Source organism: Crassostrea angulata, chromosome 7, assembly GCF_025612915.1.
Source record: "Crassostrea angulata isolate pt1a10 chromosome 7, ASM2561291v2, whole genome shotgun sequence".
Lineage (NCBI taxonomy): Eukaryota > Metazoa > Mollusca > Bivalvia > Ostreida > Ostreidae > Magallana > Magallana angulata.
In genome coordinates this window covers 1,944,461-1,997,110 of record NC_069117.1, presented here as the reverse complement: position 1 = coordinate 1,997,110, position 52,650 = coordinate 1,944,461, and the positions used below count along the sequence as shown (strand labels likewise).

Below are 52,650 nucleotides of genomic sequence, written 5' to 3'. Positions count from 1 at the left end.
TATTACGTGTACACTGTCTAATTACAGGGGCGCTGTTGTATTACATGGATACTGCCGTATTGTGTGTACACTAATTACAGGGGCGCTGTTGTATTACATGGACACTGCCGTATTACGTGTACACTGTCTAATTACAGGGGCGCTGTTGTATTACATGGATATTGCCGTATTGTGTGTACACTAATTACAGGGGCGCAGTTGTATTACATGGACACTGCCGTATTACTTGTACACTGTCTGATTACAGGGGCGCTGTTGTATTACATGGATACTTTCGTATTACGTGTACACTGTCTGATTAAAGGGGCGCTGTTGTATTACATGGATACTGTCGTATTACGTGTACACTGTCTGATTACAGGGGCGCTGTTGTATTACATGGATACTGTCGTATTACGTGTATACTGTCTAATTACAGGGGCGCTGTTGTATTACATGGATACTGCCGTATTGCGTGTACACTAATTACAAGGGCGCAGTTGTATTACATGGACACTGCCGTATTACTTGTACACTGTCTAATTACAGGGGCGCTGTTGTATTACATGGATACTTTCGTATTACGTGTACACTGTCTGAATAAAGGGGCGCTGTTGTATTACATGGATACTGTCGTATTACGTGTACACTGTCTGATTACAGGGGTGCTGTTGTATTACATGGATACTGTCGTATTACGTGTATACTGTCTGCTTACAGGGGCGCTGTTGTATTACATGGATACTGTCGTATTACGTGTATACTGTCTAATTACAGGGGCGCTGTTGTATTACATGGATACTGCCGTATTGCGTGTACACTAATTACAAGGGTGCAGTTGTATTACATGGACACTGCCGTATTACGTGTACACTGTCTGATTACAGGGGCGCTGTTGTATTACATGGATACTTTCGTATTACGTGTACACTGTCTGAATAAAGGGGCGCTGTTGTATTACATGGATACTGTCGTATTACGTGTACACTGTCTGATTACAGGGGCGCTGTTGTATTACATGGATACTGTCGTATTACGTGTATACTGTCTAATTACAGGGGCGCTGTTGTATTACATGGATACTGCCGTATTGCGTGTACACTAATTACAAGGGCGCAGTTGTATTACATGGACACTGCCGTATTACGTGTACACTGTCTAATTACAGGGGCGCTGTTGTATTACATGGACACTGCCGTATTACGTGTACACTGTCTAATTACAGGGGCGCTGTTGTATTACATGGATACTGCCGTATTACCTGTACACTGTCTAATTGCAGGGGCGCTGTTGTATTACATGGACACTGCCGTATTACCTGTACACTGTCTAATAACAGGGGCGCTGTTGTATTACATGGATACTGCCGTATTACGTGTACACTGTCTAATTACAGGGGTGCTGTTGTATTACATGGATACTGTCGTATTACGTGTACACTGTCGAGTTATGGAGACATTGTCGTATTACACTGGGTACTGTTGTATTACAACCGATATACTTTACATTGACATGCAGTTATTGACTGGGTATGAGGGCATATGGTTTGTTATTTTTATTTATTCTCATATTGTATAAAACAACATAGAGAAAATATATATTACAGACAATATTGAACAAAAAAGCAATAGTGTACACTGTACACATCCGCTTAATTGTAGAGTTGACTCGATAAAATTACATAGGTTGTTATATAATAACAGCTATTTTTTTTTTACATGAATTCAAAAAAATGTAAAAGCATTTGGTCGTCTAAAATACATTGATGGTATTTGTCGGACATAAATGTTGCCCAAGGCCAAAATCAGCTGTTTGCTATACCCTTCACTACAATGCATGTACAATGTATATCATTTCTAGTGTATAGCTGGGTCGTGACGATTTGTTATACCCTTCACTACAATGCATGTATACTATTTCTAGTGTATAGCTGGGTCGTGAATCAACGTCTCTGGATCCCCGCATATTACACAATATCGACATTATCTCTAATAGCTGTATACATGAACTCTGTCATAGTACTACATACATGTACATAATACATAATTAAATGTAGGAGAGGCTAGTAAACAAAAATACAATTTGCAAAAGCAGTATGATCGGGTTTTGAGTTTTATTTTTTGCTGTGTATCGCTGCGAAAATATACTCAAACAATCAACACCATGTCCTGTTTTATTCCATTTTGTAATCTCCAACTGACAATGACAATTTCTTTATTCTCTGAACTGCATAAATAACAGTGTTGAGAAGAACCAATTGAACAATAATACATATAATACATATAATACATATAATACATATAATACATATAATACATTGCACACAATGGAGAGTGAAAATACAAAAGTGAAAAAAGGAGAAAGGAAAAAAGTATGATTGACAGTTAACCTAGAGAGCTAACTTTCTCGAACTTTAATTAATTTACACAGATTAATCAACAGTACTTTATTATAAGTATTAAATAGTTGTTGAAATGTAAACATTTGGTTGTGTGTAGAAATATGAAGGTATGCTAAAAACTCTCTTATCTTTAATGGTTAGATCTGCAGGCACGTAGCATCGTTTTTTAAAGTGGGGGGGGGGGGGGCAGACTCATCCAAAAATCTTGATTTGACTTTCCCAAAATCTTCAAAGGTGGGGGGGGGGGGGGTGAAGTAGTGTATAACTTCAATTTCAATCTTGATTTTCATATCAATTTTTAACATCCTCCCAAAAAAGTTGGGGGGGGGGGGGGGGGGGGAGGGACAACTCCATGATAATTCAATTTTTTATATGTAAATTTTAAAAATTTAGTTGCTGCGAGAAAAAGTGTCGGGGGGGGATCCCCCTCCCCCCCCCCCCCCCCCCCCCCGATGCTACGTGCCTTATCTGCACAATGAATTAAATTAATTTATCATAGGTACCAGAACACGTGTTATATGTTTTGCTTCTATATATATCTGAACCTTTAGCCATTAGCTACTATTTATAGCGTATAACCTGTATAACAGGTATTCAAGTTGAGCACGATCTTAACTCATTCGGAGGCTTTTCTTTGCCGCATTTACACAATCCCCACCCACTTATTATTTTAATGACATCTAAAAATCAAAGGACAGTGCATAATAAAATGTAATTTGCTTTATTTCAGAAAGAAGTTTAAAGAATCTCTATAATTTATGTATTTGTGCGTGTAAATAAATGCAGCAAATAAGCGCTTCCTTCACTGATCATGTGTTTTTGTTATTATTGTAAATAATTTATGTTCGGTTGAGTAAAACGAATAAGAACATGGATAACGAAATTCATCTCCTATCCTATCTACAAATGTACATCGTTGACAAATGCTAGCGATGTTGGCGAATTTATCTAATGAGTACAAATCATCACAGAATTTGCTGTTTTATAGACATTTACACTGAGGGAGAATGAACGTCAAGAGTAGATATAGATGGGACGGGTGGAGCGGAGGTAGGGAGGGTTCGGACTCACCCCCCCCCCACACACATGTATATACATAGCATCATATACAGTGTATACGTCATGTGTTAACTGCACGTTTGCGTTGTTTATGTTTACGTGAATACATGCGCATGTTTGTATCATAATACCGGACATTTAGACATAAACTAATTATGTAATGTACTATATATTTGCAACGTTCATTAGGGATAGCAGTGGCATTCTATCAACCACCTTATTACAGTGTACTGCGTGTCTGAGTGCGCGTGCGCATGTCTGTAAGAGGGTGGAAGGGGGGGGGGGGGGTGAGGGTATGGGTCTGACAAATAAACTTACTCTATTGTTAACTTAGTTATTCTAAACTTGTGGAATCATTATACCGTTTGTTTTCGTAGATATCGGACACTTAATTCGAGTTTGTTTACAATATGTGAGAATTCACCTTTCAGAGCGAACTTTGCGCAATTTATCTCATAATATTATATTATCTCTTGATGTGTTTCTAGATAACCAACTTATCTGTTGGTCAAGATCTAGATCATTCACACCGACGTGAAATATGTTATGTAACGATTTATTTACAATCATGCACTCTATATATACACATCCCGTTATAGCTTGGATCAGCCATGACAGGTGTCCGTCTGTAGTTTGTACATAGCTACCCTGGAAAAACAGTAAGTACAGGTAACTATATACAAGACTGTCTACCCGCGGGGCTCAATGTGTTACTCAATATAATGATGGTCAGCCACTTCCTCGATCTAGGTAGATGAAGGTAAAGAATATTCTGGTACATGATAAACTTCACTTGTATCAAACCCGGAATGGTTAACTTTACCAGGTATGTTCATAAATCATTGCATGCTTGCGCAATTTAAAGTAATTTCGTTTACATAGGTTCGGTAAAATTCACAGCGGAATGTATAGGGAATTAAACAACAATTCCACAATGAAAAATGCTATCATATAACTAAACCAGGAAAAAATTAGATCTTAATTGATATTTCACACCGCACATAACCGCAGATGCAACAGTCCACTATCTATACATGTTTATAAGTCTGTGTATGAGGTGCACCCGAGATCGTGGAAATGAAAGTATGAATTTATTGCTTGACTGCACGGCACCCCAAAGGTAAAATGAGGAAGAAACGAACATTGATTCAATAAACCTATGATTAGTTGATCAATATGTGTATTTCCGGGCTGTATTTACATACCAGCTGGTTTCTATCTTCCTCTTGTATATGAGGTGCTCCTCGTGTATTACGGTATAATCTATACGTGAACTGGGGTTCCAACAGTATTGGTGTTCCAGCTGCATGTGTGTTGGAACTGTTCTGTGTTTCGTGTGTTGCTGTGTATTATGACTACACGTATGTTCTATTTATGAGAACTTTAGGACTAGCATTTGATGTGTTCAGTGGCATGTTTCAGGGATTTCCCGTTCTCTGTTCCAAGTCCGGTACCAGTGCTTCACGCGTATCAATGTTTTAACTTGACAAGTGTACGTGTGTTCCACGTGTAAATGCCCCGACTGTAGTTAAGTCACCGTCGTGTCTTCATGTAGCAGTGATTACTTATTAAGTGAATATATTCAATGTCAAAAGTATTATATTGATGTGTCTAGCGCCATATCTTTAGTATTTTCTATTGAATCGATTCAATGGAAAATACTAAAGATACGGCCCTATCCATGTAAAATTATTTTTTTCTGGGTTAATGTCCTATCTATGTTCCACGTGTCTATGTTCTGGATTATACCCTATTCATGTTCCAAGTGTCTATTTTTTTTGGTTTTGCCCTATCCATGTTCAAAGTGTCTATTATTTTTTGGGGAGTTTATACCCTATCCATGTTCCAAGTGTCTATTTTTTTGGTTTTTACCCTATCAATGTTCAAAGTGTCTATTTTTTGAGGGGTTTATACCCTATCCATGTTCCAAGTGTCTATTTTTTGGTTTTTACCCTATCCATGTTCCAAGTGTCTATATTTTTGGGTTATACCCTATCCATTTTCCAAGTGTCTATGTTCTGGGTTTATACCCTATCTATATTCCAAGTGCCTATGTTCTGGGTTTATACCCTATCTATATTCTAAGTGTCTATGTTCTGGGTTTATACCCTATCTATATTCTAAGTGTCTATGTTCTGGGTTATACCCTATCCATGTTCCAAGTGTCTATGTTCTGGGTTATGCCCTATCTATGTTCCAATTCTAGGTTATACCCTATCCATGTTCCAAGTGTCTATGTTCTGGGTTATGCCCTATCTATGTTCCAATTCTAGGTTATACCCTATCCATGTTCCAAGTGTCTATGTTCTGGGTTAATGCCCTATCTATGTTCCAGGTGTCTGGGTTATGCCATATCCATGTTCCAAGTGTCTATGCCCAATACATGTTCCATACGTTCTGGGTTTATACTCTATCCTTTTTTTATGTGTCTTTTTTTTGGGGGGGGGGGGGGGTTATACCCTATCTATGTTCTGGGTTTATGCCCTATACATGTTCCATTTGTCTATTTTTTGGGTCTCCTCCTTAGTCTAACCATTCTCCATGTGTCTGTATTACGGGAGTCGTGTTCCCTGCATCCATTTATTGCACTGGCGTCGGAAGCAAATTGAAAAAGGGGGGGGGGCTAGACTAATCCTTAGAAATATTGAGAGAAAAAAAACGAATTCCCAAAATCATGAAAATCCTAATCCCGGGGGGGGGGGGGGGTTATACCTATACTTCCAAAATTCCCCCCCCCCCCAAATCATTGAATTCCTAATCCGTGGGGGGGGGGGGGGGGTGCTAGTATGCCTATGACTACACAACTTCTCACTCTTTCGAGGTAGTTTTACGAACAATTATCTTTGCTGCGAGAAAAGTGGGGGGGGGGGGGGGGCTGAACCCTCTATGATGTTATGTGCCTATATAATGGTTAGGTCTAACTTTGCAAAAAAAGAAGGGGGGGCGGCTTAGCCCCCCCCCCCCCGGTTCCGACGCCTATGTATTGTGTATACCATGTCTATCCGTAATTCACGTAATTAATATGGGACATAGCTTTGCCTATTTGAATGTATTTCGTGCAGGCACAAAGTATTGGGAGTGGACAGAGATCGAGAACCTATCCCCCAATTTTATCTAAGCAAATTTTTACCTTAAGCTTAAACTTACTTAAAGAAAAGAACTTTGGAGCTTAGGTAGTATGCAACTCCTTTGCTAAATACACTGTAATTCCATACAGTCTCTGCAAAGGGGATATTTCTTTTTTCCAGGCAAGTTTTAAAAAATTGTCCTCTGATGTACGAGGCCCAACAAATGTAACAGATTGCGATCGTCTTTTCTCCCCAGACTTCTCAGGATGCTCACAATTCTAGGCTTCCTCATTCCATTGCTTATCATCCTGATTCTTGTTGCCGTGTCCTTCCTCTCCAACTTTTCCATTTGTAGAAAGGTAAATATTGCCTGATTTTAAAATATTATTTTAATCTTTTAATGATGTACTTATTTTAAAGCTGAGGGTTTTTTTGTTTTAGAAATTTCATAAAAGAAAGAGGGTTGTCACAAATGGGTTATTGTAAAATGACTTTAACTTTAGATTTAGATAAAGATTTCATAGATCATGAAAGATCGGAGCTATATGCCAATTACAATCGGGATCGGAATTACAGTAAAAAAAAAAATTCATTTCGAGTTTTCTCTTCAGTAAGTTCGATGGTTTGAGGGCGTAAACATGGTAATCACTATTCACTAATTTATTTGTATAATCTATATAATTCTGCTCAAGTATATTTGATGAAATTTAAATACATGGTACACGAATAAATAACTTTTGCAGTACACGAGAAACAATATGACGCTTGAACAGTTGAAAACAAAATTGACAGCTGCGTGGTCGATCATTCCGATATCTTACAGCTTAACGATTCTGTCAGCATCTGTCAATAATGACTTTCAAAATGTTGTATGACGACTGTATCATTTGCATTTACAGTTTTAAGTGATACGAGTCTCGCACACGTTTATCTCTTTATGATAAAAGATCATTGCTTTTATGAACAGCCTGTGGAAATATATTTGAGCATAAATATTATTTTTTCAGTTTATAGTTTTGACATCTGGTGTTTATATTTTAAGTGAATAATTTTCTTTATGTTTTCCAGATTTAATGAGACTGTAAGTAAACCAGAATCTCCAATCAATAGAGCACATCGTTTATCATGTCGGGAAATTATTACTTTGTAATTGTTGGACACCTGGACAATCCAATTTTTGAGATGGAGTTTTGTCCACCAAACAGGGCAGCTGAACCGAAGGTACTTTTTGTTCTGAAGAAATAAATGATAATGTGATTTACAGTAACACATTTACTGACGTCAGCAAAGCAGGAATTACAGACAACTCTTCCCATTGTCCATCATCTCCATGTTATCAGCTCCCTCACAATCAAATTTTTGCACCCCTATACAGACTCACCGCCATTCAAATGTAACAATATTTAAGAAAGCAAAAAATTGATGATGAATATTCAAAAAATAATAAGTGGATATGATATAACTCCATAAGAGAGCACTTCTTTATTATCTATGCATAACAAATTGAAAATCTGGGCTTTTAAGATATAGATTTTTGGGAGTTGATTTTAATCAACTCTCCTATGCAGTTACTCTGGCAAACCGAAAGTGAAACAGTGTTTGGACCTAAGCACAAATCATCACCGCTGACAAGACGTAGATCTTGAAAATAATAGATAAATTCGGTGTACTGTATGCTGTACCATTGTTTTTCAAAAGAAACGTATTTATAAATACCTTGAAAATAGTCAGATTTTATATAGTACGAACAATTTAATTGTTTTTTGTAGTTGCATGTATTCCTACGCCAGAGTTAAATATAGTCTCGTTCAACCAGACGTTCGGCTGTCTCCATAAATCTCCGACAAGCAGAGAGTCTCTCTTGGTTGTTGGATATTGATGGAGACAGCCGAGCATCTGGTTGTACGAGACTAGAGTTCAATATTGCTTAGATCCAGACGTGTACAATTTTTAGAAACATTTCGATTACTGACAAACAGTTTGATGGAATTAATTCTATCTTTAAATATTACACAACATGATTCATACGGGGTTTTCTCGAAATTCTCGGAAAAGTTAGAGAATTCATATTATAAAAATGTGCGAAATTCAAATACAGATACGAAACTACTTGCAAGGCAAAATAACATATTAATAGTTAATTTTAAAATTGATTATAATCAATAAAATCAACTCCCGACAGTACTTCAGTACTTTGATTTTCTCTTTCTTAATCAACTGTTAATATTAATTAAATTTGATTAATGAATTAAATTTTGTAGGGAAGCTGTCTAGTGACAAACTAATGTTCGATCAAGGCTGATTTTTATCACATCACACATGTTTTTTTCACAAGTGCTAATTAAAATATTCAGTTCAATATAATTGTTTTTTTGAGTATGATCAGATTGGTGTAAATCTAACACGTTCATGTTGTACGAGTACATGATGACATGTACGTTAGTATTGTTACAAGCTGTTAGAACACTCTCAGAGGCAGCTTGTTTTGTTTTTTTCGCAGAAGGATGACCACAGACACCTGAACCAGTTCGTAGCTCACGAGGCGCTGGACCTGGTAGATGAACAAGTGTGGACCACCAATAATATGTACCTCAAAATCGTGGATAAGTTTAATGAGTGGTTCGTGTCCGCCTTCGTCACCGCAAGCAGTATCCTTCCTATGATCTTACTGTATGTGCAGGCTGCTGTCTGTGTGTGACCCTTCCTTAAATTAGAACATTAAATTTACAGAGGAAATCTTTAAAATTATAATTTTCAAGAAAGAAAAATTAATTACAGTTTTACATTTGAAATTTAATACTGTAGATTCCTTATTTTTTGCGAGTACTTAATTCTGCAATTCAACCTTTTTGCATCAAATCGCACAAAGATAAAATCGCGAACAACAGAATTTTATCAAAGTTTCTTTAGTTTACATCTGTCAGAAAAATAAAAGCGAGATTTTAAAATCTGCGAGATGCGCTTCTCGCGATTTTACACGGATATTAACTCCTCGCGTTTAATTAGGAATTTACAGTTCTTGGTAGTGTTAATTTGTATGATTATTAATGGATTTTAATTTTAATTTAACCCACTCCCATTTTTCTGCATTAATAAACACACTGGAAATTCAGTAACTGTGAATAAGGCATGAATAGTGCTGACTCTTGACTTATGTTGAATTTACATTGACACAAAGTTATGCTGCTTAACAAAGTGATAGGAATGAGATTTATGATGTTACATGATGTGAAAAATGAAGATGGTATTAAGAATTTCTTCACTGAGACATACGAGATGTATATCAAGGTAGGAATGTTTTTGGAAATTAAACCCAACCATTGAATTACCTCAATTAAGAAATAAGATGGGAAAAAAGATTAGACATAAGTATTGTTTTTTGTTGAGTTTTCTCAATGAAATATCTTATTTGCAGCATTCCATGAACCCATTTTATGAAATCAACAAACCCATTGTTTCACCAGCTTTTGAGAAAAAAGTTCAGCTGTATGGAAGAAAATATCTCACTGGATAGAACTGTTGTATTGTTTACCGTTATTGACTTTCATTGTGTGCAATATGACTGTTATAAGATGTGATTGTAATAGATGTGTGAATAAATGTGTCAATGTAACTTAGTGATTGAGTTCTTGCCTTTCTGAATAAATTGTACCTAGGCACTGAAGACAGCGCTATCTTGTGATTCTCTTGCCACCAATGTATAAAGATCACAGTTTTACTTGTAAGAATTGTTGCTAAGGAATGCACAAACTGATGTTAATTTACATGGAAAATTATGACCATTTTCCTTTTTTCCTTGGAAAAATCAAATTTAATTCACTTTTTATTAATATGAAACTGGGTGGGAATTGCTTACAAATAGGTGAGTCAAAATAAGGTATTTAGAATATAAAATTTATCATTATATGGCACCTGCCTATTTGAGAGCAATACTGCGAAGTACATGTACTCATTTATAATATGAATCAAAGTATCCATTTGAGTATCAACAAAATATTGTGAGGACCTCGTTATTTAAGTTGTCAGAACTTGTGCTTGAACAATTTGTTTTCTTTGAAATATGTTCATATCAAATCAATAAAATGTGTTTAAATCATAGCGTCACTAAGTGTAGATTGATCATCTAAAAATCGTCTTTTGTCCCAGTGGATGTAATTGGATAGAATTCTTTACTCCTAGAGAAAAAAAATAAAGAAATGGTATAAATGACTCAAATGTTTAGTACAGAGAAAAATATCCATAGTGCAATTGTTTATATAAAGAATTATTGCATGTCGTTTATTATTTGATTTTAATTATAAAATATTCATTAAAGTGGTTTTTGTAAATATATATATATATCAACTGTGGTTGTTTCGGTTATTTGCTTGTTTTAATTATCTTTAGTAAATTTGCATATATTTTAGATATTAAATATTGTTTTGTGTTAAAACTATAAAGGGGAGAACGTTGTAGGATTCACGAACTTGTACCCAATCCTCTTATCATCAACATCCAAAAGAATGAAATATGTTAAAACCCAACAATTCATTTGTAGTATTGTTACTCCCACCCACTCCGGGTAATGATCTGGATCCGGCCATAAAGGACTAGCCACATGGCATAGTTACCCACCCCGTGGGATAATCTGGTTCCGCCCTTGAAGAACTATCTACATAGTATATTTACCCCTACCCCGTTGGATACTCTGGTTCCGCATTTGAAAAACTACCCACATAATATATTTACCCCCACTCCATGGGTTTATCTAGATCCGGCCATGAAAAACTACCATCATAGTATAGTTACCCACCCCGTGGGGATTATCTGGATCCGCACTTGAAGAACTAGCCACTAAGTATATATTTACCCCCACCCCGTGGGATTATCTGGATCCATCCATTGAGAACTAGCCACATAGTATAGTTACCACCATCCCGGGGGATAATCTAGATCCGGCCATGAAGTACTAGCCACATAGTATTATCACCGTGCAAAATTCACCTTTAAATTACAACTTTTTTGGGGACTTTACTTTTAAAATTCAACATCTGTTTTATAATATTTCCTCACAGTTTATATCTTACAAAGTTACTTATCTAATTTGTGATTGACACTTTTCGGACTCTATGTGTGATTTTAAAGAGACAGAGTGTAATGTCTCAAGAACTGCTAATCCCTTAAAACAACATTTTGCAATTATCTGTTTTTTCATGTCTAGGACATCAAAGACTGATAACTGTAAATATTTCACTCAGCTTACTTATGTCATCACCTGTCAATTTATAGTCATTGTTCAGATTCCTTTATATAGTTTTGTACAACTGTCAATCGGTAGTCTGGAATACGGCGGCCAGCCTCGGCCACGTCTGACTTACCCAGAGTCTTGAGTCCGGAGGTCACTACTGGCCATATCCGACTTGTTTGTAACATGTCTGTCTGTTAAATTGTTATAATGTTGCCATCGTTGAGTCTCGTCCAATAAATGTGAAATCCTGCATCAATTGCCTGTTTATTTCTAAGGAGCTGTATACTGGTGGACCTTCGGGAATACGGCAAAACCTACCCTTCGTTTTAGCTTACGGCCCACAGCGCGCCTTAACCTTATACTACTTATACCCTCAACGCCAACATTCCCTCACCCCGTTCGTACTGCACACGACGGATGCAGATCCAGAATTCCCTAGCACCGTAAAATCTACGCGGTTACAGTATAGTTACCCCCGCCCCGTGGGATAACCTAGATCCCGCCATGAAGCACTAGCCACATACATGTATTATAGTTACCCCCTACCCTCACCCCCATCCCGGAGCATAATCCAGATCCGCCCATGAAGCTAAAGGGACCACCAACCCCTCCCACCTAAAGAAGCATTTAATTCCTTATGACTTAAAATTTATGCGGATATATGATATATTGAAATCATTTGTAGACTTTCAAACACTAGTAATATTGGAGGTTATCCGTTATTGAAAGTTAGAGACATTTAACAATTAATTTTAAATTTGCTGCATAATTGCTCTAAACTTTTGTGTATTGTGGTAGGATCGAATTTATTAACCGTATTAATTTATAACTTGTCAGAGATAACATTATAAATGAGATTTAATTTGCACACATGTGCCATGAAATATATCACTTGCAGGATATTTAATTTCCAATATTGCCTTGATACAAATAGCCACCCCACTCTTTGAAATAACCCGACTATCCGTCGTCCGTAGTAGTTTGCGTCAAAATTACAGCATTTATTCTATTTGAAAAGATCTAAGATTTCTATATCTACTGGAGCTTAGTTTCGGGGGTCACAGAACTGACCATTCATACGCCGCTTTGGCGTCGCAGGGTACGGCTAAGTACGTGATAAAACGTCTAAATGACTTAATCCTGTCCATGACTCGGACAATCCAAAAGCCAGCGTCGCTAAAAAGCATCCCCTGACCGGGGTCTTAGCCGTGTATGATAAAGTACTAGGTCTAGATAAACTTTCGCTTATTGAGGAATACCAAAGGCGTTCAATAAAATGAACTAGACTTTTAAGAAATCTTTGTATACAGATGGAGAATATGCGAATATTTCGAGAATAAGCGGTAGAGGTCATGCCGTTTGAGTGCCATTGAGTTTATCCGGTAGAGCTTTTGTTTGATTTCCATATTGCAAGTGATAAGGCTGGTCATCCGTATACAGACGATATTAAATATTGTCCAGTGGAATATTGATTCGGGGAGACAAATTTGGTCTTCAAAGAAAATTTATGGGAGGGTTTTCATAGATAACACAAAATCCATTTTTTCCTCCTGTTTTTGGTTTAAAAGTTTTTACTTTCATGTGAAATATATATATCCTAGAAAACTCCACAGCATCTTCCAATGAGGACATTCCTGTTGATTGCCGAGTTGTTACTCTGTCTCATCATTTCCAGCACTAACGGGCACCTGATCGCTGGAACAATCAGTGGCTATTTCTATAACAGGATTGCCGTAAGTATATAGACAAGTACCCCCTGGTAAAGAAGTGCTTCTTTTTTAGAAGATGGATATTTTATGTAAACTCTTTATCGTCTAAATTTTGGAATATTAAAAAAAAACCCAACGAAATCTAACATATTCAAATTTTTGCTACAGCAAAACTCACTAACAGCGACGTTTAATACCCCAATAATCAATATACTAGTATTCATTATAAATTAAATTTGAGGCGAATTCATTAGAAATCTTATAATACGTAACAAATTATGGATAGTTTGATACACGTATTTTTCAGGTATCATGATATTCATTTTTTAGTTTTTTTTTTTTTAGTTTAAACAATATTTTATTGATATTTTACAATAATAGGTACATATATTAGGCATAAATACAATAAGATTGGGAAACAAGCCAAAAGGCTTATACAAATCCCTCTCTTATTTTAAAAATACACAAATGACTACAGAGGATAAATTGGTAAGAGAATGCATTTTCGCATCCCATATGGAAAACATTTTATGAACAAATTTTCAGGCACGTTATATTGCATGTTTTTCAGAGTAGTTTAAAACGACTTTAAAACGTAAATAAACTATTTATCTTTTTGCTGTGTTATCTACATGTATCATGACGTCATCATTGATTTGTTTCTTTTTTCCCGTATTTTATGACTATAAGGGAATTGTGTAGAAAATAAAAAATACTTCTTGACTTCCCATTGGAAATTCTATTAAAAGCAATCCCAAAACCTATTCAATTTAATATTATTCCGAAGAAAAGGTCAAGAGCATTTTAAATGCCGTTTTCAGAAAGATTGTAGGCGTTATGGGTAATTATATTACATTCGCCAAAAACAGTAAAAACTCAAAGATTTGTAGATGGATTCCTTCATATTTGAATGAAAATGACTTTTCATCGTGTTTATCTTAAAATTAAGCTCTAATACATGTTATAAAACCACGCTATATTAAAACTCGTTTAGTACATAGTGAATTCGCGAATTTCTGTGGAGTCCCCGACAAAATTCTTTACAAATTCATGCAAAATTTTACGGTTAAAACGAACTCGGTTATATAAATAACGAATTTACGCATACAGGCCCAAGCGAGTGAATTTTTTTTTAACATCGAAGTGTTTTCTAACCTTTGCCTTTACCAATTAGAACAATTTTAGAATGAATTTATTTGCATATAAATCCTTCAGTTTACCACCTAATTATATTAGGTTTCTACAGAAGATATTTTATTGCATGCGACAATACGCACAAATTGTAGTCATATGGAAGATCACATGTATATTGCGAATTCGCCATAACAATTACATGTAATAAGATTTTCTTAGACAAATATAACGAATTACATTTATATCAAAGCAAATCCACTGGTCCCTAGGTATTCGCTATAACCGAGTTTTACTGCATTGCTATGGAGCACCGTTTAAAGAATTCATTTCTCAAATTTCAGAAACATGTAGGCTCCTTTCATTTACTTGATCTTGACCTTGATTTATTAATCTTTGATGAAAATATTAAGTTTGTTTAAGCCTGTGCTCAATATTTTTTTTTGAAGAAAACTGCATGCTTGAAAATTAAAAGTTTTCAATTTAAGCGAAAAATGTTGAAATCAAAATGTTAATTTAATAGTGTCATATTTGATATTCCAAAATCGAAGGCATCTGGACCAAATTAAAAAAATTACTAAATTGCAAAAGTATTTAATATTTGTACAAAATAAACCCATATTATTATAAAAATTAGGCTCTTCATCAGAGGTATAGTATATCAAGAGTTTTTCCTTTATTCAGATTTTTCCTTCAACATTTAAAAAAAAAAGTGATTCAAATCCTTAGTACAAACTCCCTGTAAACAAGCTCGGGCAGTTCAAGCGTGTTATATTTGTTCCAGAGGCTGACCTACAGACTGGTCTGGCAGCGGGGGTATGGGCCCTGTGGACAGTCATGTTCAGCCCAGGACGTCGGTAAATACCTCTCCTCCCTACCTCCAGCGCTCTCTTCCCTGAAGTGGCGCTGCGCAACCGGATGTCAGTCCGCCAACCAAGATTTACATGATGTCAGTTACACGTTAACTGCAGTCAGCGATGACGTTACGTCAGGATGGGAACAAGGCGAACAATATTTCTTATACAGCGGCATGGAAATTAATAATACTTACCAAGTCACGTGGGTCAACTTAATTTCCTATCTTATGAAATAATATTGTTTTGACAGATTTGATTGACCCCCCCCCCCCTTCTCTCTTTTTGAGAATAAAGAATATCTGTCGGAACATAATCAGATTTTCACATGAAACGAAAGGGACATTTACCCTCTTAATTGTCCTCACCTTGAGTTTTTTTGTAGTTAACCTTTGAAGACGTGTTTTTTTATTTTGCAATGAATTATGATTAGCTCTTTACCAATTCAGATTATCGGGATATGAAGTGTTAGCCCCGTCGTTAGGGCTGGGAAAGATGGTAGCTGCTTTTGATTTTGGAATACGTAACGATACAGGGGTGCCGAATGCCAGTCCCATATCTGCTGTACCGGCAACATTAGGGTAAACTGTTAAAAATCATCTTCAATGTATCCAAGACCGGGTTTCAGTAACACTGAACTACAGAGTTGTAATATTAAAATCACAGTAAATACCTGGTTATACTTTTAAAGCTCAAGCCCACAGGTACCTGACGTTATATATTCTTCTCATGGTATAAAAGCCCCCTACCTAGTGTATTATTATGTATTATATAGTAGTGGATATATTTCTTTTATTATGAGAAAAATACTAGTATAACGTCGGGTGCCTGTGCTCAAGTCTTTGTAAATCTAGCATGTTAATCAGTTGATCTAGATATGAAGATTTAAATGACAAACGGAACTTGCCCTCCATTCTCCCTCAGAGTACAATTTGGCTGTACCACTGTGATCAACATCCCCGCCGAGGACCCGGATGCAGACTCCGTCAGATGTCGCCTTGCCAAACCTGAAGAGTGCGGGAACGCTTGTACAAACGCCCCTAACATCACATTAAACTGGGTATGTTGTTTTCAAATCTTCATTTTTAAGTTTGTGTTCCCTGTCTTAACAATCTTAAAATTTAAATCTGCACACTGCATCAAAGTGGAACTCATGCTATAAATAATTAGGACAATGATCTAGTTTTTATTGACTATTTACGAGTCAAATTACAAATATCCAAATCATATTAAACATAAATAACATGCTCGTTGTTCAGGAGACGTGCTCTGTCTCTATCCCCGCCACAACTCAGCATGGGTACGAACCCAACCGGAAGTACTTCATCACGGTGATGGTGGAGGATTACCCGGATTACACAATATCCGTGGGGGACCAGGTCCGGTCCATCAGAAAACCCATCAGCAAAATCCCCAGCCAGGTAGGTACCGAGCGTTCAAAATACCCAGCTTATCACCGCTGCCACCCGGGTTCGACCCCCGGGATCGACAGTGGTTGTATGTGACATGGTATGTTGGTCGCCCGCTTGGACACGTAGTACTCCTGCTTTCTCTCACATTAATGACTAATGCCCCCCCCCCCTTCCGCGTTTAAATCATTGCCAACGAGAAATAATAATTTAATTTGTAGAACTTGTTTATCAATCGTTGTAAAGTAAATAAAGTTCAGTTCAATTTAAGATACCCAGCCTGGTAGAAACGTTGTTAAGACTTTCACAGAATACCAAACTTGTGCGACCGTTCAATCAAAAATGTGCGCAAAAAATGACGTGAATTTTGATTCATTTTCAAGTGAAAATTGCAAGTTACATTTTAAAACTCTTTTTTTTTACTGACGCGAATGTCCATCTCCATCTGCTGTTCCGTTCGAATATAATATAATTTAACCTAGCGATTTAATGTATGATCGGAGCATGTCGTTGACTTTGTTCAGAAGTTTACCCACCGTTTATTTCACAGTTTACAATAACGACAATCGTCAGACAGCAGGCTTGCGGAGACTTAGGACTGAGGGTGGACGGAGTGGTCCCCAACCCCACCAACCTGTTCCGGGTCTCCTATGCTGGTGGATCCGTCCAGTTTAACGGTGCGTTCTACATGCAGTCGCCGGACATCAAGTAAGAACCACGCTTGTCTCTCTTTACATTACAGTAACAGAACAACTACGGAAGACAGGCTACAAATCTAATTCTAAATCCATCTGATTTTTGCAGTGACACAACATTCATCACCAGTTTCTTTAAGGGTGTCAATTATAACGTCCTACCGGATGACGAGAATAGAACGATAGGTAACTTCCGGGATGACGTCAGACGAGCGCGCTATGTCTGGGGCTCATATGATGTGCGCCAGTACGCGGACACCCTTCTGTGTGTATGGGGGCGTAATTTTGAGGGGTAGGTAACGATTATGTGGATGGGATTACGTTATGACCCATATAGCCTTCATTTGTACAACGACATTTTTGTACAAGTATGTTCTATTTTCTGTATTTCAAAAACATTAATTTCGTGAAAAAGTTTTCAATAAGATTAGATGACAGAGGTATTATAAATAATTGATAAAACGTGTGAGTAAGACAGCAAGCTCATGTAAGGTTAAGTACCCTAGTACTTTTCTTGAATATTTGGTGAGTAACAGGGATATTTGTTACGATACATTAACGCATCTTGGATGCCTTTTTATTTGTAGAGTAACGACGGACCGATTTTGTTACACTGCAATATTGCTAGGCAAGTATGAATGATTTTGTGAATGTCTGCATTTATTTTCGTAGCCTTGTATGTATACAAAAACTCAATAAAATCTTTTGACAAACGTTCTCTAAAGGAAAAATTGAGTTAATAACCTCTTCTCTTTTCAGTAAAACGGGTTAAGGATGATAGAATAATAGCGATACTGTACAAGATCGGTGTAATTAAAAGTAGTATATCTATGAACATAAAAAGTGATTCTGACTGATCCATCAATAAAACTGGTATTCATTTGATATTTAAAATCTCAGTATGATGGATGTAGAACAATAATTGAAATTGGTACAAGAAGATTTATTTTGATCATCTCAACAAAATTTGTTTGGACAGTCGCATATAACAAGAAGTGTTTTTACCGTCCCTTCCTGTTATAGATGGGGACGACTGTGGGGGGCACACGTGTCAAAATGGCGGGAAATGTGTGGATCTTTTCAGGAGGTGGACCTGTAAGTGTCCCCATGGATTCAAACCCAAGGACTGCTCACACAGTAGGTTATACTACCATAGTCGTTGCAGTCATTCAATATATTTCATATAAACAAAAGAGCTAACTACTAAGTAGGTAAAACTAGAAATTGATTTAAAGTATAAAATACATATGAATGGGATTTTTGATATTAGATATCGAAGAGACCTGCAATATTAAAACAGAACATTTACAATTATTAATCCAGAAACACAACACCTGTATAATTATTTATTAACGTTTTCCGGTTTTAGTACGAATTTTAGACAATATTTAACATCATCTGCTTTTATGATGATTCTAGAAGTGACATGTGCTGACTTCCCATGTAAGAATAACGGAACATGTGTCGATACCGGAACCTTATACATTTGTGCATGCGCTTCAGGTACCTGAGGAACAAGAAAAGTGAATTATAAATGCTTACCAACAAAAATGAATTAAAAACAAATTAACTGATTTACATTTTCATTGCACGGTATGTAAATGTTTTTGGCCTTTTCATCGCAACTTTCAAAGACTCCTGATCAGACTAATATATATATATATATATATATATATATATATATATATATATATATATATATATATATATATATATATATATATATATATATATATATATATATATATATATATATATATATATATTGCTGATATTTCTAAGCCGGTAGAATGGTTTGAAGTGGTAGTACATGTAATATCATTGTGATGTGCATTGTTTTTATGATACACTTATTCCAGGTTTTACGGGTCTCGACTGTGAAATGAAGATACAAACTGTTGGCAAGTATCCAATTACGTTATTGTTTACGTATAGAAATTTATATTTACACTATAAAAATTTCAAGTTAATGGCAATGCATTTTTATGAAATATTAAAACGTTCAGTTTTATGTGAATATTTTTTCTTCCTTTTTTATAGGTTCCAAAAAGTCGGTGAGTAGACTTCTGTTCTTTCGGTGATGTGTTATTGACGGTCGTTGAATCGCCTTCATTTTAAAAGGTTTGTTTTCCAGGACTTTAAGGTACTGCCCGCAGTACTGGGGACGATAGCTGGGGTCGCCACGGCGCTTGTGGTGACGGGATGTTGTTGGTGGTTTCTATTTGCTGCCGCCAAAAGGCCCGACTCCAGAGAGAAGAAAAGAAGGGTGTCTCCTTCAGATCTCCACAATGTCACACACAGCAGCCATCAACGCCACACACAGGGGGACCTCAATATAAACCCAACACAGGAGGACCTCAATAAAAACCACACACCGGACCAGGATTTACACCTCACTGCCTGATATTACAGCCACTGATGTCACAGACAAAATAACTGCTACATTGCCCAATGTGACAGAATGAATAACCGTCAAATTGCCTACTCTTGCAGAATGAATAACCACTAATACAGTGCCTATTCTTATAGAGTGAAAAACCATTGCAGTGTCTGATGTTATAGAATAAACACCACCACGTTGTCTAATGTTACAAAATGAATTACATTGCTTTCTGAATAACCAGAATGAATAACCAGTACAATGCTTTTTGTTATTATAAAATAAAAAACATTGCCTAGTGTTACCAAATGAAAACTTGTACATCACCTCTTCTGTATGATGAATAACCGCGATATTGTCTAATGTTACAGAATGAATAACAGCTACAATACCGTCTATTAGAGGATAAATAACCGCTGCATTGTCTAATGTTACAGAATGAATAACCATGCACTACAATACCGTCTATTAGAGGATTAATAACCGCTACATTGTCTACTGTTACAGAATGAATAACAGCTACAATACCGTCTATTAGAGGATAAATAACCGCTGCATTGTCTAATGTTACAGAATGAATAACCATGCACTACAATACCGTCTAATAGAGGATAAATAACCGCTACATTGTCTACTGTTACAGAATGAATAACAGCTACAATACCGTCTATTAGAGGATAAATAACCGCTGCATTGTCTAATGTTACAGAATGAATAACCATGCACTACAATACCGTCTAATAGAGGATAAATAACCGCTACATTGTCTACTGTTACAGAATGAATAACAGCTACAATACCGTCTAATAGAGGATAAATAACCGCTACATTGTCTACTGTTACAGAATGAATAACAGCTACAATACCGTCTATTAGAGGATAAATAACCGCTGCATTGTCTAATGTTACAGAATGAATAACCATGCACTACAATACCGTCTAATAGAGGATAAATAACCGCTACATTGTCTACTGTTACAGAATGAATAACAGCTACAATACCGTCTAATAGAGGATAAATAACCGCTACTTTGTCTTCTGTTACAGAATAATTGACATTCTTACCGTTTATATTACTGTGAAATGTATTGCATGTTTTTTCTTTGGTGTATATTAAGGTATACCATGGTATTTAATGAATCTTGACTGAAATCACAACAAACAGTATCCAGTATTAGGACGGTACATAACCAAGTCATCGGTCGGGGTGCCCAGCGCAGGCATGACCTCGGCTAATAAAAATGATTCAAACTTGTACATATACATACAAAGAGTTGGAGGACCATCCGTCGAAGACCAACTTTGTTGTCGATATCGACGGTATCCTATACAAATATTATATAAATATTTTATATAAAACAAGGCCAACTACGATTTCGATATCGATGAAATCATACACATGTCATGTTGTAAATTTTTGAATTTACCGAGTGCAAGTAAATACAAAATTTACAACATGACAACTTGTAAATTTTGTATTTACTGCCATCCGGTAAATTCAAAATTTACATGACACACACAATGATGATATCGACAGGCATTAAGTTGCAAAATAAGCACGATATCGACAAAACTATAGACAGGCGCCTGGTACAAATTTCGTAAGTACTTGATTACATTGTACACATGCGAATCGATATCGATACGATATCGTCGATATCAACGTACAATATGGATAACTCAATTGTGTGATGTCTAATCATGAAAATACGCAAAATAAAGTGTGTAATATATATATATATATATATATATATATATATATATATATATATATATATATATATATATATATATATATATATAGTGTGTGTGTGTGTGTGTGTGTCTGTGGTGTTTAAGGATGGTGAAACGATATCGATGGTTTATCGACACTATGTATAAAGTGCTCAATACAGATAAACTTTTGGCAGGGGTGGGGTCGCTTACGTTCAAAGGTAATTAATTAAATTACAATTACTTGCCATAGTTGAAGCTTTAGGTCAAATTAAAAAGCATAACATAATAGTTTATACACTTATATGATATTCACAAATTTGGGAACCGTATGATTAGATAGTAAATCATTGAAAATAAATTATAAATAAATGTACACGACTGTATATTAGGTAAAAAAATGCTAGTTAATATTTGTTTTATACCTATGTACCATTGGACATAGTGGACAGCTTTCTTATTCATATTTATATTTACATCAGTGTGTAATTGAAAGTAAATGAAAAGTAATTTGAATTACATGGGTTTTTTGAGAATAATGAAATTACATTTACATGTGATTGTTCAATTACACAATTACTTTTAATTCAGGCTTGGGGTAATGCTAAATGTAATGGTAATGCATTGCAATGCATTACATGTTTTCAAAGTAATGCTAGTAATGTGTAATGCCACAAAATTAGCATTACAAGTAATGGTAATGTAATTAATAACTTTCCAAAATTTAGTGTAATGCTGGCATTACATGGCATTACTTTGCATTACTATGCTTATTTATGCATGTTCACTTTAAAAAATGTGATGAATAAATGAAGAGCTGAAAATGAATTTGATTAACTTTATTATAAAGAAGAAAGAAATAATTCTTGAAATAAAAATGTTTTAGTTGTATTAAAAAAGATTTATAAAATATCATAAATTGTTCATATTACTAGATTTTTTAAAACAAAGTAATGGTAATGGTAATGCATTACTTTACTCGTGTAATGGTAATGTAATGCATTACTTCAAGAAAATCAAGTAATGGTAATGGTAATTTAATGCCAAAATTTATGAAGTAATGGTAATGTAATGCATAACTTTACAATGTAATTCGCCCCAAGCCTGTTTTAATTACATCAATATTTGTAATTAATTACACTCAATTACCATTACAAATTACCATTACCCCATCCCTGACTTTCAGATAGCAATAACTCGAATTTTGATCACAAAAAAAAACCAAGTATGGAGAGATTGTAAATATTAGCTGCTTCCTAAAAAAACCCAGAAGAAAAGAATAATTCCTGTTTTCCGTTCCTTTATAAGGTGTTTATGATATAGAAGCAATAAGAGGCGTTACAATGACGTCGCGATAAGTTTGCCCCGGATTCCCGGACCTACGTCAGTTAATTGTCAGCTCACCAGGGGAGATCAAAATGATGTCATGGGCTAGAACATTTTCACATTAACACATTAATAAATTTTATCTTGGTTTATTTTCCGTTGAATTTTCAAAGGTTTGTCTATTTTTTCACGGGGAAATAAAAGTATATGTCTCAATAATTTCCGAACAGCCCTTCTACACTAGTTTTCTAATCCTTAGAAATGACACTCTTTCAAATCAACTGGTTTGTGATGTGTAGAGTTGTTTCTGATAAAAAAAAGAAGTATATATTCATAAATCTAATTTTCTTTATTCTCTTTGCTTTTTCTTTTGAATTCTGTCAATTGTAGTTTGTAAATAAAGTCATTTTTATTAATACAGTTTGGGTTTTTGATAACTATGAGAAAAGCTCTCGCCCTGGACAAAACCCGCACTACATGGACCAAGGACCCCCCCCCCCCCCCAAAAAAAAAAAACCCATCCCCAAGAGAGGAAAAAAATGTCGTGCAATGACTTGTATACAAATGACATCTAAAATGTGAAAATAACCCGAAATTAATTTACACTCGTAAACATGATTAACTGGGTATATCCCTCTAACTATTTTTAGAAAGAAGTGCCTATAAGCAAAATAGTCCCTATACTTGCAGAGTGTATATACATTTATTGGGACATTTTAAATCAGAATGCTTGACACATGTCAGAAAAGAGGATTTGCAATTTTTAAAACAAGTGTCAAAATTGAATTATCATTTGAAGAAAAGAATTGAAATTGTTTGATGTACACCCTTTCCAAAACTGAGAAATTCCCTACTTTTACTTTCATTTTCAGAGTTTTTCAATACAGACGCATTTTGCCGGAAAACGAATCTGACTTCAAACCACGAAATTTTAACAGGAAAGAGACAATTTGATGAGCTTTCATTCAAGAGGCCCCTCGTTGCTGAACGAAAATTAGGGCCGGAGCTATGAACCATAACGTTAACATTACCGCCTATGGAAAATGCATAAGTGGACTATACCCAACTGGCCTCTCCTTGCTTTTTATTCCTTTTTAATCTTCAAATTGTCCCGACATTATAGATAAAATTGAACGCACATAAGACGCTCGTAAATAAATAAATGCACTATAACAACACAAAAGGGATTACGTCTCTTGTGTGAGTTATTTTCAATTCAATTCAATTCATTGACAAAAACCACACATTTTAATAACATCGGGCGTGAAATGCTAAAAATGCTGCCATATAAAACTGCAATTTGGGACTGGGACTGGGAGTGAATCGAACATCGGATCGAACAAAATGGTAAGAATGTTTGTTACCTCTTAATTAATGACACTACTTGTGTATCTGAAATAGTCATGTTAACGTGAACTTCTCAAAACAACAATGCTACAAATATCTTTACTCAGTAGAGGTGGCATCGCGGCAATCCATTCATTATTTTATAGGTCTAGTTATTACGGAAACGATTCAATCTCAGAATCTTATCCGAAACAGACTGACATATTGGGTTATAAAAGCAGAGACATAAATAACAATAATATTATTTATGTCTCTGATAAAAGTTATCACATCGAGGCACTAGAATTTGAAAACACATTTTGTTACATGCATGTATTTATAATAGGAACTCTGTTGTAATGATAGGCCTGTTGGGTCTCAATCTTGCGCAAAAAAAAAAAAAAGACTTGTCTCCACAGAGATATCTCCGGAAGGGCTCAACACTGCTTAACTACAGTCATCCCACTCATACTGTAAACAATGTTTTATTTCCAAAAGCTTGGTCTTTAAATACTTGATAACAAACATGACAAAGACAGTTAGTTACGTTACCATTCCTGTTTTTAAAAATATTGCAATCTAAGACAGTGGACTGAGTACAGTCATGTTTAGACATAAAGTTTGATAAATGTTTCCTTTGTGTTTTTCAGTCCATCTGATGATGAATAGGTGCGACCATGAATGCTGACACTGAGTGTGACTTTGGCACCCTGCCAGTGGTGGCCTGGGTCCGAGTTTTGGAGCACTTGCCCCTCAAGGACCGGTACCACGCCTCCCTAGTCTGCTCCAATGTGTTTGAGGCGTTCAGTCATCCCTCTCTGTGGCGTTCAGTGACACTGACTGTAGAGGGAGGGTCAGGGAAATTCAGGAGTTTGCATGTGGTTAATATACCACAGCGGAACTTCCACCTTGTCCAGAAGTTTGGGAGAATGTTCCACCACATCACGTTTTCCGTATTGGCACCTTTGGACGAAAGCTTTGGGGAGTGGAATACGGTGTTAGCGGACAACATTAAGAGGTTTAATGCCAATAGTCTGACATTTGATGTTGGAGGATTGAAAAACATCGCAAAAGGTGGAGTTATGAGAACATTGACTGAGAATATTAAACCGATGGTGGATTTGGTGAGGAATTCACTGTACCTCAAGTCCCTTGTTATAAAATCGTGGCCAACTTTTGCCAGCTCATTAAATAAAGCAGACGAGAATGTGTTCCAGGCTGCCATGGACAATGATAAAATAAAGAATCTGACAAAACTAAGTATCTTTGATTGTGATTCTGTGGCATGGTCTGAACGTAGACCGCTTTTACTTCCTGTCGACCTGACGCATAAGATGGTGGAACATTTCAAAAGTCTCACTCATTTGGCCTTAAGGTCACCCATGCTAAGCGAGGATCTGATCAGATGTCTGTCATGTGGTGACAGACAAAGACTTCAGCAGCTAAAGATTTCTATAAATTATCTTCCGCAAAACGAAAGCTTTGAAATTCCCCAAATAACGGATTCTGTTTGGAGAGATTTCACAAACCATAACACCAAAGTTCGAGTCCATGTTTTGGTGCTTTCACGGGTACCACATCACTCTATGGAAATGTTCCTTCACCCTTCCTGTCCGCTGTACAATATCAGGTTTGGAGAATTCGTTCGTTGCGATAAAGAGTTTGTTGCCTATTTGGCCAATACATTTACTTCTAGTTTAGAAACATTTGAGTATTATGAGGAGGACGGTGATTTTGAACAGGAGCTTATTTCATTGGTGGAGTGTTCTAGTTAGTTGTGCAGATTGGTCTACTGCGGGAAAATCAGCATAAAACACGTCCTACACCTGGCTGAACTGAGAGGAGCAGAATGGCAGGTGTTGCACTTGGCAAGAAAAAACATTTACACAGTCCCCAAGAATGCCAACGAACCGGAAATCGATGGGGACACAGTCATTGCAAAAAATTCATCCGGTGAATACGTTCTTGTGAATATGTTGAAATTTCACGAGCAGACTTCAATCACTAGCAACGGAGAAGAGGAACAGAATATGATAGATAGGGTGTCACAAAAGCTGGGGAGGAAGTGGTTTCCTGACAGTGATATGTGACTGAAGCATAAATGAAGATTAAATGAAAGGTGCTAATGTACATATTATTATTTAACTTTATTGCATTTATATACCTTATATGCGTTTGATATTCTCATACTCATACTTCGATATCTAGAATGAAGCAATTAATTTTACAAACTTGTATCTTACTCATTTTAGAATTGTTAAACACATGTATGATATTTATAATTTATTTTGTGGTTTGGTGTTAAACCTTATGGTTTATTTGCAAAGTTTTACCTAAATAACGAACCAATCGGATTGATACTATAGTAGTCTATAGAGCTAGAAGTACTCTTGTTAAAACTAACCTAATTTTGTTATGTATATCAGATAAATATTTACCAAACATTTTGTAAGACATTTAAAGTTATATCCACACACTGCATGCAGGCTTTTGTGCACAGTAGAGGTCTTTTTTATTAATTTAAGGAAGTGTAGTTCTACAAAGGTTTGTCAAACCCAAATTGTCAAAAATATTTCATTCTATTCTATAAAACAATTAACATGGCTCGTTACTGTTTTTCAGACATAGGTGTATATATCTTTATTATTAAATTTTTACCAACAAAATGGACAGCATGTGAAAAATTAGATTTCTTGAGTCTGTCCCTAATAGGGCTGCAACTTTAAAAACGCTGCTTAATTAAGATGGAGAGTGCCTATGTACTCAGTATAATAATGGACTATCATAATGGAATACAGAAGTGTACAGGATGACATAACTTTATAGAGACAACCCTCGAGTTTTAGGAAATCAGCAACAACATCTTCAATATGCTAAACATGCACGCATGGCCATATTTTATCGGAAATTTTAATATTTCATTTTACCATTTTTTGTTTAACAATGAATTATATGACATGTCAAACGTTGCAGTATTCAATATTTCTGTTTGCATCAGTTATGCATATGAATTTTTATGTGAATTCAACTTTTGTATATTCCATACAGAATTCACATATTAATGAATACAAACTCAAAAATTATATATACAGTACATGAATTTAAAAAATTAATAGACATTTCATTAAAAAATACAATTTGAAACTTTAACGAATGCAAAGTAAAAATGGACAAGATAATTATAAACAAACTTTTCTCTTGTGTAATTATTTTATGATGCGAAGTTCCTGCTTGGAACTCGATAACTATTAATATCAAAGGTAAACACCCCCTTCCCAACGAAGCCCCCCCCCCCCCCCCCCCCACAAGTCCCTTTAAACTAATGTTGTCGAGATCGAGATTTGTGGTCAGTACTAAAAATAGACTTCTAAAAATACCCATTATTACAGGTACTGTATTGATTTACGTACAAATGTACAATTATGTACGAGGATATACACGTTAACCCAGGTTTGTCTCTCTTTCTCTCTTTCTCTACGGTTTTTATGATCTCTCTCTCTCTCTCCCTTTCATCGTTGATTAAATATATCAATAATATTTGAACTCGCACATAACCTAAATCCATTGTGAATATATGTAGGAACATATGTACAAGGATACATGTAAACTCTCTCTCTCTCTCTCTCTCTCTCTCTCTCTCTCTCTCTCTCTCTCTCTCTCTCTCTCTCATAACATTTGATTCAATAAAATAAGTAGATTTTCACTCGCGTTCACCATTATCTACCAAATCAACTGTATTTTTCATGCGTAACCAAACAATATTTATATTCCGTGTTTTGTTTTGAAAGGTTGCCAGAAATAAATGACTAAGTGCCGTCTTTAAAGTTCCTCCTGATTCAGAGACTTCCAAGACATAATGGCCGACGGTGAGACCGGCCCGTGTGACCCAGACTTTAGTGACCTCCCGACGATGATCTGGGTCAACACACTAAGTCGCCTGGACCTGAAAACCAGGTACAAAGTCTCTATCACGTGTTCCAAGCTAAACGAAGCCTTCCACCACCCCACCCTGTGGAGCCGGATGACCTTGTACCTGATCGGGAATATGACCAATTACGGCTGGGTCAAACAGTCTGTAGTGCCCGCACGCAATATGCAACTGGTCAAACATTTCGGGAAATATTTTCAAAACCTTACTATTGTAATTAGCGGATATTTAGATGATGACTTCGGGAATTGGAACAACCTCATTGCGGAAGTTGCCAACAAATGCCGACTGGAATCTCTGAAGCTGCGTGTTGGAACAGCTACATCGGTCTAGAATTTCGCTAGACTGGTTTACATCCAGTTTAATCGCAGTGAATCAAAAGATAAGTTCTGATTAATAATAAAATAAATCTGCTCGTCAATAAGGTGGCGAAACTGATAACAATTTTTGGTGAGTATGTATGCAAATGTTTGAAAGGAGTTATGCATATAAATACTGGGTAGTTTGACCTTTCAACAATGAAATGCGAGAATAATGAAGAAGATTGACAAATATCGAGAAGAAATTAAAGAATTTATTTCATTATTGACCAATCAGAACTTACCTTTCGATTTCCCTTTGGATTCACTGCGATTAAACCGGATGTAAACCAGTCTAGCGAAATTCTTAGGCACTTGGATGTATAAAAACACCTTTTTCTTCGACGTAACAGCATTGGAGCGGAACGAATGTATACATATGTCGTAAGTAAAGTATACTTGAACGATTTATCGCGAAATTTCGTTTGAGGAACGCCCAGACTTCGTCAAACCCGATTTCGCCCCAAAAAGAGTGTCCTACCCTTACTTTTTTATACATGCACATGCAATATATTTACAATAACTTCCAGGGCCCGTGTATAAATCGGCGACTTTTTCACTCCCGGTACACATGGTACATGTCCTTACAAAACACTATGAATAAAACATCCCGTGCTTTCCCTAGGTTATAACTTTATTCGTATTTAATAACATCGTTAATTATGTTCCGATATTCGGTAGTCAACATGTTTTCAAGTTGTATTAATGCCATGATGTGTATATAACCCGTTGTTTAATTCGATTAAAATGTAAATATGCAAGGGGCGCAACTCAAGTTGCTCGCTAGATAGCGCCACCACATCACCGAGTTTTCGTAATGAAATCCGCCAAGGGTTTATGGGGAGCAAAGTGGACCGAAAACCCTTGGCTAGCGAAGATGGGAATAAGCATGAACAGATTTTCTTAGTATAAGATTGATTGTTATTGAAAAAGGTATTAGTGCATTAATCCATTTTATTTGATATAATTTTTGACGATGTTAGCGAAACAAGAATACTATTACATGTATTGTATAAACTTAACACTGTTTACGACATAATTTTATTATAGATGCTGATATCTTATTATAACACATTTTGTAAACCGTTTAAACATTTATCAAGGAGTAATTGGTGATTAAAACGTAGGCGTGCCCGGATACATGTTGAATAAAGACGTCTTCTAAAACGAGTGTTATTTCTCTGCAGTCTTCATTGCTCATATATCTCAGTCTGTATAAACCTGTAAAAGTGCAATCAAATAAATTTTACTGACCACATTAAAATAAGATTTTTGTACTATTATTAAAAGTAAATAAAGTAAAAGTAAAAACAAGTACTTGTATGTGTACTTTTGAAGCTTTTATTTTTGCCAATGTTAAAGAGCTCTTTGTCTTCAGAAAATACGAAGGAATGTTTTCGCGCCATTCACATATTTCCCAAATGAAATTTTGTTTTACTGATTCACTGAACAAATCTAAATTATTGATTAAAATGGAGACAGTTTCAACAAAAAAACTGTGATTGAAGTCGCATTATTTTTTTTATGAGAGTTAACGCTCTTAATGAAAGATCAACGTACCTTAATATAGATTTATGAAATCATTCTGTGGGATGGGCTTGCTCTTCCTTTAAGGTTCTGTAGTTAAGATTGTCTTGCCCAACGCTTGAGCTCATATCATTGTCTCTTGAACGAAATAACGTGATTAAGTTTATTTCTGATAAAACTGATTTTACAAAAATTGAACGAGTACCGGAAATTAACAAACCATTGAGATATAAGTGTATATATATGGACTGCTTAAGGTTAAAAACAATTCTCTATTTTGATATCCATTTAAAATAAATTAAGTAAGAACAGAAGGATTTTCACAGATAAATAAAATTTTGGGTTTTATTGTGTTTAGAATAGTAATTAGACATTGCATACCTCCGAGTTGTCAAAAACTGATTACCTGGAAATAAACTAATCTTAGTTAAATGATAGTAGATAATACAATATTATGCAGTATTTATGGTACAAAGAGATAAGTTTAACCGTTTATTAAACAGATTCAAGACATCTAATTTTTCACATACATTGCTATCCCTTTTGTTGATAATAATGTAATTAAAAAAGGTATATACATACTCATATCTGTAATTTTTCTGTGATGAAAAACAACAACAATTCCAGCCATTATGATTAGAAGAACCACAATCCCGGTCACGGCACCAAACACATCAGCGGTGATTGCAGAACTTTTCGTGGTAATTAGATCGAGGTCTACGGAAAAAGATGTATATAATCTTGTTTGATGTTACAATAATATCTTATCAGTTGTCTTACATCGCATATGGAGAAATGGTGTACATTTTACTAATTTTCATAGCGGCCATATTGCTATTACAATGGCGAATTTCAGTACAATAAAACACATAGAGAGGAATGAAAAAGCCACAAATTTAAAAAATAAGTATTTTGGAAATATTCTCCCCATTTGGGTTTGTCATTTACAACATTCGGGATCGGAATGTGCTTGCTTTGTTTACATGAAAGGTTGAGATGGCGGTTCCTTTTGAATCTGAAATATCGATGCGGAGCGTTGTAGGAATAAAGTGTGTTTTAGTGATGAAAGACGCCAGGAAGGGACTTTGGAATTATTTTTAAAATACAAGCCATTCTTAGGTAAAGTTGTTCCTCATATATTTACCGAGTTTACATTGCAAACTAATCGTGTCAGAAATCTTTGTTTGTAATTTTGATTTGTAATATAGACAATTTGAAGACATGAATATTAATGAGAGCAGTGTCACGTGGAAGTTAGCTTATGAATAAAGTGTACGTGATTTCTCCATATGGAGTATTCAGTAATTTTGAACTTGCACACACAAATAGATCTGAACTTAAGATGATATGTCTCACTTTTTATATTGATGATTGCCTTTGAGGAGTTTTTGTCATAGCTGCCCCACTGGGAATCGCTTTTCGCCCTACAGTGGCACGCCGCGTTGTGGTCCTTGAGTTTTGCGATGACCATGAGAGTCGACATGGTTCCAGTGCTCCCGACTCCCTTTGACTGGAGTTTGTCGTCACAGTACCACAGCCAAGCTACCGGGGGGTTTCCCCGCGTGGACAAATAACACCGAATTGTCACTGGGGTGTTCTGATCCACGGTTATAAGTGTATTGTCTATCCGGGGCCTTTCGTCAGGGAAATCTTAAAGTAACAGAAATTCATGCTTTGAATTTGAATAAAAAACATTTGAAATAATAAAAATCCCAATAATTCACATAAAATGACATGATATAATCATTATATTCTGTCAAATTCTACGTACAGTACACACTGAGTGAAACTGCGTTGGACGCCGCCTCGTAGTGAAGAAAGTAGTTCCGGGCTACGCAGTGACACACCTTGTTGTTGAGATCCGGTTCCCCTTTCAGGATCAGTTTGGACGTGGCGTTAACGTTGACGGTCCTTTGGTTGTATACGGCGTACCGCCCACACTTCCAGGTCCACGTGACCGGGGGATTCCCCAGGGTATCCAGGGTACACTGCAAGGTGATCTCCTCCCCCGCTACAACCGCTGTGTTTGAGGCGTTTAGAAAAGGGATAGAGCGCGGAGTATCTGAAAGGAATGTTTTGTGTTAATAAGGTAACTCGCCTATCTGTCTTTAATTGAATTATCAGACACAAATTATTTTACGATAGTAGCGGATAGTAAAGATAAAATAAGGATGGCGAAGACGTGCATTATTTTAGGGTGAAAACAAGAAAGCTTTTATAATCCCAAAAAGGAGAGATACATAGTTGGGGGGGGGGGGGGGAGAGAGAGAGAGAGAGAGAGAGAGAGAGAGAGAGAGAGAGAGAGAGAGGAGAGAGAGAGAGAGAGAGAGAGAGTCACTGCGCTATATACAAGAATCAGGTACTGATTTTAAATAAAGATAATTTTGTAATGTGCCATTGCTTACAGATATTGTAAAAAATAATGCACATCATCGGTTGAATTTTCGGGTTAGGAATAAACATAATTATACTGGGCAGGACTTACACCTGACGTTGATGGTCAGGTGATTGGACATCTTGCTGTAGGAGTCGTTGGCGGCGCTCGGCCTGACTTTACAGTAACACACCACTCCATTGTACTTCCGGTCGGAAGGGAAGGTCAGGACGGTGTCGTGGAGGCCGACGGACGCATTCCCAGTCATGTTACTGTCGCCACATCTCCAGTACCACGTGACCGGCTGGGGTTCCGGGGAGTAAATTGAACACCTGAGAGCGATTGGTTGTCCTTCCGTCACGTTATTATCGTTCAGGGTCAGGTATGGCGTGGGAAGTTGATATGCTGCGGAAAAAATATGTTATGCAGCTACATAGATGGGACTGTGGTGAGAAACAACAGAATATAATATATATAGTAATACATAGTATGATACCAATTATCTGAATACAATATGATATATTATGATACATATAATATCCAAATGTAAAATTAATGCATAAAGAAAAATATAGAGTATACAATCGTTATACCTTCAATACAATTATAAACATATGCTGCTTTTTTTTTTTTTTATAAATAAACATGAAATAGATACTTCATTTTCGCTATAACTTGAAAATACGCCAAACAAAACTTACAGTCGCCGACAACCAGTGGTAAAAACAGGACAAATAGAAGCATGGTAAAACGACTTCACGGGGGGATAGTGACAGCCTACAATGTGACCGAGGTCTGCTTCTCAGTTCTCTCGACCCCGGTACCAGCACTGTCCAATTACGAGCACTCATACAAGGGAGATAATACGTATTAAGGCCAGCCCTATCGTAATTTATTCATTGTGAACGACCGTTGTACATGTTTACAGATTGCTAAATTATCAATGCAAATTATTGCGTCTCAACACTTTAACTTCAATTTTTTTTTCATCCATAATTACACTGTCGTACATTTGAACATAAAAAAGTATAAGATTTAAACATGTGTAATACTTTGTAGTATGATGTCTGTTTGATGTTTATAGTTTGATGTCTGTTTGATGTTTGTAGTATGATGTCTGTTTGATGTTTATAGTATGATGTCTGTTTGATGTTTATAGTATGATGTCTGTTTGATGTTTGTAGTATGATGCCTGTTTGATGTTTGTAGTATGATGCCTGTTTGATGTTTGTAGTATGATGTCTGTTTGATGTTTGTAGTATGATGTCTGTTTGATGTTTATAGTATGATGTCTGTTTGTTGTGTGTAGTATGATGTCTGTTTGATGTTTATAGTATGATGTCTGTTTGATGTTTATAGTATGATGTCTGTTTGATGTTTACAGTATGATGTCTGTTTGATGTTTATAGTATGATGTCTGTTTGATGTTTATAGTATGATGTCTGTTTGATGTTTACAGTATGATGTCTGTTTGATGTTTATAGTATGATGTCTGTTTGATGTGTGTAGTATGATGTCTGTTTGATGTTTATAGTATGATGTCTGTTTGATGTTTATAGTATGATGTCTGTTTGATGTGTGTAGTATGATGTCTGTTTGATGTTTATAGTATGATGCCTGTTTGATGTTTATAGTATGATGTCTGTTTGATGTTTGTAGTATGATGTCTGTTTGATGTTTGTAGTATGATGTCTGTTTGATGTTTGTAGTATGATGTCTGTTTGATGTTTGTAGTATGATGTCTGTTTGATGTTTATAGTATGATGTCTGTTTCACCGATCAGACCTCGGTGAGGTGTTCTACATTTATTATGTTATAAATTCGTCAATCCTTTTAGCGGGCATTACAAGGTATAACAAATTATGTAGTTAATTTCTGTAATTTATTATAGTGTGTAGAATCAGTGGTTCCACACATCCTACATGTGTACCCGCGCACATTACCGCCAATACCAGCTGTAAGCAACAACTTCCATTTACGATATACATAACACTAAAAGACGTGTTTGTGTTATATGTTTTTAATTGAAATGAAAACAATAGATACATTCATATTATTAGTTTAAAACATAGCAAATAAACAGACATAGCATACTGAGCATAGCGTGTATATGTTATTGTTTCTTAAAGGTGTGTCTTAGACAGCAGAAAACTTATCAAGCCAAAAAAAAAAAAAAAAAAAAAATCAGAATGACACTAAACCATTCACAAATCAAAAAGCTAACCAAACCCTAAACCAAAAAACTACCCCCCCCCCACAAAAAAACCCCGCAATTATCCACTCCCCAGACAAAAAACTAACCCCTCCTTTAACCAAAAATAACAAATCAGCATACAATAAACCCTACCAACACTGAAGAAATAAAACCCTCCCAAATCAAAAAAAACCTAAGCCTCAAATAAAAAAAACTTAACAATCCCCGAACTAAAAAACTAAACGATCCCCAAACCAAAAAAACTAAACAATCCCCAAACCAAAAAATAACAAATCAGCATGACAATAAACCCTTCCAAAAAAACCAAAATACTAACCTCTCCACAAACCCAAAAAACTAATCCCTCCCTAATCCAAAAAACTAACCCTCTCTAAACCAGAAACCTTACCTCTCCCCAAACCAAAAATGTGAAATTAGCATGACATTGAACACAGTAGCTTGGAAAAGAGAGACTTATGAACGAATCACAGAGAGCTCCTTGTTCTTAACCACAGCAGGTCTTTGTTTATGGCCCCTTTTCACTCTTAAATTTTGGTAAGTTGGAACTCTAAAATAAGCAAGACCGAAGTTATACACAAACTATTGTACATAAACGTACGTCAGTCAATTACTAGTATAATTTCATTATTATTATCTCTTACCTTTCATCAGCGTCTGAAATGGGCAATTATATAGATTCCATGTGAATACATGTACAACGGATATGATAAATCAACGTAGCAGGATAGATTATTTAAAATCGTGTTTATAACGTCAACCATACATGTTCATTAATTACACAAAGATTAAGAGAACGGCGCGCTGACCTGGAGACCTATCGGCTTACCTTTGCTCTGGTTGCCCGTCGTAAGTACCTCATAGTTATGTTCCTCTATAGTACATTTTGTGTCCTGGATTTGGCTGATAGACAAACACAAAAACATTACATATAACAACTACAACATTCCCATAACTTAAACTAAACAAGATGCCCAAGGGCCACATCGCTCACCTGAGCAACAATTGCCTTAATTCTGATCAAATTAGCATTACTGCATCAAAATATCTTGACAACTAAGTACAGTAGATCTTGCTAAAAAGAAATGAAAATCTGCAAATTTTTACCCACCTCTTTTATTTTGGTAAATACCAAGCCCCTTTTGTTGTTGTACCTGTAAGAAGATTTTTCTCTATTCCTATATACCCCCCCCCCCCCATTTCGTGGCCCCACTTTTCTCTAGGAAATCATGGTTTCATCAAACTTAAATCTACATAACCTGTGCTTTCACACTTAGTACTGAGTTTTGGACCGAAAACTTTCCCAGAATATTTTTAAAGATTTTCTCTCTATAATCCTATGTAAAAATTCAAACCGCCATCACGGCCACGCCCTACCACTAGGGACTGTGATTTTGCAAACTTGAATTTACACTACCCGAGGATGCCTCTACACAAGTTTAAGCTTTTCTGGCCAAAAAGTCTTTATAAAGAAGATTTTTATTGATTTTCTCTATATATTCCTATGTAAAAATTCATCCCCCAATATGACCTCACCCTACCCCTGGACTATTATTTAAACAAATTTGAATCTATACGATCTGGGGATGCTTCTACTCAAATTTAGGCTTTCCTGGCCAAAAAGTTTTGAGAAGAAGATTTTTAAAGATTTTCTAGATATATATAAAAATTTATCCCCATTGTAGCACCGCCCTACCCCCAGGGACCATGATTTGAACAAACTTGAATCTACATTATCTGAGTATAGTTACACGCCAATCTGAGCTTTCTTGGCCAAATAGTTTCTAAAAGATTTTTTTTAAAGATTTTCTCTATATATTCCTGTATAAAACTTGAACCCCCCCCCCCCCATTGTGGCCCCACCCTACCCCAGGGACTATGATTTGAACGAATTTGAATCTACACTACCTATGCTTCCACTCAAATTTGAGCTTTCCTGGCCTAATAGTTTTTGAGAAGAAGATTTTTAAAGATCTCTATATATTCCTATGTAAAACTTGATCCCCAAATTGCGGCCCCACCCTACCTCCGGGGACCATGATTTGACAAACTTGAATCTACACTATCTGAGGATGCGTCCACTCAAATTTGAGCTTTCTTGGCCTAATAGTTTTTAAAAGAATTTTTTAAAAGATTTTCTCTATATATTCCTGTATAAAAATTTATCCCCCAATTGTGGCCCCACCCTATCCCCGGGGTCCATGATTTGAACAAACTTGAATCTACACTATCTGAGGATGCTTCCCCTCAAATGTGAGCTTTCCTGGCCTAATAGTTTTTGAGAAGAAGATTTTTAAAGATTTTCTCTATATATTCCTATGCAAAACTTGATCCCCCCATTGTGGCCCCACCCTACCCCAGGGTCTATGATTTGAACAAACTTGAATTTACACTACCTGAGGATGCTTCCATTTTGATTTGAGCTTTTCCGGCCTAACAGTTTTTGAGAAAAAGATTTTTAAAGATTTTCTCTATATATTCCTATGTAAAACCTGATCCCCCTATTGTAGCCCCACCCTACCCCTGGGGACTATGATTTGAACAAACTTGAATCTACACTACCTGAGGATGCTTCCATTTTAATTTGAGCTTTCCTGGCCTAATAGTTTTGAGAAGAAGATTTTTAAAAATTTTCTCTATATATTTCTATGTAAAACTTGATCCCCCTCTTTTGGCCCCTCCCTACCCCCGGGGACCATAATTTGAATAAACTTGAATCTACACTACCTGAGGATGCCTCCATACAAGTTTAAGCTTTTCAGGCCGAACAGTTTTTGAGAAGAAGATTTTTGAAAAATACCAAGAAATTTTGAATAATTCTCAATTATCTCCCCTTTAAAGAGGGCGTGGCCTCATTTGAACAAACTTGAATCCCCTTCACCTAGTGGTGCTTTGTGCCAAATTTGGTTGAAATCTGCCCAGTGGTTTTTGAGAAGAAAATGAAAATGTGCAAAGTTTACAACGACGACGACGACAACGACAACGGCGACAGACAACGGACAAATTGTGATCAGAAAAGCTCACTTGAGCCTTTGGCTCAGGTGAGCTAAAAAGCAGTTAATTAAGAGTGCTCTTGATGATCGTGGTCATTCATAAACCATATTGGTCTCCTTTGGAAGAAGATTTCTATATGAAAATATAGGAAAATACCAAACTTCTAAAGATAATAATATATAGATATAGATAATAATATATCCCTTTTTCTTAGATACTAGTTTATAGCTTTACAAAAAAAATCTTGAACCCCCCCCCCAACCTTCCTTAACTATGATACCGGTATTTAATTATATAATAAGAGCATTAATTCTAGAGACACAATATTTGATGATTTCACACCTTTTTTCATAAAGCAAACCGCATATTACCTTTCCAAATTTGATCGTCTCCCTGAAAAAAAAAATCACGAAATTACAAAATGCCGTCAGTTGAGGCTCGAGTGAATTTTAAAAAAAATTACGATAGTTTATGTTGAAATAAGCACATGAATACAATAGAAAAAATAAATTTTCTCAAACGATCACGTGAATAACGATATAAATTTTTACAGAGTGCTAAAATAGTACCTATTTTGACGAGGAACCATGAGGTCAGCGATGATTCCTTAGGGATTCTCTTGTGTTGGATAACAATAACCACAAGGCACGTGACAATGACTACCAAGAGAAAAGCCAGGGTGACCCCAAACGCCACCGGTGAGATTCCACCCTTCTCTGATTGTCTGACAGAGCTTACTATCGGCGTACCTTGAAAAAGAATAATACGTAACACTTGACCATATATATGACATTTATCAAAAACCGAGACTTTACACGAATAAGACGCAGCTATAGTTTGTACTTGTAACACTGTGCCGGATAATTATGCCAGTGCCAAGGTATCATTTTTGCACCCGCTTAAGATGCAGTTTCGGAAAAATCCATATATACCAAATGATAGACCATTGTTTAAAGAGTATATATCCACTTTTGTTTTAAGTGTTTTTCACCTGACAGATGAGATATTTACCTTTGAAAATTAATATCCCATTGGAAAATGATAATTCCCATAGTAGAATTGATTCTTCTACAGGAAATATTGACAATCCTATAGGATTTTTTAAAAGTCTTATAGGAATTATATTTCCTATAGGAAAATGGTATTTTTTGTTGGAATTTGATTCAGACATGTAGTTTTCCTATAGGATATTAAGTTTTCTTATCGGATTTTATCCAAAAAAAAGAATTAAAATTCCTACAGGAAGTTCTTGTAATCCGATAGGAAATTTCAAATTACCAATAGGAATATTGTTTTTTCTACGGGAAAAATTATTTTCCTATAGGAATTTATTTTTGAAAGGTAAATATCTCACCTGACAGGTGAGATACAATGATAACAAAGTTGGTTGTTAACTCTTTTAAGCAATGGTCTATCATATGCAGCTTAGACGGGTGCAAAAATGCCACCTTGGCACTGGCATAATTATCCGGCACATTGTTTTGTGCATACGTTACTACAGAGACATAAATAACAATTTCCCAGTACAGTGTATACACACCTATTATTCGTATGTAACTATCAGATGACTTCTCGTCGTATCGTCCGGCGACAGATAGAGAGTTCTTCGCTCGACAGTAGCATCCTTTTTTATCGTCGTTCTGTTCGGCAAGGAAAGATAACTCTGTTGATTTCCCCATTTGATTAACGCCTTTATTCACCATGACGTCATTACAGAACCATGACCACGTGACTGGTGGGTTTCCAGCAGAAGATAACGAACATCGGAGCACAACAGGGGAGCCAACGCTTACACTGGTCGCAGTTCTGCTAATTTGTGGATAATCAGACGGGATATCTGAAGCAGTGTGATGTTTAGAGACATTTTATTATCATGCATATCTACATAGACATTCACAAACCGAAGCATAAAAATACCTCAAGCCCTCGAATTATAAGCTTGATGCTAATCAGGTTTCATTTTTCCAGATTGGAGGAAAAATGCATAGCATTGCATCTGAAATGATTGCTTTTGATATAATATTTTTGCAACTCACAACGAACGGAAACAAGTGCAGGTTTTGAAGAAGCCTGGAACCCAGAGGCCTGTGCTGTACAGTAGCAGGAGAGTCCATCAAGTCTCTGCTCCGCCAGGATCACCACTTCCGTCGTCCGGCCTCTCTTCTGTACCCTAGTGTACATCGATTGTGTTCCACATTTCCAAGACCAACTGATGGCAGGGTTACCAATGGAGTCAATTGAACAGCTCAAGACTGCTTCTCCGCCAGAGACTAATGCTATATTACTAGTGTTAATGATGGGAGATGACCGGGGTGTGTCTACAATGATTATATTTTGGGTTATTTTGATATATTTGTACTTGACGGTTTTTTGATATTTTGATGTACTATTAATTTTCAGTCAAAATTTTGTGTGAATCTTTTACAGCATAATCGATTTGATTATTAGTATTTATTGGAGAGAGAGAGAGAGAGAGAGAGAGAGAGAGAGAGAGAGAGAGAGAGAGAGAGAGAGAGAGAGAGAGAGAGAGAGAGAGAGAGAGAGAGAGAGTTAAATCCCATACATTTGACGTCAATGGTTCTGTAACTAGAGGTCTTATCATATGTCAGGTTCAAGGAATCACGTGACACCGCCCTACAATAACAGGACTGCTTGTCGTACTTCCGGTCCGCCGTGAACCTCAGGGTGGATGATCCTCCTCCGTCGTCCGTACTGTTCGCGGTCAGGTCGTCATCGGCACAGAGCCAGTGCCACGTGATTGGATCAGGCGACCTCGAATTCTGAGAGACCGAACACCGTAGTGTTATTGTTTGTCCTTCGTTCACGCTGTATGAGGACAGTAAAGAAAGAGACGGGGAACCACTGGGAATGGCTGGTGAAAGGAAAATAAGGAGTTGAGAGTTCTTTATATCAAAATATTGATGATGTATAAAGAGCGTTATTATAAGGTGTCTTTCCTTAAATTCTTTTTTCTTTCTTAAAACCAGTTTTAATTTAAGATGCAAATTATGGTAAAAATTGAAAGCAATTCATCCATCACAAGTCGGTAGGATGATTTAAAATTTTTTTTTACCTGTGAAAAAAATATAAAGAGGAACCGATCCCAGGACCACAAACCCACCCTAACATACCGCGGAAATCGCTCCAATATATATATACAATAAAAGAAAAAAAGCAACACTAACTGCAAAACATAAGCGCTTTCATTGTTAAAAATCTTCAGACGTTTGAAGATCTTTAACAATGAAGAACGTCTGAAGATTTTTAACAATGACAGCGCTTTTGTTTTGCAGTTAGTGTTGGTTTTTTTCTTTTATTATATTTTTACCGGACACTGAGAAAATACTTTTGTGATATATATATATATATATATATATATATATATATATATATATATATATATATATATATATATATATATATATATATATATATATATAAAAGAATTTAGATTATAATATGTTCTTCAATGTAACCGGCCCTATAGCTTCACGCCTGTAACAGTCTGTTATAATGCCTTCATGCATATAATCGGAATATAAATTGTTGAAAATAGTGATAAATTCTCTCTGTTTTTTAATTTTAAAAATCTTATTGATAGGTAGATCTTACCTTACTTTTATCATGTCTCTGTACATTTTGAATGTGATTTAGCATTCATTATAAACGAGTCTCTTTGACGAAGAAGACGAAAGCGTTATAACTTAGGGGATGTAACACCGCTTACCATGAATTTTTCCAGTGATAGCAAAGAAAACAAGCACCAACATCGCCATTGCTTAACATTCACTCTAATGAAAACCAGGAAGAAACTATAAGTATTAAAAATAATCTTTTTTGTAAATCCTCTCATTGAATGAGATATATAATTGTGATAAGTACATGTCAATTAGCGTACGACTGCCTGTGCAGTGCCTGGACTCGCTATTTTTTGTTGTCATAATCAAGTACTTAATGCAAATACTGAGAGAGACTGCGACCTCTCAAGATTAAAGTTGAACACTTTTGTCATAAAACATCATTTTCAAGCGTTTGTGTAGCATAACAAAAAACGATAGTCCTTATTTGCATTCAAGGAACGTTTTATAAGCTTATTGATATCAACATTTGGAATTAATAAAATAAACATGTGGATTGTTTGACTCTTTGTAGAGAACTTCAGATAATTCATAAGTGGTGTCTTGTATTACTAAATTGTCTATCAAATTTAAAACAAGCTCTTAATGCATGTCTTTGTCCATTTCGTGTTTTTTGCAATTTTTGTATTCAGTTAACGTGTTTGACATCTAAAAATCACCCAATCATCAATCAACCCCCTAAAAATAAAATGATTCTACCCAACCAAAAACAGCAATACAAAAACACGTAACAATGGAAAAATCAATGTGTTAAATCTTTATTTTCTTGGTAATAAAAAACTAACTACTCGACGATTGATGAACACATTAGGGAGTACAGGTGCTGGATTTGGTCAGACACTGCTTAGCAATGTCGTCCCAGTACGTGGTCAGTGGGCAGCGACGGAGGAAGGCGCCGTCCGGGGCACAGGAAATAAAGTGGTCACACCTGTGGCAGTCGGCGAAGTCGCCATCAGACGGACAGTCCTTGACAGAGTGAATGTGGTGGCAACTTCCGGTCTGAGTTCCGGTTCCGGTGTTTGGCATGACTGAAAATGTCAAAGTCCCTACTATTACTTATACGTCTTATATATATTAAAGTAATAAACTTGCTTCCTTTGTTAATTAGATAAATAAGACAGCAGAGAAAAAACAGTTAACACAAAGCAAGCAAACAACAAAGCAATTCAAATATAACTCTAAGCATGAAAAGCATTCCTTATTATTACTAGGTAAAACACAGAATATATGCTGGTATGGAAAACACGTGCAGCAGTACTGCTGTGGTACATACCCCCGGGACCGCGGCACATTTGGAACTCCTCGCCTGTCTTCCATTTATTGTAAGTGTCACAAGTCAGTGACGATGTTCGACTTCCGTCGTCAAGGGTGTAACCATCGTTGCAGGTTTGGGTGCAGATGCTGGTGTTTGAATAAGTAAGAAAGAAGATTAATCTTTTTTATATAAAATATTAAATAGTACTTGTATTCTCGTAACATATACGTAGGGCTAAATATTTCATAATCTAGTCTAGGAAAAAATAATGATAATAAAAAAGGAGGGGTTAATAAAAGAAATAACTTCATTATCTAAATAAAGTAATTCATTGTTGGAGGAAAAAACGTGGATGGTAAGTAAAACGAAAATAACGCTTTGAAAGAATAGTCGATAAAACTTATACTATGGGTTGGCTAGAGCACAAGTACCACACTATTAATTTGCTTTGGCCTTATTTCACAAGAAGTCAGACAATTTATTTGTTTTTCAGGCAAGCACTTACAGCTGTGACGGTTTGTAGACACATTTCACTTTGGCGTTTGCGGCAGATCGAATTGGCGTGCACATTGTCGCTAAGAATGGATCTAAACAAACACAAAAATACTTAAGAAAATTTAAACACTGTTTGCATGATAAAGGTGTAAAAGTCCTTTTCAAATATTACAATTAGAAGAGCGTTTCTTACCTAGATGAGGGGGGTTAAGTCCTAGCACGCTAAAAAGTAGAGCATCGCTGCCAAAAACGTATGCGCCAAAAACTGCAACAAAAGAGAGAGAAATGAAAATCATCAAAACGTCGTAACTAAAGCGGACCGAGAGTAGAACCTGAAGCAAAACCTAATAGGAATTAAATACTGCATGGATAGCAGACAATGACTCAACTGGACCTTGTAAAATTAAATGAAAAAATGAAAACTGCTAAACTGCTAAACTGAAGACCAGATTTTAAATTTTTCATGCATAAAGATATAAAAAGTATAGTAAGTATAATAACACAATACTAACACCAATGCCGGAAAGTCCTTAAGATGCCAACTATTTTATACTGCTTTAATAGTTGTACAGTTGGGCCCTCTTTTTCGTTTAATTTTATTTTTCAATTGATTTATTTTATTTTCAAACGTGAATTTTTGTTCCGACCAACCTAAAACATTTTTGCATCATACCATGAGACAAAGTTAAACTGTTTGTTCAGCTCGTTACTTCAAAATCACTGTACTTAATTACAGCCAAACTTATCCCTATTTCAGATCTGTAATGCTACTCTAGTTTACAGAATATGATATGTTTTGGAAGGAAATGTGAGGGTTATAGACAACTCCCTGTAATCAATTATATGATGTAATTGTAATTGGTAATTTGTATCTCTCCAACATGTACGAATGGTAATTGGTAATTGGTAATTTGTATCTCTCCTACATGTACGAGATACATGTTAGATGAATGAATTGCATGATCTCTTGTGTTGTTTTAAAGGGTACCTCCAGTCAATTTTTTTTCAGCAATCAATAGAATCGATTTATCTTAGAAATGTCCAAAAACTGCAATTTGATATCTGCACCGGTTTGGAAGTTATAGGCAATTGAATGTGACATTTTTTCCCTTCTCATGCAGTGCGTTGCCATAATGCGGAGATTCAATCACTGCAAGAAGTGATACACATACATGTATCATAGCGTCGGTTTATGTTGGAAAATACAACACCAACGCGGAAAACGGACAACAGGGTTAAATACGTGCGCTGAAATTAACATTAATTATCAGGGAAACGAAAACACGTGTTGAATGAAACACCAAATGGTACAAGATATAACCTCAGACATCAGTGGATGGTACAAGATATAACCAGGGACGTATTCCCTGATATAACCTTCGAAAAAACAACGAGGGTCGAGGAGGGTGCATTTGATATGGGAAATTAACTTGTTTCATATCGAATATTTTAACGAGCTGGCCCCTCGGCTGATTTTTTTTAACATTGTCAAATATTTTAGGGACAGTTTACAAATGTAGATCAACTTTTATGATACGAGGTAATATGCCCCCTCTCACCCGCGCATCACAAACATGCGCATTCCGGAAATTTAGGAATTGGTGAAAATGCCTGCCAAAAGGTCTAACCCCCCACCCATTCCCCCCACCCCCTCCCCCCCCCCCCCCAAAAAAAAATAGCACTAGTATTCAATAAAAATATTTTGGACCAGTTGAATGTGCATACGTAATGGTTAAAATAGCTCATGTGTCCTTTCGCCCGCACTTATAAAAGTCCTAAATGAGAAAACCTGTCCTTTCGTGTCTTGTTATTATTGTTTGCCTTAATCTTTCACAGTTGAGTATCGCTTAGTAATTAATTACCTGAAGCTATTTCATGTAAAATATTTTGTATGGTTAAATAATATATACACCTTCACCATCTTAACAGATGTATACATTTTTCCAAACGCCCCCAACCACCCTTAATTCTGTTAATCTCAGAGCTGCAAGCCCAAACTGCACGAACATATCAAATTCCTGTCAAGTTTTAATTTGCTAATTGAAAAAACGCTGCTTTTATTACATATTTTTCAATTTTAATTTCAGCATGTGTATTGGAAATATTAGATTCGTGGAAGGCGCCAATGATGCAAAGTTATTTAAATAATTTGAACATTCGTGTATGGACGCGACAAATATTTTTGACAGCGTTTGATTGGAATCACGATCCAGGTAATTTAATTTACAAACATCCGGATGTGTGCTCGACATATACCAAAAGTGATAATGAAAAAAAAATTGAGGGTACCTTTTTGAGCTATAGAATTTGATTGGTACGAAACAGTTATTTAAGTGTTTTTCCCACTGAAAATTAGTAAAGATATTTCAATATAACTAGGAATTTATACCTGTTAGTGTAGCCAGCAGAATTGCCATTTTGTCTGTCCAGTGTAAGAGAACAAATACCACTAGAGTGCCGCAGTGTTCGGCCTACGGTAGCTGGTTGTGTTATCTCTGATGGGTTCTAACTTCTTAGATATTGATAAGGCAGGGCCCCCGTATCATCAGATATATAGGCTATCGGCCTGTTCTGTTTTACACCGTCATTCTTACATCACCTGAAGACAGGTGCTAAATAGTTTTTGATGTCCGAATTTTGAATAGAGTGATGGTGACTTGAGAAATGTAGGTAGCGCTTGATTTAAAAGATATATATACAGGTTCTGTCAACGAATATGATTATCATTTTATCTATTATTATACCCGCACTTTCTAAAGAAAGTTCGGGTATATTGTTGTTACCCTGTTCCGTCCGTCCGTCCGTCCGTCCGTCCGTCTGTCACGTTTTACTTTCTCAAACTGCTCTTACATCTTATAAACCAGCAAACTGAACTCTTGGAGTTTGATTTGGGGTATCATGTTGTTTTGTAAAAAAGTTTCAAAAATTCTCTGTTAGTCCTGGGGGTCAAATAATTGGTAAAAAATGACGTTTTTTCACAAAAAACCTTCTTCCTCGAACTCCTCCTACATTTTCAAAAGTAGACAAATCATCTTTTGGAATATGTTTTAGGGTATCCTATAGATGCGCAATAAGGTTTCGGAATTTTCAATTTTGTCCTGGGGGTCATTTAATGGCTAAAAAATGACGTTTTTTTACAAAAAAACTGGTTTAAAAAACGTCATTTTTTTTAAGCAGTAGCCAAATGATCTTCTAGAATATGATTGGGGGTGTCATATTGAGGCATGATCAGGTTCCAGAATTTTTTTTTTAATTAAGGGGATCAGTGGGCAACAAAAAATGACGTTTTTTGGCAAAAAAAATATGGTTCCCAGAACTCCTTTTACAACTTTTGGAGTAGCTACATCATCTCTTGGGATATAATTGGGGCTGTCCTATAGATGTGCAATAAGGTTTTAAAAATTTAAATTTCATCCTGGGAGTCAAATAGTAGCAGAAAATTGACGTTTATCACTAAAAAATCAAACATTGATCCAAGAGCTCCTCTTATGATTTAATGGATAGACAATCATATCTTGGGATATGATAGGGACTGTTCTATAGATGTGCAGTAAGGTTTTCAAAATTTAAATTTCATCCAGGGAGTCAAAATGTAGCAGAAAATTGACGTTTATCACTTAAAAAAAAACATAGATCCTAGAACTCCTTTTATGATTTAATGGATAGACACATCATATCTTGGGATATGAAAGGAACTGTTCCATAGATGTGCATTACGGTTTTGAAAAATTAAATTTAACCCTGAGGCCCATTACCTACCGGTACATACCTTTTGATGCCCTTTAAGGATCAAGAATATATATGGTTAAGGGGTGGGGATCTCAACCGTTTTCGAGATATTCGTGCACTTCCTGTTCAAGGGGGGTCATGACAACCCCCGGGGCCCATGACCTACATACCGTTTGATGCCCCTTGACACAAGGTACAAGAATATATATGGTTTAAGGGTGGGGATCTCAACTGTTTTGAAGATATTAAGGGACTTGCTGTTTGAGGGCGTCAGGACCACCCACAGGGCCCATGACCTACATAACATTTGATGCCCCTTGACATCAGAAACATGAATATATATGGTTTAGGGGTCATGATTATAACAGTTTCTGAGATATATGGTAATTTTAAATTCCTGGGGGGTGGGGATGACCCCAGGGGTCAGATCTAATAAACCCTATATATTGCCAGTAACAGCCAATATATGATTATGAAAACCCTATATTATTATCTTTGTCCGTTTTCAAGTTACCATTTACAATAGAGTCTATGATTCTTCCTACAAGGTTCAATGTTAGACCCCACACCCTTTTGACACCCCCCCTCCCCTCCCCCGAAAAGTGGTTGTCTAACCCAAAATGAGAAAAATCAAACCAGGGTGCACAACTAGATTTGCAGGCCTATCATATCCTAGAGTTTTGTACAATTATGTTCAGCCATCTCTGAGAAACAAGTTCAGAGCGGGAAAGAAGAAAAAGAAGATGAAGAATATATACATGTATTAAGAACCGTACAAAAACAATAAGTCTCCAAACTTCATTCAGGAGACTTAATAATTAATAAAGATTAAATAGAGATAGGATCATCAAACATCAATAATTTAAAGATAATTGACAATTTCTGATTCTAAGGGGGTCAGGATGACCCCTTAGGGTCATGACTTACATGCCATAATGATCTGATGCGCCTGCATGACCTAAGGAGGAATAATATCTTTGGATTAAGGTGGGGATCTCAATGGTTTTTATGATATTTGATAATTTCAGGAAGAGCACTTGGGATCATGACCTACGTACCATCTTAAATGCCTTGAACAAAGAAACAATAATATAATATGTACATGATATATGATTCAATTTAAGAACCCAGATATAGATCAATCATCTGTTTTGTAATACTTCCTATGTATGTATACATGTACATGTATTAGTTTGTGTTTTGTTCTATACTATTCAATATTCATGTTCATGACTGTAGTATGGCTTAGTCTTATTTTAAATTACATTAAATTACATTAAAAAATTGTCAAATATATGACTTGGAACCCCCACTCCCAAACAAACTCAAATATAAACTGTTCTCTCTCCCCCCCCCCCCCCCCCTTCCTTGTCGAATAATCTATTAAAATCAAAATATAATTTGGGTGTCTAAAAACTTTTATAAACTGGTAAAAAATGTTATTCTTAAAAAAAAATACATTACATCTTGCATAATTGACAAATGATCTATTGAGATACGATCAGAGGTCATATTTCTACCTTGGGATCAATAAGTAGCATTCATTGACAAGTTAAAATTAATTAATAACAATAAATGATTCAAATTATAAATGTTTATACTCCACATTCACCCCCCCCCCCCCCCCAATCTAACCTGCTTATAAAGATTCAGTCTTCTTAATACATTCTTACATGTGTACAGTAGCAAATTTTAAATCATTTCTTGATTGCTTTTTCTCTTGTGATTCACATTAACATTTTGGAAATTGCTTAATTCAATTTTTAAGATTTATAAACAAAATGTTATATGCATCACTGCCATGAGTATTCACCTATTTGGGGCAATTGTAAAGTCTCCTAAACAAAGCAGTGACATCATTAGGTGGGGGGGGGGGGGGTTAAAGACAACACCTGGGGGTCATTAATGTACTTTACACCAGTTGATGCATCATAATGACTTTAGAAGATATTTTGTATTTTCCTAGCTGTTTTGTGGGGTCAGAACAGTCCCATAAGGTCATGACCTACATTGTATTTGATGCATTATAATACATTAAGAAAGAAATACTCCTTCCTTCCTATTATTACTCATATAAAAAATATAAGTGTCTACACTTACTTACATACGAAATACACAAATTTAATAAGAAATAGTTTATACAGGGTCAATATGGGGTCAACTCAACAGTGCATGCAGTCTGACAAATGAAAAAAATAACTTTTGCAACTAAAATGACAGAAACTTTACAAATGCGATAGGATAGGTAACGATGATAAGCTTATTTAAATATTAAAAGATGATGATACAGTATGCTGTCAAAGGGAGATTACATTTAGAAAGTGAAAGTAGAACTTATATACATGTGTATGTATGCTGGCAGGAATCCCATGCTGGCATCTTATTATATTGTGCTACTGCTACTACATGTATTATGCTTACCTAAATTGGTCAACATCATAATGATAATCCAATTAAAACACAATAATGAATTCCTTTAGCTGATCTTAACTACCGTAATCCTTTTCTGCATACGGAAAACACAGACATGTATGTATGGGTGTTGCTAAAACGCGGAACGGAAAACGGAACGGAATGGAAAATATCATCACGTTTATCCCTTAAAAAGGGTATAGACTGGCCAGAAACGATTTACTTTGTATCTTTTATTTATATCTAATGAATGATTATCAACATGTTGCTATCTTATTAATATTCATATGAATGTCTATCAATTATAGCATTGTATTCATTCGGCTTTAGTTGAGTACGAAACGGAAAAATCAAATGTATACGAATTGTGAAACATTAACATGATTAAACGAGCAAATTAGCTATAACTTTTTACTTATTTCTCTTATATGGTATTGCTGGCATATTAGCGTAACGTACGCAGTTAGTGAAAGCGTTTTATGCGTGTTTTGAGTATTTTCATATTATTTTCAAATATGATGTACATGTATATACTTACATCAAAATTGAATTTTCGGTGTTCTAGACGATCTTTTATCATACAGACGACACAGTATCATTGAGATGGAAGAAAAAAACTGTAGGACTGACGACATTAAAAAATTAAAATACAGTAAACATTAAAATACCCGGTAATTTGTGAAACTAGTAATTTGTGAAACTAGTATTTTTAGCAATGCAATTTTGTTTACGTTTGCATTACAAAGCATGCAGTTGTTTATTCCAGCAGCTATATACATATGATCCGAATAGAGAGCTCTAGACGTTGCATGGTTTGATTTTCCGATTATATATTGGGACTATAGTCTGTCGATCCCAAAATATTCATGCAGCACATTTGGACGATTTATAATGGAAAATGTTGACATCTTTTCTCCATTTGGAAGTCACTCAGAAGACCTTGCACAATTTTTCAACACCATCATCCGGGTCTGTTAAAATGCAAAACCCCGTAGACTTCTTTATTTTTAGCCGTGTATTTATACCAGCTGATAAGCTAGAGAGGACGTTTTAAAGAAAGAATAATGAGAATGTTTAATGCTTCTAAAAGAGAATCGCTTGAACCCTGAGGTATATATAAATATACAGCAAAAAGTGAATCGAGGATATTTTGGGACAGAATATAGTGGTCAATGCATGTACTGTTAATTTTGAGGAAATAAATATTCTTGAATAAATAATCTAATATTGCTAATCTTTCAAAAAAAATTAAAAAGGTACATAAAGTATATCGTTTTAGCACACTTAACAAATCTATGAGGTAAATAACATTAGATAAGATTTTCCGTTTTCCTTCCGTTCCGTTTTCCGTTCCGCGTTTTAGCAACACCCATGTATGTATACACGTGAACCCATCTAATCGAAGAGCTGGGTAAAACTAGTACCCGCTAATGAGACATGCAAACCTGTGTTGTGTACGTAACTTCAGACAAAGATCAGTCATTTGTAACATGCATGTATTTTTATGACCTATTCTTCAAATCCACTTGCACTATTTTATTAGGTAAATAACAGCTTTAAGGTGGTGCAGGACACCTGCATATTGTGATGTACATGTATACTTCCTATTGAGATAAACAATAAAGTATGTTGACTATTGATTAAATATTTACCCCCCAAATAATGTTACCTAACATTGAAGCGCAATGGGTTAGAGCGTTTACATGTCTGTAAGAGCATTGGGGTCCAAGGTGTATTTTTGGTAATTTACGAATTTTCATGGGGAGGGGGGGGGGTCTGGACCCCTCACTCCCACCCCTTCTCTAAATCTGTGCACACGATGATGTTCATGTAGGCACACAGAAGCAAATCTAAAACCGGCAACCGCCACGGGGAGGGGGCATAATTTAATTTTTAATTTTGTTTGTAATAATTATATAGGTCTACCATTATACTTCCTATGACATAAAATGTTAAGATTATTGGTTAACTGAAAATTCACTGCAAACAGTTCTACCCCAAATTGCACATAAAGTGCTGCTCATGTCACGATGTGTATTATCATATGGGCAGGGATCTCATCCTTCAGTTATGAAAATTATAATTTTAAATGTATTACCGGAGTTTGCATGTAGCCTTCATTTTTAATTAAACTGGTATAAAACAGTGTTATTTAGGGGCAAACACATGGTGCGGGTATTACTGTCTAATGACAGCATCTAGTTAATATTATTTTTGTGTGTGTGTGTGTTTTTTTAACGATTTTAAAAGATTCTTTCATGAATACTCTTCATAAGAGTATTAAATAAGAACTTGCAGAAACTGGAGAATTTACAATGCAACTCTTACAATTGTAAATTTTTGCTGACCTACAGAATTCAATTATCGTAATCAAAATACAAAATTAGTCACGTGCCAATTTTCTATTCCATGTTTGTGATCTAATCAAAGATGTGGTTTTTAAAAGACGATATGCTAATTTGGTTAAAAGTAGTCCATATATAAAGAAAGGAATGTCTAAGAAAGTTTAGAGCTGAAAAATGCGATATGCGTAAAAGACTGCCCAACACTTACAGGAATGTTAAGATAAAATCTGTTTCTGAAAATTTAAGTATTACCAGATTTTTTTTGGTTATAAATGAATGAATTATAGACTAAACACTCCCACTAATTGATCATGCCCCTATAGCTATAGTTAATGGCAGATTAAACTGTAAAGAACACTTCATACTGATATAGATCCACAATCCAAAAAACTCTGTTCATTTATACATGAAATTTTGAATCAGTCTGTCCTCCTTGAACATTTGAACATTTTTCTCATATTTTTTCTCTAATTTGTACTGTACATGTACCTTTGACTCTATACCTACATTTATAAATATTTATATATATATATATATGTACCTCATGAACCGTCATGTTGACGGTTTAAGTGAAATAAATTGAACTGAATTGAATTGGCGCGCACAAGTTAACGAATTGTTCTATCTACGACAGAGAACATTCTAACTAAAACATGACAGCACTCTACATACAGTTAATGAATACTTCTAACACCAATAGAGTACATTCGAGCTTGTCGACACTCTATAATGAGTATCTCTGTCTCCAATTAGTGAATACTCTGACATGATCACGATGGCACTCTGGGAATTTAATTAGTTGTGACCGTATTAAGTAACACTCTGACTAGAACATAATGACACACTACATTTTTATGACTAACCTACTAGATTTAACATGTGAAAGCACAGGTTGATCACGAAAGAAGAATGGGAGAAAAGAGTTAGTTTTAATAAAGCCGAAACCATGCCCTCTCTAACATCCAATCTCTCCAAAATATTTTTCCATAGACTTTATTTGCGAAGATATTGGATGATAGTGCCCCTTCTTGGTTAGATGTCTACACCTTCCCATTTGTATTTTCTTTTTTGTGTATGTTGGATATTTTCTCCCTTTTCGACCGAT

The 52,650-nt window shown here is 35.8% G+C and overlaps 6 protein-coding genes and 1 pseudogene across 12 annotated transcripts; 4 read left to right on the top strand and 3 right to left on the bottom strand.

Moving 5' to 3' along the window:
* Positions 1 to 3,971: 3,971 nt before the first annotated feature.
* LOC128156294 (trafficking protein particle complex subunit 2-like) lies at positions 3,972 to 10,125 on the top strand. Of its 6 annotated transcripts, none has more exons than XM_052818368.1 (6): positions 3,972 to 4,098; positions 6,688 to 6,866; positions 7,576 to 7,728; positions 9,008 to 9,155; positions 9,710 to 9,795; positions 9,923 to 10,125. In XM_052818368.1, the coding sequence occupies exons 3-6, from the start codon at positions 7,633 to 7,635 to the stop codon at positions 10,019 to 10,021; spliced, it is 429 nt and encodes a 142-aa protein (XP_052674328.1). In that variant the 5' UTR covers positions 3,972 to 4,098; positions 6,688 to 6,866; positions 7,576 to 7,632; the 3' UTR covers positions 10,022 to 10,125. The 6 variants fall into 6 exon arrangements, with proteins under 6 accessions (XP_052674328.1, XP_052674326.1, XP_052674331.1 ...); XM_052818366.1 differs by having other exon boundaries at positions 3,976 to 4,108; XM_052818371.1 differs by having other exon boundaries at positions 3,994 to 4,098; positions 6,764 to 6,866.
* Positions 10,126 to 13,017: 2,892 nt separating this feature from the next.
* LOC128156292 (uncharacterized) lies at positions 13,018 to 20,239 on the top strand. Of its 2 annotated transcripts, XM_052818365.1 has the most exons (14): positions 13,018 to 13,116; positions 13,336 to 13,467; positions 15,359 to 15,633; positions 15,878 to 16,009; positions 16,353 to 16,488; positions 16,688 to 16,849; positions 17,388 to 17,545; positions 17,642 to 17,824; positions 18,120 to 18,160; positions 18,556 to 18,669; positions 18,952 to 19,035; positions 19,392 to 19,433; positions 19,573 to 19,586; positions 19,667 to 20,239. In XM_052818365.1, exons 2-14 carry the CDS (start codon positions 13,357 to 13,359, stop codon positions 19,934 to 19,936), a joined length of 1,722 nt encoding a protein of 573 aa, XP_052674325.1. In that variant the 5' UTR covers positions 13,018 to 13,116; positions 13,336 to 13,356; the 3' UTR covers positions 19,937 to 20,239. The 2 variants fall into 2 exon arrangements, with proteins under 2 accessions (XP_052674325.1, XP_052674324.1); XM_052818364.1 differs by lacking the exon at positions 13,018 to 13,116 and having other exon boundaries at positions 13,164 to 13,467.
* A 3,938-nt stretch (positions 20,240 to 24,177) lies between these two features.
* On the top strand, positions 24,178 to 26,943 carry LOC128156942 (F-box/LRR-repeat protein 21-like; annotated as a pseudogene).
* A 627-nt stretch (positions 26,944 to 27,570) lies between these two features.
* Positions 27,571 to 28,538, top strand: LOC128155554 (uncharacterized). Its single transcript, XM_052817322.1, has 2 exons — positions 27,571 to 27,727; positions 28,066 to 28,538. The coding sequence occupies exon 2, from the start codon at positions 28,134 to 28,136 to the stop codon at positions 28,536 to 28,538; it is 405 nt and encodes a 134-aa protein (XP_052673282.1). The 5' UTR covers positions 27,571 to 27,727; positions 28,066 to 28,133.
* Positions 28,539 to 29,591: 1,053 nt separating this feature from the next.
* LOC128157014 (basement membrane-specific heparan sulfate proteoglycan core protein-like) lies at positions 29,592 to 33,322 on the bottom strand. Its single transcript, XM_052819363.1, has 8 exons — positions 33,167 to 33,322; positions 32,577 to 32,870; positions 31,863 to 32,153; positions 31,448 to 31,741; positions 30,674 to 30,808; positions 30,473 to 30,497; positions 30,125 to 30,229; positions 29,592 to 29,785 (listed from the first exon to the last, which is right to left on the bottom strand). The coding sequence occupies exons 1-7, from the start codon at positions 33,207 to 33,209 to the stop codon at positions 30,145 to 30,147; spliced, it is 1,167 nt and encodes a 388-aa protein (XP_052675323.1). The 5' UTR covers positions 33,210 to 33,322; the 3' UTR covers positions 29,592 to 29,785; positions 30,125 to 30,144.
* A 1,395-nt stretch (positions 33,323 to 34,717) lies between these two features.
* On the bottom strand, positions 34,718 to 41,543 carry LOC128157013 (vascular cell adhesion protein 1-like). Its single transcript, XM_052819362.1, has 9 exons — positions 41,399 to 41,543; positions 40,235 to 40,543; positions 39,708 to 39,989; positions 39,212 to 39,508; positions 38,241 to 38,420; positions 38,043 to 38,064; positions 35,507 to 35,580; positions 35,322 to 35,334; positions 34,718 to 35,227 (listed from the first exon to the last, which is right to left on the bottom strand). The coding sequence occupies exons 1-9, from the start codon at positions 41,445 to 41,447 to the stop codon at positions 35,134 to 35,136; spliced, it is 1,320 nt and encodes a 439-aa protein (XP_052675322.1). The 5' UTR covers positions 41,448 to 41,543; the 3' UTR covers positions 34,718 to 35,133.
* Positions 41,544 to 42,050: 507 nt separating this feature from the next.
* On the bottom strand, positions 42,051 to 45,588 carry LOC128156590 (uncharacterized). The gene is made up of 5 exons (XM_052818777.1): positions 45,449 to 45,588; positions 43,253 to 43,324; positions 43,070 to 43,151; positions 42,583 to 42,710; positions 42,051 to 42,337 (listed from the first exon to the last, which is right to left on the bottom strand). The coding sequence occupies exons 1-5, from the start codon at positions 45,474 to 45,476 to the stop codon at positions 42,117 to 42,119; spliced, it is 531 nt and encodes a 176-aa protein (XP_052674737.1). The 5' UTR covers positions 45,477 to 45,588; the 3' UTR covers positions 42,051 to 42,116.
* Positions 45,589 to 52,650: the final 7,062 nt, after the last annotated feature.

What these genes read in the sequence shown, in the direction of transcription:
- LOC128156294 (XM_052818368.1), top strand. Translation starts at nt 7,633, where the DNA reads ATGTCGGGAAATTATTACTTTGTAATTGTTGGACACCTGGACAATCCA. An exon ending in ACAGGGCAGCTGAACCGAAG is followed by an intron (nt 7,729 to 9,007) that starts GTACTTTTTGTT and finishes TTTTTTTCGCAG; the next exon opens with AAGGATGACCACAGACACCT. An exon ending in CGCCTTCGTCACCGCAAGCA is followed by an intron (nt 9,156 to 9,709) that starts GTATCCTTCCTA and finishes ACAAAGTGATAG; the next exon opens with GAATGAGATTTATGATGTTA.
- LOC128156292 (XM_052818365.1), top strand. Translation starts at nt 13,357, where the DNA reads ATGAGGACATTCCTGTTGATTGCCGAGTTGTTACTCTGTCTCATCATT. An exon ending in CTAACATCACATTAAACTGG is followed by an intron (nt 16,489 to 16,687) that starts GTATGTTGTTTT and finishes CTCGTTGTTCAG; the next exon opens with GAGACGTGCTCTGTCTCTAT. An exon ending in TTACACTGCAATATTGCTAG is followed by an intron (nt 18,161 to 18,555) that starts GCAAGTATGAAT and finishes TTCCTGTTATAG; the next exon opens with ATGGGGACGACTGTGGGGGG.
- LOC128155554 (XM_052817322.1), top strand. Translation starts at nt 28,134, where the DNA reads ATGGCCGACGGTGAGACCGGCCCGTGTGACCCAGACTTTAGTGACCTC.
- LOC128157014 (XM_052819363.1), bottom strand. Translation starts at nt 33,209, where the DNA reads ATGCTTCTATTTGTCCTGTTTTTACCACTGGTTGTCGGCGACT. An exon ending in ACCACTGGTTGTCGGCGACT is followed by an intron (nt 32,871 to 33,166) that starts GTAAGTTTTGTT and finishes TTTTTTCCGCAG; the next exon opens with CATATCAACTTCCCACGCCA. An exon ending in CCTGACCATCAACGTCAGGT is followed by an intron (nt 32,154 to 32,576) that starts GTAAGTCCTGCC and finishes CATTCCTTTCAG; the next exon opens with ATACTCCGCGCTCTATCCCT.
- LOC128157013 (XM_052819362.1), bottom strand. Translation starts at nt 41,447, where the DNA reads ATGGCGATGTTGGTGCTTGTTTTCTTTGCTATCACTGGAAAAATTCAT. An exon ending in TATCACTGGAAAAATTCATG is followed by an intron (nt 40,544 to 41,398) that starts GTAAGCGGTGTT and finishes TCCTTTCACCAG; the next exon opens with CCATTCCCAGTGGTTCCCCG. An exon ending in CAGAACCATTGACGTCAAAT is followed by an intron (nt 39,990 to 40,234) that starts GTATGGGATTTA and finishes TAATCATTGTAG; the next exon opens with ACACACCCCGGTCATCTCCC.
- LOC128156590 (XM_052818777.1), bottom strand. Translation starts at nt 45,476, where the DNA reads ATGGCAATTCTGCTGGCTACACTAACAG. An exon ending in TCTGCTGGCTACACTAACAG is followed by an intron (nt 43,325 to 45,448) that starts GTATAAATTCCT and finishes CTTTTGTTGCAG; the next exon opens with TTTTTGGCGCATACGTTTTT. An exon ending in AATGTGCCGCGGTCCCGGGG is followed by an intron (nt 42,338 to 42,582) that starts GTATGTACCACA and finishes TGACATTTTCAG; the next exon opens with TCATGCCAAACACCGGAACC.